General features: G+C 33.5%; 5 protein-coding genes across 10 annotated transcripts; 1 reads left to right on the forward strand and 4 right to left on the reverse strand.

The window, feature by feature from the left end:
• Positions 1 to 5,543: 5,543 nt before the first annotated feature.
• Positions 5,544 to 11,653, forward strand: LOC18434848 (RNA exonuclease 4). Its single transcript, XM_011625329.3, has 7 exons — positions 5,544 to 6,050; positions 6,843 to 6,994; positions 7,317 to 7,450; positions 9,177 to 9,400; positions 10,219 to 10,425; positions 10,552 to 10,632; positions 11,281 to 11,653. Exons 1-7 carry the CDS (start codon positions 6,016 to 6,018, stop codon positions 11,531 to 11,533), a joined length of 1,086 nt encoding a protein of 361 aa, XP_011623631.1. The 5' UTR covers positions 5,544 to 6,015; the 3' UTR covers positions 11,534 to 11,653.
• Positions 11,654 to 13,830: 2,177 nt separating this feature from the next.
• Positions 13,831 to 15,691, reverse strand: LOC110007319 (hypothetical protein). Its single transcript, XM_020667589.2, has 2 exons — positions 15,003 to 15,691; positions 13,831 to 14,410 (listed from the first exon to the last, which is right to left on the reverse strand). Exons 1-2 carry the CDS (start codon positions 15,589 to 15,591, stop codon positions 14,139 to 14,141), a joined length of 861 nt encoding a protein of 286 aa, XP_020523248.1. The 5' UTR covers positions 15,592 to 15,691; the 3' UTR covers positions 13,831 to 14,138.
• Positions 15,692 to 19,168: 3,477 nt separating this feature from the next.
• AOR (Oxidoreductase, zinc-binding dehydrogenase family protein) lies at positions 19,169 to 23,725 on the reverse strand. Of its 3 annotated transcripts, none has more exons than XR_966681.3 (5): positions 23,206 to 23,725; positions 20,781 to 21,104; positions 20,457 to 20,616; positions 19,933 to 20,253; positions 19,169 to 19,460 (listed from the first exon to the last, which is right to left on the reverse strand). XR_966681.3 is itself a non-coding variant. In XM_011625328.3 (5 exons), exons 1-5 carry the CDS (start codon positions 23,626 to 23,628, stop codon positions 19,409 to 19,411), a joined length of 1,065 nt encoding a protein of 354 aa, XP_011623630.1. In that variant the 5' UTR covers positions 23,629 to 23,725; the 3' UTR covers positions 19,169 to 19,408. The 3 variants fall into 3 exon arrangements, 2 of the variants coding, with proteins under 2 accessions (XP_011623630.1, XP_006844972.1); XM_011625328.3 differs by having other exon boundaries at positions 20,148 to 20,253; XM_006844909.4 differs by lacking the exon at positions 19,169 to 19,460 and having other exon boundaries at positions 19,803 to 20,253.
• A 309-nt stretch (positions 23,726 to 24,034) lies between these two features.
• On the reverse strand, positions 24,035 to 29,461 carry LOC18434845 (CASP-like protein 4A3). The gene is made up of 3 exons (XM_006844908.4): positions 28,090 to 29,461; positions 27,195 to 27,330; positions 24,035 to 24,738 (listed from the first exon to the last, which is right to left on the reverse strand). Exons 1-3 carry the CDS (start codon positions 28,902 to 28,904, stop codon positions 24,547 to 24,549), a joined length of 1,143 nt encoding a protein of 380 aa, XP_006844971.1. The 5' UTR covers positions 28,905 to 29,461; the 3' UTR covers positions 24,035 to 24,546.
• Positions 29,462 to 50,409: 20,948 nt separating this feature from the next.
• On the reverse strand, positions 50,410 to 60,527 carry LOC18434844 (protein EXECUTER 2, chloroplastic). 4 transcript variants are annotated; one of them, XR_002281021.2, is made up of 12 exons: positions 59,877 to 60,526; positions 57,983 to 58,099; positions 57,831 to 57,896; positions 56,900 to 57,006; positions 56,724 to 56,805; positions 55,669 to 56,355; positions 53,060 to 53,186; positions 52,730 to 52,902; positions 52,464 to 52,538; positions 51,636 to 51,728; positions 51,195 to 51,519; positions 50,410 to 50,697 (listed from the first exon to the last, which is right to left on the reverse strand). XR_002281021.2 is itself a non-coding variant. In XM_006844907.4 (11 exons), the coding sequence occupies exons 1-11, from the start codon at positions 60,156 to 60,158 to the stop codon at positions 51,421 to 51,423; spliced, it is 1,908 nt and encodes a 635-aa protein (XP_006844970.2). In that variant the 5' UTR covers positions 60,159 to 60,527; the 3' UTR covers positions 51,146 to 51,420. The 4 variants fall into 4 exon arrangements, 2 of the variants coding, with proteins under 2 accessions (XP_006844970.2, XP_088729466.1); XR_016060330.1 differs by having other exon boundaries at positions 55,669 to 56,359; positions 59,877 to 60,111; XM_006844907.4 differs by lacking the exon at positions 50,410 to 50,697 and having other exon boundaries at positions 51,146 to 51,519; positions 59,877 to 60,527.
• Positions 60,528 to 65,348: the final 4,821 nt, after the last annotated feature.

The following is a 65,348-nucleotide window of genomic DNA, read 5'->3' on the forward strand; positions in this document are numbered from 1 at the left end:
GGGCTATTGGCTGCATTAAAGGGAATCCCTTTATCGTAGAACCATTTACCAACATATCTCCCTAACATGTTTTTTGTACCTTTAACCATGCCTTTTAGGGTCATCTGTTGTGACTTAGGCTTTGAGAGAAATGGATCTTTACGACCATGACCTGCAATACTGGCACTCCTAGGTAACCTAGAAACAATTTCTTCAACAACTGATTCTCCTTGATACATATTGCCACCAACCCCTCCATATATATTTGAGCTGGACCCGCCATACATGCTAGAGCTGGGCCCGCCATGCATATCTGAACTAGGCCCACCATGCATATCGGAGCTAGGCCTACCATGCATATCTGAGCTAGACCCACCGGGCATTCTAATCCCACGTTCCCTCTGATATTGTTCATGTAAACTCAATCTTGTGGCCATGTCCAGCTCATTATTATATTGCTCTTCTAGGTCATTATTATATTGCTCTTCTATATCATTCATGCTTGATGGTGTATATAAACTAGCTATCTCCTCATTCATCCTATGTTTGGCAATTTTTTTACCTTTGTTAGCATTAAGAATTGCCACCATCTGTTTTTTTACATTACTAGGGACACTAGTGCATGCAAAAACTTCTCCCTTAACCCCTGCCAAGTGTTGCTTGAACCTATGTACCCCACTACTTATCACTCTTTGACAGTAATTACAAATAATTTTGTCTTTCTTGTTGGGATCAAGTCTGACCCCATGTTGTCATGCAGGGTCTTCTGCAGATCTTGACATGATTCAACTGTTTTAAGATGTAAAAAGTATATAATTAACCTGACAGTTCAAAAAGAAAAATAATCACCATGTGTAGTGATAATATGTTCCGGTAGTTCATGTAGTCATATTCGTTGTTATTTGTTATTGCAAAATACCTTTTTTGACAATAATACTTTCGTACATATCAGTTACAAACATTCAGAATAATATAATACAAAATGCAAGCTCCAAACATGGCTACAACTCAATTATCAAGAACATACATTTTTTGCATTAAAAAATTAATAATAAAAACAATTATTCAAAGAGCCAGCTAACATCAGTCATTCCAACAAAAAAATCCATGAATAACAGATAAAAAAAATACAGTTTTGCATTAAAAATATAATAACATGCATTTTTTTGCATAAATAATCCATCAACATACAATTTTTTCAACAAGAACTTTAACAATAAAAATTTAAAATATGGTTTAATACCTCATGATAATTAAAACCTTGTCACGATTTTCACATCTTTTCGGAAAATCATCATTTTTCAAAAAATTCGATCATGGAAAAAAAAAAAAAAAAAATTACAGCAAACTCAAACAATAAAAATTAAAAATTGGGTTTAATACATCATGATAATCAAAATTTCACATCTTTTCGAAAAATCATCATTTTTCAAAAAATTCGATCATGGATAAAAAGAAATAAAAAAAAAAGTACAACAAATTTTCAAAAAATTCGATCATGGATTACAAAAAAAAATTTGATCATGGATTAAAAAAAAAAAATAACAAATTTTCAAAAAGTTCGATCATGGATTAAAAAAAAAAAATCACAAATTTTCAAAAAATTCGATCATGGATTACAGAAAAAAATTCGATCATGGATTAAAAAAAAAAATCACAAATTTTCAAAAAATTCAATCATGGATTACAAAAAATTCGATCATGGATTACAAAAAATTCGATCATGGATTACAAAAAATTCGATCATGGATTACATAAAATTCGATCATGGATTACATAAAATTCGATCATGGATTACAAAAAAAAAAAAAACATAAAAAAACAAAAAATTCGATCGTGGATTACAAGAACAGAAAAAAACAATTCGATCATGGATTACAAAAAATTCAATCATGGGTTACAAAAAAAAAAAAAAACAAAAAATTCGATCATGGACTACAAGAAAAGAAAACAAACATTTCGATCATGGATTACAAAAAAGTCGATCATGGATTACAGAAAATTCTATCATGGATTACAAAAAATTCGATCATGGATTACATAAAATTCGATCATGGATTACAAAAAAAAAAAGCAAAAAAAAACAAAAAATTCGATCGTGGATTACAAAAAAGTAAAAAAACAATTAGATCATGGATTACAAAAAATTCAATCATGGATTACAAAAAACTCTATCATGGGTTACATAAAAAACAAAAAACAAAAAATTCGATCATGGGTTACAAAAAAAAAAACAAACATTTCGATCATGGATTACAAAAAAAAAAAACAAACATTTCGATCATGGATTACAAAACATTCGATCATGGATTACAAAAAATTCTATCATGGTTACAAAAATAAAAAATAAAAAATAAAATTCGATCATGGATTACAAGAAAAAAAACAAACATTTTGATCATGGATTACAAAAAATTCGATCATGGATTACAAAAAATTTCTATCATGGGTTACAAAAAACAAAAAGAAAAAAAAAAAAAAAAAAATCTGTTTTTCACAGAGCCGTTTTACGTAAGCGATGTTAACTAAAAAATCCATCTCTAAGTGAATAAATTACATCCAATTGAGTATATTTTCTGATAAACAATAATATAAGGAATCAAAACCCTAAATTTTTAACACAATATTTCTAATATATCATGAAAACAAAATCAAAAGGCGGAAAAAAAAAAAAAAAACAGCGGAATTTTGGTTCCGTAGACATCTCAGTGTTCATCTCAAATTTCATGCTGTAATTGACCAGATTACGTAAAATTGAAAATTTTAAATCATACTAAACACAATAAAGATTAAAAACCCTAATTATTGAACTCATTATGTTCAAAATATGCCGTGAAATAAATCAAATGGCGGAAAAAAAAAAAAAACCCAAACTTCTTACATGATTTTATGAACCGAAGCCTTCAATTTTCAAAAAACTTTGTTTTTCTCAACGATTATCACAAATTAGTAACAAAAGGTTTTGATTCACAACTTTAAGATCAAAATGCCTACAAATTTTGAAAGATTCATGCCCTATTTGGCATGAAACTTTCAGAAAAAGCGGAAACCCTAAACACCAAATTTTTCGTGATCCAAAAACACCAAATTTTTCAACCATTTAATCCTTGAAAAAACTGAATAAAGCTGTTCACAGCCTGCAAATTAGATCACATGTCAAAAAAAACAAGAAAAATGATCAAAAAATGACAAATTTCAAAGAATCCCGTGAAGAATACTGTGCAACCCGTGTTCTTCACGGACTCGCCGATTCCGCACAGTGACTCGACGAGTCACTGTGCAGAATCGTCCGGTTCTCTCTAGAACCGGACGATTTCCGATTTCTTAGCCGATCCGATCCCCATTTCGCGATTTCCGAGTCGAACCGAGCGAGTCCGGTTCGACTCGGCGTTTTTTAAAATACTGGTAGTAAATATGTCGATTCACCGATCCGGACCGGTTTTCGATCGGTTCATTATTTTTACACAATTTTTTTTTTTTTTCCAATTCACCTTTTCTTTTGCATAGTAAAATGGCAATCCAAACCAATGATTCATCATTCCGTACCGGTTTTTGTGATGCCTGACGTTGACTTATCAATTTTTAAATCACTGCATGTGACAAAATTACAAACCTCAATAAACCAGTCTAAAGCAATATCGAACATTAAGAAGGGAGAGAACAAGTCTGAGCTCGAGAAATAAGGCTGATTAAATGGAAATTTATGAAAACTTTAAATTTTATTATCAAATTTAAAAGGGAAACGTTTATATAAGGGTGAGGCCATAAGTATTCTAATTAAGAAGTACCTCAAAAATGAACTAGAAGAGATTGCTTCGATCCCCAAAAATCTTCCATTTGATCATCTCTATCTCAAGATGTATGGACATGAGAAAAAGAAATGGAATTTAAGTCTTGAAAATAGTGCATCTTGTAAATATATTTTTTGGAATTCCAATATTCAAGATTATCATGTGTTCATAGATCAACTTGATCTACACTATTTTTTATGTTTTAAATTTTATAATTATAGATGAAACTGAATTTTCAGGCCATCAGAAAGATTTCTAATATTGAAATAACATATTTTGATACTATTTCAAGGTGCGCCTTACTTTGATGGTTTAGGGCCTCATCCTTATACAAACCACACCAAATTTAAGATAGACGTGTTTTATTATGTTTTACACTCAAGTCTCACTTTTTCAAAGTTTGTATTGTATTTTGATTATTTTTTCTTTTTTATGCATAAGATTAATCTCAAATTTAGGGAGTTGATACTTCACGCTATTTCAAATTTGGAAAAATACAAAAAAAATATTTTAAAATAAATAAAACATTCAAAATACTCATAAATAGTGAAATTCGTAGCAGCATTTGGTCTATTAACTTAAATTACTTGCATTTTTTATTTTTTTACAAGTGTTTTATGGTGAGAAGTAATGAAATATATAGAAAAATAATAAAATTAAAAGATAATATTCATTATAAAAAATGGGACTTGAATGTAAAATATACATATAAAACATTATTCTTAAATTTCAAAAATAAAATTCAAAATACTGAAGAATCAAAGGAAAAGTAAAGCAACAAAAAGTAAAAAATCAGATAAACAATGGGAACCCATACGTATTTTGTGCGGATTATAGAGGGATTAATACTTATTCTGAAGGAGTGAGAAACCAGCAATTTGGGGAGTTGGGAGGGACCAATATCATATATTTTGAAGTTAGATCAAGATAGTGTCTCATCAAAGTTACCAGAGTGGGGAACCCACCTGTCAGAAGACATATTCCAGTCTTCCCTAAGACCAGATCTCTCTCTCCACGCATAATTTCATAATTTTACGCATTCTACCCGCGATTTAAAAAATGTTGGGTCGCACGAAATCCCCCTGTCGAACTTGAGAATCGGTCACTCTGCGCCGATTCTATCAATATATAGGAAATCACTTGGGCCTAGAAAAGAACCAGTGATTCGTTACAATAAAATGGTGTTTTGCTATAATAAAAATGCCGATTCACTGATCCAGATTGGTTCTTGACTAGCTCACTATTTTTACATGTGCTTTTTTGCAAGTTTACTATTGTTTTTACACAATAAAAACTACGATCCAAACTGCCGATTCATCGCTCCGAATCAATTTTTGCAATACCCTATCCAATCACCTATCTATTTTTTAAATCACTGCACTCTACGCATCCAAATAGCATTTGGCCATATGTATTCACTGCCCAGAGTATTATGGCAAAGCTCTATAGAAGCCATTCAAAAAATGGAAAATTGAGAGCACATAAATACATGTGTTCGGGAGATCAACTCTACCATTGTATTGGAAAACAGGCTGGGTCGTGGTGGTAGTACCCCTATACCCTAATTACTATGTCGTGGTTTTAGTTTCATTAACACACTATCTTTTTAATACTTTAAAAAAAAACTCCTAAACTATTTGAAAAAATGGTTAGAGTCCTCTCTTCCCCGTTAAATTACCCATAAAACAAAAAATAAATAAAACTATACCAGTGTATGTATGTGGACAGAGAGAAAGAGAGATCCTATAAAACAAAAAATAAATAAAACCATACCAGTGTGTGTATGTAGACAGAGAGAAAGAGAGATCCTGCAGTCAATCACTCCAGGCATTATTCTTAGATTCTAGTTTGCAAGTGGATCCACAATCCACATTGGATTGATACGAATTTTATGGCCCAAAGTTTCTCACACTCTCATGCACTAGCATTCCCAAATCCTTTTTTCCTGCCATTTTACTTTCAACATTCAAACACACACACACTCTCTCTCTCTCTCTCCACATTCTTTTTTCCTGAAAATGAAAATGCAAGAGTCAAAAGGGCATCTATCACATCTGCATGTTGACTGCAAACATGGGATCCAACCTGTGAAGGAAGAACTTTTTACCTCTCATATAAATACCCTCTGTGTTCTCCATTCTTCACTCATCTCCACAAAACCAACTTCAAAACACAACCACAGATACATATATTTCTTCATTCTTTGCCCATCTCTGAGGAAGCCAGTCTCCACATATTCATACAAATGGATGGGAGATGTGATGCATCTGAGACTCTGAGGTACCTTCAACTGTTGTCATGCTCATCATAATCATCATGTTCACATGAATATGCATGAATGTGGTTTGCATTTTTTTGTTTAACTGAAATTGTTGAATCATAAGAGAGATATCTTTCTTACTGAATTTGGAACTTTAGCTTGTTTACAAGTTTTGATTAAACTCTCCCTTAAGTGCCACATTATTTTCCAAAGTATTTGAAAGAACTCAGGATTTTGCTCTCTCTCTCTCTCTCTCTCTCTCTCTCTCTCTCACACACACACACACACACAGGTGGTAAAGTTGGAGTTAACCATGGCTTTACATGGATGTCAAAGTCCCTAAGCCCAGTTTTACTTTTCCTGACCCTTAACTATTCCTTTTTTTTTCCTTCTTCTTTACTTCCCTGCAGCTTCCTCTTATTTGGTGCCCAAAAAGTTCTCTCTCTCTCTCTCTCTCTCTCTCTCTCTCTCTCTCTCTCTCTCTCTCTCTCTCTCTCTCTCTCTCTCTCTCTCTCTCTCTCTCTCTCTCTCTCTCTCTGTATGTATGAATGTAGACAGTCAAATGAAAAAAAGATCCAAGATGATACCATAAAGTTCCAACTGGAAAGAAAATAGAGAAAATAATAAAGTAAAAACTATACTTTTGAACTAAAACCCATAGGAATCATTTATTTGCCCCATAAAAAACTTCCCAAATTTTCATGTTCAATAATTGTCCTTTATATTTCTAGAATCCCAAGCTCCATATTAAAGAGAAGAGGAAAAAAAAGATACTTGGATTAAATTAATTTACTAAAAAAAAGAATCAACAGGAATAAATGTGCTGCTTGCTATAAGCAATACAATAAAGTGGAGCACCTGGTTGAGCACATCAGAGTTTCATATCATTCTGTTCATGAGCCCACCTGTGGGATTTGCAAGAAGCACTGCAGATCATTTGAGTCCCTGAGAGAACATCTCATAGGTAAATTTTTCCATATGCAATTTATTTCTTTACTTGACTCCAAGTCTTAGGGTATGTTTGGATCGAGTGAAATATATTTTAAAAAATATTTTCACATGAAAAATTATCTCACATAGTTAAGTGTGGGAATATTTTCACATTAATTGGCTGCCTCAAAAGAGACATTGGGATCGATTGGTGTGAAAATATTCCCACACCTAATCATGTGAGAGAATTTTTTTTGCATGAAAATATTTTCTGATAAATATTTTCACGCGAACCAAACATGCTTTTAATCCATTTTGTTATTGACATATAAAGTTCTGGTTTTGATTTATTTAAGGTCCATTGCCAAAAGTTGAATGTGCAAGGATCTTCAGCACTAGGGGATGCAGCTTGTGCTTGAACATCTTTGATTGCTCAAATTCTCTTAGGAGGCACAGAGACACATGCCAACTCTCCTCTCCACTTCTCTATGTACGCTCATCATTTGACTTTATTCAATAAATTTATGTCATTGTAGTATAAAACTGTTTATTTTTGGTATGAGAAGGTCACAATATTATTGGATATCAAATGTGAAATCTAGCGGCAAGGAGTGTGTCACAAAGTTAAAAAAAAATTCTTTATTGGGCTTTACACACCTTTGGTATCAGATTCTACATTTAGTGGCAAAAGGTGATTATGTGCTCTTATATCAACAATAGACAGTCTTTTTACTAAACCCAAAAAAACTTATCAGTCTTTTCGTATGCTTTCGGATAACTGAATATCAATATTGTAAAATATTAGCAGCAATGTCGGAATTACACTTTGTCTCATTCTTTTGTTTCCAATTTTCTACTTGATTTTTCTAGAGAAATTTACCTGTATATCCCATATAAATACCGTAATTACGAAAATCTTCCTTAATTTTTGTATATTAACCATGTATACTTTTGTCGTTACTTTTTTTTTTTTATTCCAATTTTACCCACGGTTAGGAGAATGAAAATCCAAAGTCACCAAACCAGTTTATAATCTCAGATTGTAAATATCTGTACTAATCTTCTTTTCTCTTTTTTTTTGTTCTTTTGTTTTTTTTAATTTAAGTCATTTTTTAGGGGGTTAAAAGTCACTTTGGATAATTCAAAGTCACTCTTTGGATTTTGAATATCTGAAGTTGCATGGAAATGACTTAAGATTTTCAATCTCCCGGATGAAAATAAAATTGGAATTAAGAGAATGACACACAAAAGAGATATACGTGTAATATACAAAATTTGTGAAGTTTCTAGTAATTACAGTTTTTATACGGGTAAATTTTCTCATTTTCTAAAATCTGACTTCGGAATTTCAATACCTAGAATGACAATAAAATTGGAATAAAGAAAATTTTCATAATTACAGTTTTATATGGAATATTTTTTTTTTCATAATTACAGTTTTATATGGAATGACAATAAAATTGGAATAAATAAAACTTTCATAATTACAGTTTTCAAAATAAAGAAAATGACAAATAAAATTAATATTTGTGAGGTTTTTCATAATTACAGTTTTATATGGGTAAATTTTCTCATTTCTCTAAAACCGACTATCATCATGAACAGTTTGAAATTTTTGTTTGTGTCCCCTAATTGGCTAGAACACTAATTGTGTTCTAATTATGTATGTTGTGCCCCTTCAATAATATGAAAGAATAAAATCTCCTTTCTGCTTTCACATTTTCTAACTGGGCCCTTTTTAGAAATTGCTTATTAACTATTATGGGCCCTTACTGTCTGCTTTGTTTGTGAATCACCCTTGGTTTCAATAATGAATATTAGGCCCTTTATCATTTTGGAAGAACCAATTGCTTACTACCGATCAAAGAAAAAGAAAAAGGGTGTGCTGTGTATATGGTTGCAACTTTAAATAAACAAATTAAGGGGCACGTCTAAATTTTATAATAAATATAATTTTGGTGTAAAAGAATCTTAGAATGTTTTGAAAATCTATTTTCATCTCTAATTATAAAATCCTAAATTTCAAAAATAGTACAAATCGGGTAAGATCTATAAACACTTGAAAATCTTGAATATGGATGGTCCAGATTAACGTTTTGCAAGATGCAACATATTTAGGACTCCAAATCTTTTTTTTTTTTCTTCATTTTCATTCATCTCGATGTCGAGATGATCAATTAGGAGGTTTTTCAAAGATTCGTTCTTTGTTTTTGCAGGGCTCAATTTCTCGACTATCATTGTCAAACATGTATGTTGAGGGTAACTTAGCATCAAAAAATGGACGAAATGGAAGCCAAGCTGTGGGCCTAGCCTGCCAAGTTGTTGGTGGTGGCATTGATGGATCACTTAACATTTGTGCAAGGGTTTGCCTTGTTGATGAGGATGAAAATGTTATTTTTCATTCCTATGTTAAGCCACATATACCTGTAACCAACTATAGGTATTGTTTATCATCATCATCATTATCAAAGCTTTTTTTAAACTAATTGAAGAGGCTATACTAAGACTAATTGCTACAAAAGAAGAAGAAGAAGAAAAAAAAAAAAACTTCAATAGAAAGTGAGTTCCTCTACTTAAATAATAAATATCTTAAACAATGTTCAAATCTCAGATGGTGTTCTGGCTCGAGACTTGACCTTTTCTTGAGCTTTGTAACTCGGACAACTCCAAGTGGATTTGCCCGAGCCACTAACAAGCCCAATAAGGGCCAAAAATTGTAAAATTAAAATTAAAAATAAGCAATAGGCAAAAGCGTTATAAAATTTATTTGAAGTCTATATAAGATGGAAAATGCATATAGAAAATGGAATATAAAAAAATTGATTTATATCTTGAAACAATTCAGGAATATCCAAAAATAGGAAAAATAGAGCATATAATAAAAAATATTCGTTAAATCATAAATAAAAAACATAAAAAAGTACAACATCTATTAATGATTTCGTAAAAATATATATAAAAATGGAATTTTTTAAAATATATTTGTACACCGAAACTCGCTTGAGCAGTCTACTGAGGCCGATTAACTCAGACGAGTCTTCATAAACTGACCTTAAATCATTTTGTGAAAAGCTTATGACATTCTATACTTTTGTTATTATGGCATAGTGATGTGCATACACAACTAATCAGCTACATTTTTTCTTATTTTCAAATATTATGAAAATAGAAATATGGATTAGACAAAAATATTATACCAACTATTAGAAAGGTTGGTGGGTTGTGCTGTTATATTCGTAACATTTCAACTTTTGTTAGGTATGAAATGACTGGCATAAGAGCTGAGCATCTAAGGGATGCATTACCATTGAAGCAAGTCCAAAAGAAGATCCAAGACATCTTATACAATGGGGAAGTTTTATGGAGGATACGATCCAAAGGAGGAAAAGCAATGGTTCTTGTGGGTCATGGTTTGGATCAGGATCTAGAATGTTTGTTGATGGATTATCCTTCACATTTGATTAGGTATATTCAAGGAAAAAAATTTCATTAATTCATATAAATGATCTTAGTATGGTGCCTCAAACTCCTATTAGTTTTTTCTCATTAGTGATATTACATCATCATGCATAAATGTGATGATACATGTAGGGACACAGCCAAGTACCCTCCCTTGATGAAAACAAGCAAGCTTAGCAACTCACTCAAGTACCTCACTCAAGCCTATCTAGGGCAAGTATTCTTCATTACTTCAATTTGTTTTTACTCTTGTACTTTCTTAACAATATCTTGGTTTTCTAGGCTATATAGATTGAGTACTCTCTCTCTCTCTCTCTCTCTCCATTTTAACAGTGTTCGCAAACTCATCCAGTCTAACTCGGAATCGGCCAGTCAAATTGGACCTGGGCACTGGCTGATCTAGTTTTGGTGGTATGACTAGGTATTTTAAAAATAAAAAATATATACAATCCAAAAAAATAAAGGATTTATTTGTAATGGGTTCTTGAATTTTTTGTATCATTTTGGCAAAAATTAGAAAGCTTTTTGGCCATGAATAAAAATTTCCCATCTTTTTTTTTTTAAAAAAAAAAACCCCCGGGCACAAATAAATTTTTTAAAATCTATTTTTTCTCGCTAGGTTTCAATTTCATTTAGATGTGCTTTGTTTAATCACACTTTAAATATATTTCTCATATATTTTTGGAGTCTCTTGTGGTCCTTTCTTATTTTTTCAATAATTTTTGAACCGGCTGGGACTTGCCCAGTTAGGCCGTTGCACCGGCCAGTTTATCGGTTACTCGGACCAAGCCCTTGGACGGTTTCCAAGGCGAGTTCGATTTCTCTCTCTCTCATAGAAGAATTCAGACTTTCTTTGCACAGGTACGATATTCAAAGTGGCATACATGACCCTTACGAGGACAGTGTGGGTGCAATGAGGCTCTACAAGAGGATGCATTCTCAACTTCACCCCACAGAGGATCCTCTACCTCCAAATGCCACTATAAACTCTACCAATTTGCCCTCATGGAGGCTCAAGGAATTTGAGAGGATGACACCGGATGCATTGTTGGATATTTCTAGGTCGGATTACTATTGCTGGTGCTTGGACTCAAAACAAGCACTAGATTATTGAGATGTGTGCATGAGATCCTTCCAAATTTAATGTTTAATCCCATTGTATTAGTCAAGGAGAAGAGAAATAAAAAGAATGCATTGAGTATGATAATATCATGCAAATGCCTTGAGAGTGGGATATGATATTTGTTTGCTTTCCCCAATTAATGAGTTTCCAAACAAACTTTGGCAACTCCCTTTTCGTGCAAGTCATCAAATTGTGGTTATTCACAATCAAGGGATAATTGGTAAGAGGTGATAGACTAATGGGATTTTGTTACATATAGGTCACAATTATTCTTGTCTATTAGATTTTAAATCAGTTTGTTATAAGAGTGGCATTGACTGGACTCAAAATAAAAAAAATAAAAAATTCACAAACTTTGTATCACACTAAGCCATCCAATGAGACATCTAATTGCTAGGAGTAATTGTGACATCCTTGTAACAAAGATGAATAATCTCATAGTATACAATCCCTGGGCTAATAAAAATCCGATACGTTTACAATTTAAAAAGAAAAAGTAAAAGCAGCTTTGTATCACACTTGAATGGTGATTGTTTCTATCATAAAAAAGGACAGTATGCTACAGCAATGGCCTATGGAAGCATTAGGTTCTAGTGTATCTTTTGCAAGAATTCATGATAGCTACAAAATATCCTTTCTTATACTTTAAAAAAAAGTTATTGTAACCTCTTTGTAACAAAAAGTTCTATTAATTTCTATATAATGGGGTAAAAAGATTTAGGAAATATATGTAATGAAACCATTTATTTTCTATACAAAGAAAGTCACGATCATTATTGATCGTTGGATGTGGAATCGAGTGGTTGAGGATACATCATTGATTGGATACAAAGTCCAAAGTGATTTTTTTTAAAATGTTGTGATATACTTCAATTTATTGGATTTCATATTTAATGGCTAAAATGATTGTGACTTCTTTATACCAGAATTAAATGGTCTCATAATATACAATCCCAAAGATAAACATCGCTTCCAAGTGACTTCTTGTAAAGATAAGCATGACGTCCAAGAGAGAGAGAGAGAGAGGGAGTCTTTTCATAAGTGGTTTGTACAGTTTTCAATTCTAAAGGGAGAGCCTTGTAGTGTACTGGTGCCGCAGCAGGAAAGAGGGAGGTTGATCATCGCTTTTGTTTGGTCAGAAGAGTTTGTTTGGAAAGAAAAATTGGCAAAGGATTTTGTCAATTTTTGTTGTTGTTTGATCCATATATTATGTTGCAAGATATATTATTTTTAAAACTTTGAAATATATATATATATATATATATATATATATATATATATATATATATATATATATATATATATATATATATATATATATAAAACCATGCATCTTGATATAGGGATAATCAATTACATGGTTTTGCAATGTCAACCTAGCTTTTTCCAATGGAGTTTTGTGGTGGATCTTAAATTCTACAATTTAAACTGTCAACCTTATATAAATTTTTTTCTTTATTTATTTATTTATCTCTTATATATATTTTCTGGTTGTATTCACCTACTTTGCATTTAGTTGGGATATACATTATCTTAAGCAAAACCCTAGGAAGGGCTCCCAAAATCCCAGCATCTACAACATCGGTGATAGATAGAGGGGGACTCAACATTTAGGGCCATACCATTTTTAGAGCCTTCTCTTTCTAAATCTTGTCCGTTAAAAGTTTGTTTGAATGTATTCATTATCATTGATACAACATTGTTTCAGTAAATTGAGTCATGATAATGATTTATCTATTGTTGAGCATTGCTTCAGTAAATCTAATCAAGATAATGAATTATCTACTGTTTAGCAGTATCCATCATAAAGTTATTTGCGATAAACTTATAGGGAAGTTGTTTTTACTTTATTCAAGTAATCTACTAAATATGATATGTTTTTAGCCCGAAATAATTAAATATACCAAAAAATCTCCGAAAAATTTAAATTATTATATAATATATTTTTTAAAATAATTAAATAATATTATATATTTGATATTGTATACATAACTAGCATCTAACTATATCTAGAGTAGATTAATTTCATATAAGGTATTATATTAACAATAGTATGAGATCCTCTCACATCCACGTGAATAGGACCTTAAAGGATCACCATTAAATTTTGACACAGATCTCTAGAAAAGTTATCAATAAACTCATTTACCCAAGTTTTACAGTCTCACACCCATGTTTAAAATGTTTCACAATATTCGAGAAATTTCATGTTGTGCTTTTTGCCCAATCAATAGTGCATCCTTGTCCACTCGATTTCACATCTAATGGTCAATAACAATTGCGAACTCTTTGTATCAAAAGTAAATTATCTCATTGTATACATTTCCTTAAAATAAACTACAAATCAACCAGCAAGACAAAAAGAGTAACCAAATAACAAAATCAAAATTAAATTCTATACCTAAAATAAAACTCAAGTATATAGTAAGACTATTTACTTATAATACGAGATCACAATTACTTCCAGCCATAAATATGAGACTGGGTGCCAACTATGTGTTATTAACATCATTTAAAAAAAAAAAAAAGAAGAAGAAAGAAAGAAAAAAGTGCAATATATAATCCCAAAGAAATGTTCTCTACTCTCTCAGTGTTATTAAGCTCCTTTCGAGGTCAGGGTGGTGCTTCTATAAGTGGCAACAAACTCCAGGCATTGGCGTATAATGGCCAATATCTTATTGTGAGTGTCAAAATCATTCTTCACAGATACTGGTCGACGATTGTTAGTGTTGGCACTCGCTGTATAATTCTCCACCACATACACACAGTCACTTCTTGCCCTTCTAGCTACTTCATTTTGTAGGAATTCTGCCTCCTTCCTGTTCTTTAGAGCCCTCTTGTGGGTTAATACCACCACAAATTGTAAACCTACAAGGATGATTTGTACTTTATGTTTTGGGTCAATGGATAACCATAATTTTAAAAGGAAAAAACGTACAATCAAGGAAACCAACATAGAGAAGCCCTTAGATCAAGAGGAGCAAAGCTTTTTGTGACCAAAGAAAACTGTTATATCTTATTAGGTTATATGTTAGCTATATGAATAAGTTATATGTCAGCTTGTCACATCATTATTCAAATAGTAAAATTTCAGCAATGCAATAAGGGAAAATGTTGTCAATATCAGGATTTTGCCGGTGACAAAAAAAAAAGAAAGGAATCTCTTTTGCCACTATTGACAATAATATGGACATTTTTATCATAACATTTTGGAGGAATAATTTTTGGATTTTGCCCCTCCGCAATGGTTAAACACCAATTTCAGTCTCAAATTTTGATAACTACCTTAGCATCCTTAGATGATTATTGTAAAAAAAATAAATAAAACTTTAAAAATTGGACGGTTGCTTTCATTTTTATTTCACTTTTGGTAAGTGACCAAATGCCCTTCATAAAATTCAAAGGAACAAAATATTTTGGAAAACCGAAAAAGAATAAAAAAAACATCTAGAATTCTTACCTTCTTCTCGCAAAACGGAAACGATTTCCGGAAGCTTTTTCATAAGAAGTTTTCCGAGCATCACATCCTTCGACCCCAAAACAAGTACAACACACTCTGGCACAGGGCACATCCCTCCTCCCGGATTTTGATTCTCAGGCACAACCTTGAGAAGGGTTTTCACATCGGATTTCAGCAGCTTATCGGCAGCCGGCAAAGGTGGGGTGTCAACTAGGCTAATAATATTTTCAGGGTTACCCCCAAAAGGGTTCCTAACACTAACACGTTTGTGTCTTGAGGTGGTGCTTAGAAGACAATGGGGTGCAGTCTCAGCTCTAAGAATAAGGGGACCTTCTTCTCCATAGAGGACCCTACACATTGTGTTTACAAGGGAGCTCTTGCCATGGTCATGGAAGCCAAGGAGAAATATGGTTGGTGGGTTTTGAGAGATATTTGGGATTGAACTAAGCGCATTTTGGATCTCGAGGTATTGCGCATGGAGGGCATTTTGGTCATTCAGTCTTTTACAGGCGATGAAGGTGAGAATGCCAGTGAGAGAAGTTCCAAGAAGCCTGAGGAGGAGACCTCTTGATTGTAGGAACACAGACATGGTCTATATCTTTTTGCCCCTTTTTTGGCTTTTGCCGGCAACTATTTTGGGATATCTTAGCAGTTGGATTCGAAATTTGATTCTTTTTTTTGTGCTTTTCTTTATCAACAGGTCAGGTATATATGCTATGGTGATTTTCTCAAAGAAGGTTCCTCCTCGAGCTTTAGAGTGTCTTTGATAATCACCATGCATCCGACCCCCGTTTACTGAGGTCACCAGCGCTTAACCTTGGAACTTCGATTTACAGTGGGTTGCCTACTTACCTGCCATGAGCCGAAGCGGAGTGGACCGAGTCTGAAAACACTGTTTCTTAACGAGCACCTCAGTGGTGAGACTGAAAATGCCTTCGTCACAATCAAGTGGGGGAAATGTCATGTGCTTTATTGTTCATCAAAGGGGAGAATTGCCATGTACACTATAACTAAGAGAATTGAAGCAGATATTGAAATAAAGACTAATGTGATCTTTCTAGGGGTGAAAATAAAAAATATATATCCCCTAGAGTCAAAGTTTAGTTCATGCAGGAGTTCATTAGTGGGTCACCAAAGTCTGACCGATGAACCAAAGGGTCATAATCTCAATACGTAGATTTCAAGTTCTCTCTTAAAGACGTACCAAGGTCATCCAGACCTGATGCGACCACAACTCTATCTCTCGTATATGCATAAGCTTCACTTTGAAAGGTGATTCACTTTCCCAAAACGATTATCATATATACATATGGCTCACGGATGAGGCTTTAGCCTCGTCTCTAAAGGCCACCATCAAACCTAAAGGTCACACGATCCCTCGGCTCACTCATCTGGGCATACTCCGACCTCATCAAGGGATGACCTAATAGAACCATTATCGGATAGTTTACTATGCCCAGGTTACATAAGTTTTTTCCTACCAACTGGCCTAACTCATCAAGCTCAGTCCGGTATCAGCAAACATCGTTTGCTTAATATGGTTTACACATGACCACATTCTCACTGAGTCCATATTCCATCATATCAAAATGTTTATTTCAAGCACTTATAAGGCCATTAATGGCCACACTTAATGGCCACACTCACCCAATAGATATGACAACATTTGAAGATGTTAAAGGCCACCATTTTTGGATAGCAGTAATGAGGGAGCACAAAGAATATTACCCTACTTTTTTTTGTAGTAAAGGCCAGACGCGGTTTGGAGGTTTTAGTTTCTCTTTGTTTGCCATTTATGTACCAGTTGCCCAAGGGAAATGAAAAGGAACAAATTGCAGGGGAAAGGTGCAAGGATCATCAAAATTCCCTAGAAGTATGGGAGAAAATGTATGTGCCTAGAACATAATAACCAACCTCAAAGAAATAAAAATTGAATCAAATTCTTGTGTGCATCAAAATGTCCCAAGATTGATTGAGAACCATCTAATTTTTGGGGGGCATTATCAAGTGCTCAATTACTAAAACTCTTTTTCTTTTTCTTTTTTTTCTCTCTCTCTCCTCTTAAAAATGATTATATGGTGATATTAAGATGAAACCCAGCTTTTGGATTAAAAAAAATCTTCCCTAGTAATTCTTTTGGCAGAGGGAGTAATTCTACAATATACTCTCATGAGAGCATCCTATACGCACTCAGCCCCCTTTCACTTTTAACGCCAATCGTGTGCTATACCCACTTGGTCAATGCAAGCCAAAATTGCCCTAAATTTGGGTAACTACGAGATGAAAAAGATAATGAGGGAATGGTGGTCTCTCAAGGCCACTTTCAACACGTTACCTCGGCCGGAAACCTAGTTAGGCGAATCTTTTTTTATTTCATAATGTTTAAAGGAAAAGTCTTCCCAACTCCTATAGGCGAAAATGAGCATTGATTTCGCTTACCTTCATCATCGTCCAAAGTTCATCGTATAATTATGATTGTCCGGTAGTGTTTTATTTTTCATTTTTTTTTTCTATAAATCGGAATGATATGAAATTTGGAGTGTATATGTATATTAGTAAGGCAAACTTAATAAAAATATAAAAAAAATAATTCGAAAAAATAATTGACCAAAATACCCCTAAATCTTTTCGAGGGTATTTTGGTCAATTTATTTCATGTAAAATATTTTTTTAATATTTTTCACAGATTCACCTATTTTTTATGAACACATGTTCCAATTTTCAAATCATTCCGATTTGTAGAAAAGAAATGAAAAATAAAACACTACCAAACAATGGTGACCGTGCGATGAACTTTGGACGGTTCACTGTTCATGATCGCCTATAGGCGTTTTGTAGTATCTTCCATGTTCAGATCATCTTTACTCTAAATCAATTTATAATGGGATTGTTTCTTACAACAATTTGAAGTTAAATTTAATAACTTGGATGTGCACAAAGTTCGAAAAAATATCTTTAAGTAAGTTTGTGCTTGGTCAATAGATTAATTGTAGCCACCCAAGTTCATATCCAATGGTCAAGATTAATGTGACCACCTTGTATGAAAGGTAAATGGTCTCATTCTATACTTTCAATAACTAAGAGCCGGACTCACCTGAGTAACTTGGGCTTGCCATCCTCATGAGCCTAAGTATGTTGAGGTAAACATTCAAAAAAAGTTTGAAAAATCCAAAAAAGTAAGAAATTTATTTGTAATATGAATTTTTTTTTTAATGTTTTCGATTGTTTTTGCAAAGATTAGGAAGTGTTTTGGTCATGGAAATTTATTTTTACATTTTCCCTTTTTTTTGAATTATTTCTAAAATACCTCCAATTACAAATTAATTTTTAAAATCCTCTTTAGACTACTTTTTATAACCTCGTGTAGTTATGTTTTGTTTAATTTTTATTCAAACATGTTTTTATCTTTTTTTTATTTTTTAACATTTCTTGTACAGCAAGCCCTGGCCAACTCAAGTGGAGTTACTCAGACTCACTCAGCTCAGGGCCGGGTTCGGACCGAGTCGTGCTTTCACTGAATCCGACCACATTAGCAGCAGCCACAAATAAATGAACATAATCACGTGAGACTCGTCGTCTTTGGTGCCAAATATCCAAGTTGAGCCAAAACTACATTCAAAAGCTCCAAAGAGAACTCCCGATTTCCAAGGAAGCGCTCAACACGCTAGAAAGCTACGTGCAGCATATAAGCTTTAGGGGATTTTCCAATTTTTTGGGTAAGGAATAAAACTCCCTTTATAATTGTTCTAAAATATAAAAGGGAAGGTTTATATATATACACTTATTCTCCATAAGCTGTCTAATTTAGATCGAGTGAGTCATTCATCATTTGATCTAAGATCCGATGCTTCAGAATATTTTATTTTCAATTTTTTTTTTCAAATTATATGAAAGAAATTTTTAAGGATATTTTGATCATTTTATTTTATTGAAAATATTGTTTTATATTTTTTTATAGGTACGAGTTTAAGAGGAGTGGATTCTCAAAATTTAATGTCAAAATATTTTGTAGAAAAAAATTGAAAATTAAATTGTACAGAAGTGTGACATTGTGATGGAAATCATCTCAACCATCCATTCAGAATAGACAGTTGGATAAAAGGAACTATATAAATTTTATACAGTAGGGAGTATAGAAAGCTTGCCCTAAAATAAATGTGCTATCGTTGTACGTCATCATTCATGAGCCTCCATTTCAGAAATCAATCTTCACATACTTACATATATGGGGATTGGGCAAAGGCATCAAAAGAAAAATAAAACCCCGTATTTTTGTCGCTATTGGTGAAAAACAAATACAAGGACACTGTTTTTCTCCAATTCATGGATGAAAAAGGGTTATCCCAACGTACAAATGGGACCTTATTTCCTTGGTAGAAACCAACTTAGGAGTTGGTGAATGAAACTTAAATATTGGCAATCCCATTGTCCCCGTGACCATGCATCCTCAAGGACTTCCTGAACACCATGTCTCAAAATTAATAAACAACCTAGCCATTTTATTGATAATTATACGTAATGTATTCAACTTCTCAAAAAAACATTTTTTTTCTGAATTTATTGGTCTTGTAGTTCTAAAGCGATTCCTAGAATCGCCAATCAAACTAGAGTTTAAAAATCATTGACTCGGAATAGCTCGATCCGGATCTAAAATCAAATGATATTCTTTAAATGTATAGGGAACCCGCCTGTTCTATCAGTTCTATTAGTGAACCAGGTTCCCAACTTTTTTAAATGAATTTTTTTCATTTAAAATTTCTGAAAGTTTAACTCTAATTTCAATGTGTGGCCTTGATGAAGTTTTGTTCTAAAATAAAGCAAATTACATAATTTTTTATAAGATCAATAAAGCTTGAAGAAGTTCATTTACATTAAGCATTTTAATATGGGCAAACTTTCCGTTTTAATATAGCCTTAAAAGGTCACATACCTAACAGAGAAAGATCACATGTTAGCAATTATATTTGTGAATTGAGAGAGAGAGATTAAGGGATCGGATAAATGACAACTTTTCCGGTGGCTCTGCCTGTCTCAAGATGAGAGAAGGCATCGGGAACTTTCGAAAAGGGGAAGGGTCCAGCAGGGTCGACGACTGGTTTGATTTTTCCAGCCTCCAAAAATGGGTTTAATTTGTCCAAAACTGACCCTTTAGATGTCACCACAAATCTGAAACCCGGCGAGGTCACGGCCCCTGTTAATGCCACCACGCTTCCGCCTTCTTTCACAGCCTTAACAGCTCTCTCACATTGTCCTGTTTTACACAGGAATTTACAGTAATGTTCCAGAGAACAATTAGACACATTGACTTGTTTTACAGAGGAATTTGAAGTCATGTTCCTTAAAACAATTACATAAGACAGAGAAAGAGAATGGAGATTGGTTACTTTACTACTAAGAACCAATATGTACTGGAAATTTAAGAAAATGGAAAATTGGATTGTTTTAGAGGCTCACCAACAGCATCATATACAACATCGAACTTTTCAGTCAGATCTTCGAAGTTCTGCTTAGTGTAATCGATGGCAACCTCAACACCCAAGCTCTTCAATAGCTCCAATTTCTTGGTGCTTGCAGTGGATGCAACTTTCGAAGCACCAAAGACCTGTTTGGCTAGCTGTTTGCCAATGAAAATGAAAGAGAAAAAACAATTTTAATTAGTTGAAATTAAGACCATGACTCTTGGTTATAATTATCATATGAAAAGGCTTGAGGACCACAAAAATATGCCAAAGCAAAGCGAACATTAACCATAAAATATCAAGAGAGAGAGAAATTTACCTGAATAACCATGGTTCCAACTCCTCCAGCCCCACCTAAGACGAGGATCGACTTGCCGGCAGAGAATCCTGTTCGTTCAAGGCCTCCATATGCGGTCTCGATAACAAGAGGGAGGCCAGCAGCTTGCAAGAAGTCTATGGATTTGGGTTTCAAAGCCAATAGTTTCTCCTCAACAGCTGTGAATTGGGCTAAAGAACCATATTGCTTGAGATCTTCAAGAGCTTTCTCATTGATGTTTCCATAAACTTCATCTCCCTCCTTTAAACCCTTCACTTGGCTCCCAACTTTCACCACCACCCCACTCACATCATAGCCTGGGACAGTCTATACACATATTTGAATTAAATTAAACTATCAAATATGTATTTTAAAAAAGGAAAAAGTTTATATAATGTTGCAACCTTAAAGTGTAGAATTACACAGGCACCTCGAAAAAGTTTATATAATGTTGCAACCTTAAAGTGTAGAATTACACAGGCACCTCGAAAATCCATTGGAAAATGTTGTTTTAATGTTGAAAACCCTCTAATTGATCATCTCGACATCAAGATGTATGAATATTGAAAGAAAAAAAAGATTTTGAGTCCCAAAAATAGTGCATCTTGCAACACATTATCTAGACCTTCCACTTTCAAGATTTTCATATATTTATAGATCTACTTGATTTTAACCATCTTTAGAGTTTAAAATTTTATAATTAGATATAAAAATAGACTGTTAGATAATCCTAAGAACTTTTTACACAAAAATTGCACGTTATGATAAAATTTGGAGGTGCACCTTAATTGGATTGTTTAAGGTTGCAACATTAAAAAATCGGGCAATGTGTACTTAGCATTGTGCTTAAAGCATAAATATTGTGAAAACTAGTAACTAATGTCCGGGGTTTGAATTATAGCTTTATCCAACGAGGAGAAGATATTAAGGGACATTTATTGCACCCATCTGAGATGAACGATATGATATTTACCCATTTGCAAGTGTTCCATCACAAGGCCGCGTGTTTTTTATGGTATTTTGAAATTATTCATCTCTCAAGAATAATTTGATAAATTTCTCAAATATTAATAACATGTAAGATCTCGAAGGGGATGTTTGTTTGAAAATTCTCTCCCAAATGGAGCTTTCCCATAAGAAAGGTCCACCAGCGGGAAAGCATTTTCATACCTGTTTTTGTAGGAACAAGCTTTCCCAAAATAAAATGCAGGCAGACTATTCATGGAAAGCCGTGCTTCTCATGTAATCCAGCACTTTTCCATGAAACAAACCCGGAAAAGATGCAGCAAATCTCTCTCCAACTAAACAAGCTTCCCCTAAGAGTCATGTTGGGATAAATTTGATAAATTTCTCAAATATTAATAACATGTAAGATCTCGAAGGGGATGTTTGTTTGAAAATTCTCTCCCAAATAGAGCTTTCCCATTAGAAAGGTCCACCAGCGGGAAAGCATTTTCATACCTGTTTTTGAAGGAACAAGCTTTCCCAAAAAAAATGCAGGCAGACTATTCATGGAAAGCCGTGCTCCTCATGTAATCCAGCACTTTTCCATGGAACAAACCCGGAAAAGCTGCGGCAAATCTCTCTCCAACTAAACAAGCTTCCCCTAAGAGTCGTGTTGGCCTGCCATATCTAATAATTGTAGATCTTGATATGCTACTTTGATATGTTTGGTTGCTCGCCTGTGCAATAGAAAATGTGATATTACATATGCTTCTCACTAGATTCGTTTGGGATTACATACTCCATCACTGATAAATATTTGGTGCAAGGACGTCAAAATCACTTCCGCCCTCGCATTTTTAATCTCATGTCAATGAAACATTTGTTTAAATTTGAAAAGTTCGATAAAATTTGTTTAAATTTCAACCCACGTCAATGAAACATTGGCCCGATGTCACATCTAATAACTAAGGATACATGTAACCTCCTTTGCCAAAAGTAAGTATTCTTATTGTATAATTTTCTTATTTGTTTACCCGATTATGCAAACCTTCTAAGTATACCAAACCGGGGGTTGGATACAGTAGGGAAACAAGCACAAAAGCATTAAGTACTTTGTAGAAGTTTTTCATTTATTTGTGAGAGGAGAGGAACACAAAGTCTCAGATATTGCGTCTTTGCCAAACTGTTGGGCTTGAGATTTAGTTCAATGCAATAAAAAACTAGCCAAATCCTTTGAATTTGGGCAGGTCCAAAAATTAGAGAAAGAAGAAAAAACAGAGCCCCATATGCAGTTCAAGAAAATATAAATGCACAAATGATTGCAAATCTGGTCTAAACCAAGAATCTTACAGAGGTTCTGCTCGAACTTCCATTTTTAATTACTGGGAACCGAGAGAGAATCATGTTATGTTCTTAATTACTCGGAGAAGAGAGAATCATGTTACTGTGAGAGAGAGAGAGAGAGAGAGATTGAGATTCATACAGGGAGAGGAGAATCAGTGGCCTTGAATTTGCCTTGCCTCCTCTTGGCATCAACAGGGTTGAGAGCTGCAGCCACAACCTTCAAAAGTACCTGATCTTCCTTTATCTCAGGCACCTCCACTTGTTCCCCGAACTTCAGCACCTCACCACCCCCATAATCTTCATAAAACCATGCCTTTTGTTTCGGTGGAACTGTTATGCCTTTGGCTTCTGTTCCACTTACTTCAGTTGAAGACTGTTGGGCTTTTAATGAAAGTTGGGCATTGTGCTTTCTTGTGGCTCTAAGAGGTCTGATGAGTGAGAGAGTGTAGGCGTTAAGAGGAGGAAGTGAGGGTTTTTTGGGGTAGAGAGAGGTTGTTGGGTTGGAGAGAAAGGAGGATGAGAGAAAGGGGGAGATTTGGAGTGTCGGTGTGAGGGCCTTCATTGGGGCTCCCTTCTGTTCAGGATTTGCTCATCTTCCTTCTCTGCAATGCTCACCTTGTTTTAGTCTCTCTCTCTAAACTCGCAACTCACTCCCAATTACACCTCTCTATCCTCCTAGAACCTTCTTAAGAGAGACACGTCCTCTACATGGCCACTAGATAAAGATTGTCCTCCAGGAAATGCTAGGCTGTTGTTTTTTCTCTTGAGATAAATTTTCTCAGAAAATACGAGTATTACGAGGTAAATGTGGTCAGACTTTTTTCTTTTCGAATTCACAGTATGTACTTATAAATCCCAAAAACAATGTACTTTTTGTTCCTTCATATACATTCCTGTTTCAATTGAAGCATTGAATCAAACCACAAAATTCTACTTGTCGTAGAAGCAGTCTCTCTCCTGCCAAGGAGTTTTACAAAAATACATTTACATGTATTGGCTGATGATAGTTTTCCCACATAGAAACCCATGTTTACTTACAAACTAAGCATAAAGCTCACAATTAAACCAACAGATAAGACATTTTTCTACAGGTGCAAATTTTTTGTCATCTTCCGAACCTCTTTCAATGACCACAAGAAAAGGAAATGTTCAGGAATTATCAAGAAAAGAGGCACATTCTTTTATATCTACACAAATTAACACCCCACAAAGGGAAAACTATTTATCAAATACTGTGCAACAATGTGCATGAAGCACCTGTAACTTTGAGAAAGAGAGAGAGAGAGAGAGAGAGAGAGAGAGAAAGAGAGAGAGAGAGAGAGAGACAGAGAGAGAGAAGGGGGAGGGGGGGGGCAAAGGAAGAGATTACCGCTGCTGGGGGTTGGGTGGCTAGAGGGGTGATTATAACAAAGAATAGGGAAAAGTGGGATAAAAATATTTCTAACAGTATCAGTTGATGAGGGAGAGAGATTGAAATATTTCAATGATATCGATTGAAGAGGTAGAAAGCCGAGACAAGAGAGCTAAGACCAAGAGCTGCAAATGCCAAGAAGGCCATGGCAACCGACGCACCAGCCAAGGTTGTAAAAGGGTCCTTTCCCCAATAGCTTTGCATGTCATCAGTGAAGGAAGCGGCTGCCGAAGATGAGGAGATAAGCAAATATGCGAGAATCTGCTACAATTCAAGATAAAAGAAATTCTCACATAAACTCAAACACAGAGATCTTTCAAAACATATATTGAGCAAATGGCAAAGAAATAGACCTGATCACCATACTAAAATATCATAGGTATCAAATAATTTTGGTTGAACCATTTTCTTTTCTCATATATATTACTTTTTGGAACTTGCATGGGCATATACAGGTCCAAAAGGGAGACAAGAACATGGAATAAATAGCATTGTGAAATATAAAAAAATCATAGAGAAATGACATTGATTTTTCATAATTTAGCCCTTCAGGTCACAAATCCTCAAATGTATGAACTTCTTTTGATATAAACAATTTCATGCACTGACATGTACATATGTGATTGTGTACCTAGCAGGAGAAATAATTACTTAGTGACTTGAACAACATAGCGAGCCACTATGGATCACTTAAATTATAGACCTTTAAGGAATGGGAAAGTGATAAACCATATCGGGAAAGTTTACCATATCCAAAGAAATATGGAAAGCCATAGACCATGAAACCATGGCCATCTGATTAAACTATGAATACCGACAGAAAGAGCAAAGATCCACCACTGTCGTCATGTCCCATTCTGATGGGTTCCAACTCTCTGATCATCATTGTCCACCATTTCATCAGATGCTCATTACCCTATTTATGTAGTTAAAAAATACTTTGCCAGTTATATCCATCCTCCATTCTTCATGCATTGACCATTATAATAAAAGATTTGTATTGGCATCAATTCAGGCAAAGTACTGAAGATGTACTTAGAAACGTTTATAGAATATAAGAGCTCTCTTTTGTGATGGCTATAGAATATAGTGCGTAAGAGCTTTAAACGAAGTACAACACAATTGTAGGAAAATGAACATGATCTCCAAGGCAAAAGAACTATGACAAGGAAGACAACGGGTCATACAAGCATTATCATTGTATTTCCATTCTGTTACTGGTAACAATCAAGATAGCATGCCAAAGCATACAAAAGAGAAATTGAAATAGTAAAATAAAATATAAAAAGAAAAAGTGTTTCTGTACCTCATGAAATGAACAACTTAATAACTTATCTCGGTCAAAAGGCTTTTCTCGTTATTTTTTTCTTTTCTTTTCTTTTTTTTTAACTCAGCATCAATGAAAAGATTACCTTAAAAAATTAGATTTAATAGAAAGAGGGATCTTAACTTCTAAAGAAGAAGAGAAAAAACTCAATCATTCATTGAAAGATCAACATGCTCATGGACTTTTCTTTGTGAACAGACATTTCACTGAATCTTCATAGAGAAATACCTTTTAAAGAAGGGTGCCGTTTGTATAGAGCTAAGGCTCTAAACAATCAAAGTAAAGCGCACCTTCAAATAGTATCGAGAAATGTAGTTTCAATACTGGAAATCTTTGTGATGGTCTTAAAATATATTTTCATCTTTAATTATAAAATTTCAAGATTAAAAAATAGTGTAGATCGAGCAGATCTACGAAAATTTGAAAATCTTGAAAATTGACCATCCAAAAATGCATTACAAGATGCACTATTTGCAAAACTTGAAATCCATTTTTTTCTCATGTCCACGCACCTTGATGTCGAGATGATCAATTTGAGGATATTTAGGTATCAAAATAACGTCTTGTAGTGAAATTTTTGAAGTGGGCTCTAATTTGATTGTTTAGAGCATCAGCTAAAAACTTTTTCCTTTAAAAAAACACACCAAAATGTAAAAGAGCAGCCCTGATTCTTTGTAGAACTAACCCACAAATATGCACATCTGAGGATAACTATATATCCCAATGAAAAAAACTAAATCCTTATACGAAAGTACATGATAAAACTTTATCCTAGTCCACATAATAGTCTATCCATTTGTGCAAAAAAAATTCTATTGATGATTTCCATTAGACATCTAACGTTCACATACTTACGGATCCCTAACAGATATGTTGAAAAGCTTGATAAAAAATGGATGATACAAATTACTGACAAAACAACACATATGTTGATACATCTTCATGAAAAGCACGCTTTCCAAAAAAAAAATATTTCAGTGAATAACATCCTGTAAGTCAATAGTACATATCCCCTTGAAAATAGTACAAAGAAGAAAATTAAAAAGTGCCTACACCACACTCAAATAAATAGGCAGGATTTCTCAATAGAACTCCCATCTTAGCGACCCAGTAAAAGTTCATATAAAGCAACTTTTCACTGAAAAGACTAATGATACTTCATATCAAACATCTGGTTACTTTTTCTTCATGAAATCATTCTACAAGTAGAACAAAAGTTTCAAAATTTTCTTATTATTGCAAAAAGATCAAGATATAATTTTAAGACTCAAGGAGATGAGGATTGAGGATTACAGGGAATACATGTGTTTTAAGAATGGAAGGTCTTTTGCCTTAACCTTTACCTATTGCCAAATTTATTTTAAAAATTGATAGAACTAATTATACATGCCTGATCCATGGAGAAATCAAAGTAGTAGCTTATCGGGGGCTTGATGAAGTCCCTTCTGGTTGCAAATTGGTGAACCTGTCTAAACACTTGAAAGCTCGAGTATATAAATGTTATAACCGACATCGATAAACAATACCTGGAAAAGAGAATAAAAACTATCTCAATTACTTACTAAAGGCTCCAGAACATAAAAATTACACTATTGGAAGGGAAACACTTTGCTGAATCAAAAAATGCAGAGTAAATGGAAGACTATCTTTCCAAGAAGATTGTTTGACAAGGTTAACAAGAAACTATTTGAAAAGAAACATAGAAAGTCTTTTAAACCATTTTCTCAATTACCCATAAAGAAAAGATAGGGACTGAAAGCTGAAAAACCAGACAAGGATAAATAAACAAAAACCTCCCCATTTTGCAAAATTTAAAAACTTAATATCAAAAATCCAAGAATTGTTTCTTCACATATGCTATCAAAATATTTAGTGATAAAAGAAAAATTATACTCAGATGAAATTGACAAATGAACTAAAATTAAGATTTAACACCAAAAAATCATTTTACAAAGAGAAATTTGGCATAAGACAAGGAATACACAGAAACATTATCAGTAGTTAAAAACGATTTGAATCCGCCAAACAAAGAATGAATAAATGATAAATTACTAAAATTGGATTCAAAATTCGATATAATTCAGCTTACAGAATTAACTCAACACCCCACTGAGAACAAACTACTTTTAAACCTAAATAAAATTCAAGCGCATCGAAAGTAAAGTTTCTCCCATAGAACCAAAAGTAGAACAAATAAAGCAATCACAATCAAGGAAGGATAAAATTAACACAAAACCAGTAAAACTCAATCAAAATCATAATGAATAAAAAAAAATTTTGATTACCTCAATGCTTTGTATCGAAAGAACGAATCCCCACTCCACCCACTCTGCTTATCTGAAGCCATAACAGAGAGAGAAATCAAGGAAATTGTGGCAGCAAAAACCCTCAATCCAAAGGCTGCCTTGTTCAAAATTTTCCCTCTCTTTGATCGCCTAATGATCCCGGAAACCACTGGCGAAGCACCACGATGACCATCGATTGATGGCCCCATGATATCACCAGAAACAGACTGAGCTTTCATCATGACCGGCAAATCATCTCTGCTAGATCTGTTCATAATTGCATTAATAACAGGAGAGGAGGGATTTGGAGATTGGTTCTGTCTATCTTCAGGTTTTTCTTCATGTTGGGCCTCCATAATGGAATACAAGGTCGGTTTTTGAGTATAAGGAGTTGGGCTCGAAACCCTTCTCGGCCTCTCCTCTCTCTCTTCGGGTTCCATTGCCAAGGTGGGATTTTGAATATCAGTTGTTGGGCTCGAACCCTTTCTCTCTCTCTTCTCTCTCTCCCCCTCTGGAGACCTTCTTTCTCTCTCCTCTATGAAAGTGAGATTCTGAGTATAAGGAGTTGCGCTCAAAATCAGTCTCCTCCCCTCTTTCTCTTCTGGTTCCATTGACAAGGTGGGTTTTTGAATATCAGTTGTTGGACTCGATCCCTTTCTCCCTCTCTCCTCTCTCCCCCCCTCTGGAGCCCTTCTTTCTCTCTCCTCTATGAAAGTAAGTTTCTGAGTATCAGCAGAGGGGCTTGAAGCTTTTCCATCTCTGTCCCATATCTCTTCATCCGGAACCTTTTTTTCTCTCTCTTCCTCTGGTTCCATTAAGAAAAACAATAGGTGGGCATAAAGCTTTTCCGCTTCTTTGATACCAAAAGGAAAATGGGTAGCGTTTTTTTATTGTAGGAAGTAGAGCTTCTGCAAAAAGAGAGGCAATGGGTCTTGAAAGAGAAGGCTTTTGATTGATTGATTGAGAGAGAGAGAGAAGACAGAAAATTTCAAGGCTTTGGCTCTGGTTGGGCCCCTTGTGAGTACAGATTCTAAGTGGGGTTGCGTTAGTTTAGAGAATGGAAAGGAAGAACCATGGCTAGCTCATATGGCTGCTTTTTGAATACCTTGGAAAGGAAAACTACTCTTTTGATTCTCAGTAGCCATTACTGAGCAGTTACACAACCCTGGGCCGAGAGCTCTAAGAAATGAGCAGTTGGGCTTTTCAATGTGTATAAGTAGCAAATTATAATAGTCCCATCAATGGAGCACCATGATGCAATGCAAAATTGAAAATATTGGAGAAAGGGGGCTGAAGAAGGAGATAGAGAGAGAAATTGGTGCATGATTGAACACTTAGAGATATTTGTGTTGTTTTGATTATGGAAGAGTATACAAGCAGGGAATGTTAGTATTTCAATGACATTTTAAAAGAAAAAGTTCAAATAATGTTAACCTTTTTTTTTTTTTTTAGTAGAGAAATAAGCCCTTACTCATTTTTTAAGTAAATTAGGAGTTATCTTTTTGAAGGTATTGGTGGCGTGATGTTAATGGTGAGAATAAAAACCATAACCTAGTGATTAGGGTATAAAAAACACAACTTGATCGCTAAGGTGTGGAGGTGCTACCACCACGGCCCAACTCATTTCTCATGTAATGTTAACCTTGTACTATTAAAGGTGCACTACAAAAATTGTATGGAAGAATATTGTTTGGACAATAGAAAGTCTTGCTTTTTTATGTTTGGCTAATGTAATGATTGCAACCACCCGATTTCGCATCTCATGATCAAGATTAATGTAACCACTTTATACTAAAAATAAATAGTGCATCAATGTATTTTCAAGATTTTAGAATATTTATATATCTATTTGATATATATTATTTTTAAACTTTTAAAGTTCATAGCAAGGAAAAAAAATATAGAAACATATTCCTGAGTCCATGGGTGCAAGAGTTCTATTGACTCACTAACGTCCATCTCTAATTTGAGATCATAAAAAACTCACATGGCTAAAATGAATGCAAATGGTGTATAATTTTTTTGTAAAAAAATCATACTTTAAATATTAAAAATTTTATTTTCTTTTCATATTCATGGTCATTTTAACTTAGATCATGAATCCCTAATTTTTTTTTAAAAAAAATCTATTTTTAAGATAGGTTTAAGTGGGGACCCGGATATGCACATGTGACGACCCTAAAATTTGTGAAATTAAAACATAATATTATTAGTGTTGATAGATATAAACAATAAATAAATAAATAAAATAAAATAAAATACTTACAACTAGCTGGCTTAGATTACAAGTTTTGGTAATGTTGTGTTTTAACAAAATATTTTCAACCAATTGGTATTATTTTTGTTTAAATTGGTGCTAGTCTACTTTTATAGTATAGACCTTATGGTCTATACTTCCTTTGCATTATGTTTTATTTTAAACGAGATGTTTACCACCTTACCAAGAAACCCAACAAACCACGTTCATGTAGTTAAGACACCTTTTATAAAAGGTGTTACCATTTTAAAAGCTCTCTCTCTCTTATGTTATACTCTCTCTCTCCCTCTAAAAAGGTATTTTAAGTTTAGAAAGTCTCTCTCTTATACCTCTCATCACATTCTTGCTTGCACTGTGGCACTGTGGCACCTCATGCTCTCTCTCTCTCTCTCTCTCTCTCTCTCTCTCTCGACCTCTCACAATCCTTGCCCTGCCTTTTATCTTTCATAGCATCAAGCTTCATGGCCTTCCCGGTTTGGAGTGAAAACCCTGTAAATAGTTGGGTCACAGAGAATAATGAAGCTAGCATTTGAATACACTACTCATACTCATGGCTGTCATTGGGTTTCAGCCATAAGAACAACTTTGTTTTTCATTTCCAGATTTCAAAAAGATTTGTTATTGGATAGTCAGAGTAGCTTTAAGAGTGAATGTATCGTTTCTTACGGTTCCATTAATGGCAAATCTATCATCTTGTCTTCTTCCTAGTTATGCACTGTGCCTAGTCCTTGTGATGCCAAGGGGCCACAAACTGTTACCTATGGTTTCAGAAACGGAGCAAAGACTCTAAAAATGAAAATGGCCTCCGTAATTCCTCTTTTCAAAGTGACACATAAGTAAGTGACATCATGCTCCTGAAAAATAGTTTGGTTTTAAAATAGTAATATTTCAGTCCATCATCTTTATTTTATAAATTTTATGTGTAAGTGACTTCATTGTCTTGAAAAATAATCCATTTTTTTTACAGTAAAATTGTTATATTTTATCTATTGTTAGGTATTTTAAACGCTGTAACTTCTTAGAAATAAATTTAATTTTCCTGTCGATTGTTCAGAATTTTAAATACTGTAAATTATTAGAGATAAATGTGATATTTCCGGTTTTAGTACAATTATGAGATTTCCTTCTACTGTTTTTGAATATTTAGACATTGTAAAATTCATATGTAAATGTCTGCCTCATTATTTGAAAAACTGATTTTTTTTCACTTGATTGTAGTATTGCCTATGAAATGATTATTTTTTAGGACCTATCTGGTTATATCGGTAGGGACTATTTGGACTCATCTGGGACGCCGGTGAGGTATGATCGGACCTGCATGGATTGTTAGGACCTATCCGGTTACGCCGATAAGGACTATTTGGACTCATCCGAGATGACGGTGAGGTATGTTTAGACATGCAGGGATTGTTTAGACCTATCCGGTTGGAGCTATTTGGACTCATCCGGTAGGCCGGTGAGGTATGTTTGGACCTGCAGGGATTGTTTGGACCCATCAGGACTCTGGTGGGGTATATAATGACCTACTTAGGACGCCAGTAAGGTATTTTGTGAAATCATTTGAATTATACATTTTTGTTAAAATGTTTATATGCATTTCAATCATGTAGATTATGTTTAACTGTGTATTTGTGAAAATGCAATTGTTATCTATAAATGTTTTTTCTCCCAATTCTTCCTCAAGTGGTTTGTAACATTCATTCTTCAGAAAATGTTTATATCTTCCAACCATGATTATTTTTTTTAGGACCATGATGATTACTTACTAAGTAGCCAAACTCATCAAACTATGGTAAATATTTTTCAAGATAATTGCAGTCTCATAGTTCGAATACAGCAGGGCCATCTTTGAAGAATTTGTAGGCATGATTGATATTCCCCTTGTAACTTTTGATCAAATGCACTATTGTAATTTTTGTTATATCCCTTCATGTTAATATCAGTTGTGGGTAGACTTTGTACAGATTAAAAGAAATGGAAAAATCGGTTTTAGTGCGAATATAGTGGTAGAAATTTTAAATTTGCTATATATATAGATAGTATAAGAATTGTCTGTCGCACTTCAGGAATGTTAGTAAACTTGGGGTGCGACAGCACAGCACGAGTCGGCTAACTCACATAAACCCCATCCAAAAAATATTTTCCAAGTCAACACTGAAGTACATCTGTAAACAAAATTCAATGATGAAGTTTCTAAAATGCCTAAGCTTTATTAAAACAAAATAAAACCTCACCTTAGATCCTTGTCCACAAAGCACTTTTAGCAACGAAAGTATGCATGGCTCTAATATCAATTTTCAACACCAACAAAAAAAAATTTAAATTAAAAAATATACAGATTTTGGGAATCTATGTACACTTATTTTTAGTATAAAATGGATGGTCTAGATAATTTGTTACCATGTACACTATTTTTAAAACTTGAAATCCTAATTTTTCACAACCATAATATTCAGATTGAGATGATCAATGTAAAGGTTTTCAAATTGCAATTTTTGATGAGTTATAAAGAGAGGCTTTACTCACTAGAAAAAGTTTATATAAGGTTGCAACCTTAAAATGTAGAATTACAAATGCACCTCAAAAATCCATCGGAAATTATTTTTCCATTGTTGAAAAACCCTCGAATTGATCATCTCGACATCGAGATTAATGAATATGAAAAAAAAAAAAAAAAAAGATTTTAAGTTCTAGAAATAGTGCATCTTGCAACGCATTAGTGCATCTTGCAACGCATTATCTCAATCGTCTATTTTCAAGATTTTCATATGTTTATAAATCTACTTGATTTTAACCATTTTTGGAGTTTAAAATTTTATAATTAAATATGAAAATAGCTTTTCAGATGATCTTAAGAATTTTTTACACGAAAGCTATATGTTATGATAAAATTTGGAGGTGCATCTTAATTGGATTGCTTAATATTGGAGCCTTATAGAAACCACACCCTTACATATTATCAAGGGAAAATTACAAAAAACCTCAAGACTATATTTTTTATGCAACTTATCCCAAACCTAACTTTTTCTCTCTCTTTTTTTTCGAAAATTGCACTTTCTAGGCAAATACCTCCTACCAAATAAAAAAAAAAATACCTAAATTACCATCCCTTACTTTTAACCTACCCACCTCTCTCTCCTCTATCCCACCAAAATAGGGGTTTCGGCACTATGTAAATACGGTCTAGCAGTAGGGCTCCGGCACTGTGTAAATTGAGGTCCGACAGTAAGCCTCTGGCACTGTATAAAGCAGTGTTTAAAAAAACGTCGAGTCGAATCAGACTCGCCCGGTTCGACTCGGGAATCGCCATAGACGGATCGAATCGGCGAAAAAAACGGGAATCGTCCGATTCTAGAGAGAACCAGACGATTCTGTACAGCGACTTGCCGATTCACTATACGGAATCGGCGAGTCCGTACAGTGAATCGGCAAGTCCCGTACGGTTTTTTTTTTTTTTTTTGTTTGTATTTTTGTAATCCATGATAGATTTTTTTGTAATACTTGATCAATTTTTTTGTAATCCATGATCGAATTGATTTTTTTTTTTTTGTAATCCATGATCGAATTTTTTGTTTTTTTTTTTTTTTTGTAACCCATGATAGAATTTTTTGTAATCCATGATCGAATTTTTTGTAATCCATGATCGAAATGTTTGTTTTTTTTTCTTGTAATCCATGATCGAATTTTTTGCTTTTTTTTTTTTTTGTAACCCATGATAGAATTTTTTGTAATCCATGATCGAATGTTTTGTAATACATGATCGAAATGTTTATTTTTTTTTTGTAATCCATGATCGAAATGTTTGTTTTTTTTTTGTAATCCATGATCGAATTTTTTGTTTTTTGCTTTTTTTGTAACCCATGATAGAGTTTTTTGTAATCCATGATTGAATTTTTTGTAATCCATGATCGAATTGTTTTTTTCTTTTTTTGTAATCCACGATTGAATTTTTTGTTTTTTTTTTTTTTTTTTTTTTTTTGTAATCCATGATCGAATTTTATGTAATCCATGATCGAATTTTATGTAATTCATGATCGAATTTTTTTTTAATCCATGATTGAATTTTTTGAAAATTTGTGATTTTTTTTTTTTAATCCATGATCGAATTTTTTTTTGTAATCCATGATAGAATTTTTTGAAAATTTGTGATTTTTTTTTTTTAATCCATGATCGAATTTTTTTTTGTAATCCATGATAGAATTTTTTGAAAATTTGTGATTTTTTTTTTTTAATCCATGATCGAATTTTTTTTTGTAATCCATGATAGAATTTTTTGAAAATTTGTGATTTTTTTTTTTTAATCCATGATCGCTTTTTTTGAAAATTTGTTTTTTTTTTTTTTAATCCATATTATTCAAAGAGAAAATGAGAGAGATGATGATTCTGAGGCCACCCTATCCCAGCCATATTATTCACATATCAAGTCCCAACAGCAACAGTGTAGGGATGAGCACGACAGTGCAGGTGAGCATGAAGGATGGACAATCTTCAGGGATTTTAGTTTGGGAACACAACAAAACACTAACACTCAGGGATTTGGGAATAGTCAGACGCCTGCTAATATCGATGATTCGTTTTTAGATCGAATCAATGAATTGTTAAACGAATTCAATCAATGGCACCAGCGTGACCAAGAAGAACAATAACGTCGTCTATCATTTTATTTTTAGATCATATGTTACTAATTTTATGCTTTATTGCAGTCCATGTATGTTGATATACTTATTCCATGATAATTATATGTTTATCCTTTTGTGTGATGTAAATTAAATGCTGAATGGCGGTTCATGTAGGGAAAGAACATATCAATATTCGCATATTCATTCAAAAACATGAAAATTCTTAATGGAGTACCCTCATTTCTTATTGAATTCCTAAAAAACAATATTTATAATGAATTTTAATAATTTTTTCGGATTTTTTTTAAGCTTTATTCTGACCGATTCACCCGATTCCCGATCCGGATCGCCGATTCGCCGATCCGGATCGGTTTTTTGGAAGCCCCGTCAGGGTCACCGATCCATTTTTTAAACAATTGATATAAAGTGTTGTCCAACAATAGGGTAGAGCTCTGGCACTATGTAAATTGCAGTCCGGCAGTAAGCCTCTTGCACTGTATAGAGTGTTGTCTGGCAATAAGGCTCCGGCACTGTATAAAGTGTTGTCTAGCAATAGGGCTTCGGCACTATGTAAAGTGCGGTCCGGCAGTTGCTAAGGGCGGTCCGGCAGTAGATGTTACTAGATTTTAGGGCTCCGGCACTATATAAAGGGTGGTCCGGTACTTATACGCTCTGGCAATATGATGGTATGCTCCGCCAATGTGCTATCCAAAAGTCAATGTCAAATCTAGCCAAAATGATTGTGTATGGGAGGGACATTTCCGTTTAAAAAAATAATTTTTTTTTTTTAAGGGGTATTTGCATAAAAAATTTGTTTTAGAAAAAAAATTAGCTTGGAGGTAAATTGCATAGAAAATGTGGACTTCGGGTTTTTGTAATTTTCCCTATTATCAAACCACTTTCCAATTCAAAATGTGTTTCATGTCTACGGTATAAAAAGCGCTCCTTCTACAAACCTCACCATTTTAAATAACTACAATATTCTACTTCTTCGCTTATTGGGGGCTGTCGGGGTGCTTTCATGTGCACACGGCTAGCATCTCGTGTCATTGACTTATTGCTTAGGTTTGGATCTCCGCATAATCCTTTTATTTTAGGGTGCGGTTTGTATAGACCCGAGGTCAAAAGTAAAGCATACCTTCAAACAGTGTCAAATAATGTGGTTTTAATAATAAAAATTATAGTTTTAAAATGTAGTTTTATTTTTAATTATAAAATTTAAAGCTTAAAAAATAGTGTAGATCGAGCATATCAACGAAAACTAAAAAATCTTGAAAATTAAATATCTAAACATACGTTATGAGATGCACTATTTTCAAAATCTATTTTTTTTCTCATCTTCATGCATCTTGCTATCGAGATGATCAATTTGAAGATATTTGAGCATCAAAACAACCTCTTGTAGTAAAAAATTTTAGGTTGGCTCTAATTTGATTGTTGAGAACATCGACTTTATACAAACTTTTTCCCTTCTTTTACCATCTATAAATCGTTTTTGCACCTGCAGCTATGTTCCTAAGTGTAGCCTTTCATCACAATTTATCGAGAAACTCGGTTTCTCGCTAGAGGTGGTAACGGGGTCGGGTATGGGTCTAGTCCAGCTAGACCTGGACCCAGACCTGAATAGATTCAGGTCCAGGTTTTGGACCCGGACCCAAACCGTTCGGGTCCAAAAATTAGACTCATACATGTACCCGTCAGGTCTCGGGTCTACCCCATCGGGTCTCGAATCCATTGTCACCCTCACTATGAGCTTCTTTTTTCAAATTTTTCCCCTTTTTTGACCATCATATACCCGTATTATTGGCAACAAGGTCAAAATCCCCCATTATTAGATTTCAAGCTGTGTGATTCGTTTAATATCTAAAGATGACTACTAATTTTAATTATATACGATTTTTAATGCACCCAAATTAATAGGGCTTAAAGTAAAATATTTTATGTCTAACAATTTACGGGCACGGGTCAGGTCAGTTTACCAACCCGTCGGGTTCAAATGCTAGACCCATACCCTACCCGTATCAAGTATACCAGGTGGGTCCCGGGTGACCCCTATTTCTCACCACCTTGAGCTATTTGGCTTAGCATGTTCCTACATAAAGCATGGTATACAACAACTCCCTCAGGTAACATAATAAGTTAGAATGATATTTTTTATGTGAAATTTTTTAATCAATCAAATATCATAGGATGATTATTTTGAAAAAAAGAATTAGATTTTAAGATCTTGTTCAATGTTGAGACTTTAATTTTGAGGCACATAGGGAGTCCTTTTGTTTCGAGGTTGCTTAGATGCTACTTCGCAAAAAGTTGGACTCCCAAAAGTGATCATAATATAAGTTTTATCCGAGGGAGGGTGGTTACTCGGAGTGCGTTGTTCTTTTTATTATTATTATTATTGTTATTATTATTGTTATTGTTATTGTTATTGTTATTGTTATTGTTATTGTTATTGTTATTATTATTGTTATTATTATTATTATTATTAGAACTCCCACATCCATGTGTATAGGATCTCAAAAGATTACCATTAAATTTGATACAGATTTTTAAAAAAGTCAAGTCTCACACCTATGTAATAACTTTTCTAGAGATCTGTGCCAAATTTAATGGTGATCATTTGGAGTCTTACATAGGTATGAGAGGGTCTTATAGGATCATTACTATTATTATTAGAGTAATGGTCCTATGAGACCCTCTCACATCCATGTGTGTAGGATCCTAAAGGATCACCATTAAATTTGGTGCAGATCTTTATAAAAGTTATCACATGGGTGTAAGACTTGACTTTTTTAGAGATCTGTGTCAAATTTAATGGTGATCTTTTGGGGTTCTACACACATGTGCTATTATTATTATTATTATTATTATTATTATTATTATTATTATTATTATTATTATTATTATTATTATTATTATTATTATTATTATTATTATTATTATTATTATTATTATTATTATTATTATTATTATTATTATTATTATTATTATTATTATTATTATTATTATTATTATTATTATTATTATTATTATTATTATTATTATTATTATTATTATTATTATTATTACTATTATTGTTATATGCACATGACTGGCGCAGGTCCTCTCGACATTTCTAAACCGGCCAATGTAAAACATAGTTACATAACCCCAATTAACATTGAAATTTAGTCATAGGACATAAATGGAAGTAGTGAAAAAGATATGATAACTTATGATATAAACAAGTGTATATGGCTCTTGATATAATGCAATGGTAGAACGAGGTTCATACAACAAACTCCAAATAGTTAAGGTAAGGTCATGATGATCTTTGCTACACAGCAAGCACTATTCGTAAAATCGAACCAGAACAGTTAACTGGACATGGGGCTGGGAGCGGTTAGAATCGGAACCAAACTAACCAATTAAATAGATTTTATTTTTATTTTAAACTGGTCAAAAACCCTCAAAAAAGTAAAATAAAAATTAAAAAAATAGAAAAATTTAGATTAAGTGCATAATATCTTTTACATACATTTATCTTACAAAAAAAAGTAAAACAACTTTCTATATAAATTAATATTTGAATACTATGGTCCTACATAATCCCAAGCAGGTCACATCAATCTTTTTGTTTTTTAGAATGAAGTCTGATAATAAGTTTACAACACCTTACCACAAATGTATTACCCGAATGTAAATATGCACTCTAGATATTTAGGTCTTGCAGAAACATTACATTAGTCTATGCTTACTTCTAAAAAATATAAGCACACATTTATGTTTATGTACTTCAAGTTCAAGTTTTACAACATTTCAAGATACTGCAGATCACAATTAGAAACAATGAAAAAGAAATTGGTTCCCCAACTTTTACATGTCCATCTAGAATTTCATCAGTAAAAGACAAGATGTCACAACGTAGAGAGGCCGATACATATAGGTTTTGTCATATTAATCAAAACAACATATTTTTATCAAAATAAATAATTTTATGAGAAAATATTATTTTATTAAGAAAAATAGAACAACACTTTCTATATTCATCAAAAATAATAATTTTATTGGGCAAAATATTACTATTTTTTGCAAAATAGATTTCTCAAAAACTTCTAAAATCAAACAATATTTCGAGCAAGAAATAACTCTAATGTTCAAATAATCAAACAAATCAATACACAAGCACTGTAAAAGCTTCGACCACCCTTTCAAATGCACAAAAAATCATAATAATAATAATAAGAATAGGTATTTTTTATTTTAATTGAAAGAATCGTGAAAATTTAGATTTGTGCAATAGAGCAAGAAAAAAATTTATATAAAAATAGTTGCTCAATAATAAATAAGCATACCTATTTTATGTGATAAATGAAGCCTTGACGATCAAAATACACAAATCAATTTGATAAAAAAGGACCAAAAAATTGATAAAAAATATGGTTTTTTGCATCGATCACAGGTTCTTCGAGCGGCAGCTTTTCGGGCCAAAATCAACCCCCAATATTTTGTTTTTTTAATAAATTGAAAAAGGTATAAGATAGATGATTCGATTAAGATTAAAAGCCCTCAAATTTCTGGAAAAACCATTTACTATTGAAGCTAATATTTGATGAAATGGCAGAAATTTCAAAAGGCATGAAAATCCTCCATTTCAATCTACAAAATCTCTTGATTTTTCAATCTTGGATTCAAATTTTATTGTTTTATAGAGAATAAATAGTGTTTTACAGCTATAAAACATAAAAAAAAAAAAAAAAAAACCAAAAATGGCAAGAAAAAGAATAAAACAAGCTTGAAAAAATTAACCTGTGAATTCCTGCATCAAATAACAGCTTCAATTGAAAATAAAGGGCATTATTTGAACTGCACCGTTATTTGTTCATAAAACCCGTTATATTCTCTAACCGGTTCGATTAGCACAAAAACCAGTTGCTTTGACCAAAACACGGCCGGTTCGACCACTAACCGACCGATTTTGAGCCTGAAATTTTATGGGGTTTTATCCTAGGCAAGGAGATCATCAAAACCGCCCTTAACTGAAATCAGAACTCTAACGGTTTTGAGCTAACCGGCCGGTTTTTCTAGCAATGACAGCATGGCATATGCATTCTTATGCTTTGTGAGAAAAAATACTTTTAATTTAGAAAAAATTACATATATATCCATTATACTTTGCGTTATTACAGATGCACAAATAGTTTCCGTTATTACATGTATGTCTGTTTTTTACCATTTATAACGTAATTTTTTTAAACAAACGACTTTACCCTTTTTCGGATGTTGAACATCCGAAAATAGGGCAAAAGTGTAATGTTCACATTCCCATTTTCAAGTGTTGAACATCCGAATTGAAGGGTTTTTCGGATGTTCAACATCCGAAAATAGTCCGAAAGTTAAACGTTCACATTTCCATTTTCACATTTCGCAGGCACATTTTTCAAAAATGTGATATTTTTGGATGTTGAACATCCGAAAATGAGATATTTTCGGATGTCTAACATCTGAAACCATTTTCGGATGTCTAACATCTGAAACCATTTTCGGATGTTAAACAGCCGAAAATGTCATATTTTATGATGTTCAACACCGAAAATGGGAATATGAACTTTTGGCCTATTTTCGGATGTTCAACATCCGAAAAAGTACAAAAGGGTATGTATGTTGTATGTAAATTGTGGATGTTCAACATCTGGAAAAGGGCATCTATGTAATTTTCGGATGTTCAACATCCGAAAAAAGGTAAAGTTATGTTTTTAAAAAAAATACGTTATAAAAGACAAAAAACGGATATACATGTAATAACGGAAACTATTTGATATATCCATAATAACGCAAAATATAACATATAATTTTCCCTTTAATTTAATACTAAATGCGAGAGTACCGTCTTTATTTGATGCGTACGTTCAATCTAATACCACAAAAAAATTATTTCTTAAAGTGTTCCCCAAACAACGTGTTTGTTTTTATTCCATAACAAAAACGACAAAAGCCGAGCCAATATTGACACAAAGACATTGGTGGTTAATGCATTTTAGAGGTTTCTCTTGAGGATGCAACTTAGAGAAATTGCCATACTATTTTACGAGGTTTAGTTGTAGTCGTATGGGATGTATACATGACAACCCAATCGCATTTTGGAATTTTCAAAGTTGGAGGCAACAATATACCGCGAAGATAATCTCGGTTTGTTGTTGAAGCAAATATCACATTCATTTTTTTTGTAAGTTCAGGTTTTGGCCTATGTAGAATGTTTTGTTCGTGACGAGACAGTCGACCACCTTTTTCTTCTTTGCCTCACCATTTATCCAACTTTTCAGGTGGGCGAAAGAACGCAATAGGAGAACCTTCGATGGCACCTCTACCTCTGCCTCCTAGAATTTATTCTTGACCATGCCTTGGCATCAGATGCAGAATGGATCCTCAACTCCAAATTCATGTTTTTTATCACTAGGCATGATCTAATTCATAACTTACTCTTAGCCTTCAATCGCAGTGTAAGGCAACTATTAAGAAATCTGATTTGGTCAGCCAATTTTTTTAAACTTAACTTCAATGGTAGTTCTGGGTAACCTCAGGGGCCTACTGGGATTGAAGGTATTTCGAGAAACTCGAATGGAGAGCACATATCAACATTCTCAGGGCCATTACAACCTTGCTCTGCCGATAAAATTGAAACCCGGGCTCTGCTTCAAGGTCTCCTTCTGTTGCAATCTTTCCCCCATATCATTATCGAGGGAGATTCTTCTAATGTCAATCAGTGGGCAAAAGGTACATCAGATCACTTGGCGACTTATGCATATATTTGATATGATCAAAGTATTGGTTTCAAATCACCAGTTTACCTCTGTTCATTGCTATCAGGAATGTAATTCTTTTGCCGATAGTTTTCTTATCTCCTCTGGTGGTTACAGAGAGCTTTTTGTAATGTTGTCCAGTTTTTAATGGAATTGTCTCAATTAACTTTAAAAAAAAAAAAGTTTATTTCTTTATTTTTTTGGAAGTTTGAGCTTTTGATTTGTGTTTTAGACCATGTGACAGCTCTCACGGAGAAGTGTGAGCTTTGCATCAAGACCTCTGTTATAATCTTTTATGTACTTAGCTTCTAAGTTTTTTGTTTTCGCAGTGATTAATAATAACAAATTGTCGTTTTCATCGCAGTAAGTAAAAGATTGCAACTTTCACTGAAATTAAGATATACCTATGTTGTTAAGAGAAATTTCAAAAAATGAAAGAATTTATATGTGATATATTTTTTAAAAAAATTTATAAAAATCCCAAAATTTTCCCAAATTGTATTTGGTCGATCAATCCAATCAAAACCAACTGGTTTGTTCCACCAAACTCCAATAATCACTGAATTTGACTTATTTTCAGTAAAACATTGATTTTGCTTCGGACCAAACTCTTTAAAGTTCTGCCCGAAAGTCCAACCAAACCGGTCGGAATTGTGATAACTAAGATACCATGATTTCCCTTCGTCAAAAAAAAAAAAATTCCCTTGATTTAAAGTTGATTATTTCCATTTTCTGAATCCGTGGGCCTCTTTTTCTCTAGGATTTGTCTTATGCTTAAAGAGCACTAATAGCTTTTTAACTAATCGAAAAGTATACCATGAGCCATTAATATAGAATATTCATCTCAACCGTTGATCATTCTCAACAACCACTTTCAGCGGTTAAAAAACGAAAAGAAAAAAGAGTGGGTTATTTGTGGAATAAACTCTGCTTTTGCCTTAAACATCAAGGCATGGTAATCTCTTTTTTCCATCGTCATGACACGTGGTATATTCTCTTAGCTTTTTGTGAAAAGCTCAAAAGATTCTTTGAGTTTTTTTGTGAACAACTGTAATCCACGAATGTAGTAGTAGACAATAATTGATTAACAAAGGATGGAGTTTCTATAAAGCCAAGATTTTGTGAAAATAAAGTAAAGTCTCACTTTGAATTTACGTTAAAAAAGCAGGTATCGAAAATTTCCATTATAGAACTAAAATTAAAGCTTCATAAATAGTACAGATCTTGCAAATATGTGAACCTTTATTTTTGGGGTGGAATGGACGGTTATATATGTGTCAAAATATACATTATTTTTTAAGCTTGAAATTCTAATTCAAAAATGAGATGATCCTTTTGAAGGTCTTCCAATACCAAAATTACAATTTTTTATAAATTTTAAAGAGAGGCTTTACTTTTTTTTTTTTTTTATAGGACTGCAGCCCTATCAAAACATTTTCCGTTAACAAATAACAAGGAGCCAACTACGATCATTGAGAAGGGGTTATACATACAATAAAAAAAAACCCTATATGGTATGAGACATGAGACATCCATCGAGAACTAGAGTAATATCCTCCATTTACGAGGTAGAATGGACGTGGATACGTGGGTGTCATTGTGTCATATGCCCTGTAGTGTACAATATATGTTTTTTTAAGGGAAAAGTTTACATAGAGCCGAGGCTCTAAACAATCAAATTAGAGCCTACATCAAAAAGATCACTAGAAGAGATTGTTTTGATGCCCAAATATCCTCAAATTGATCCTCTCGACATCAAGATGCATAGACATGAGAAGAAAATGGATTTCAAGTTTTGAAAATAGTGTATTTTGTAATGTATTATTAGACCGTCAATTTTCAAGTTTTCATAGATCTGTTGATCTACACTATTTTTGAAGCTTTAAACTTTATAAATAAAGATGAAACTATATTTTAAGGCTATCACAAAGATTTTCAATGTTGAAATCACATTTCTCAATACTATTTGTAGGTAGGCTCTAATTTGATTGTTTAGAGCCTGGGCTCTATACAAACTGCACCATTTTTTTAAGGGAAAAGTTTATATAGAGCCGAGGCTCTAAACATTCAAATTAGAGCCTACATAAAAAAATTCCACTAGAAGAGGTTGTTTTGATGTTCTAATAGCTTCAAATTGATCATCTTGACATCAAGATGCATGGACATGAGAAAAAAATGGATTTCAAGTTTTGGAAATAGTATATTTTGTAACACATTTTTGGATCGTCAATTTTCAAGATTTTCAAGGTTTCACAAATCTATCAATTTACACTATTTTAGAAACTTCAAACTTCATAAATAAAGATTAAAATATATTTTAACGCTATCACAAAGATTTCCAACATTGAAATCACATTTCTTGACCCTATTTTAAGGTTGGTTCTAATTTGATTGTTTAGAGCCTAGGCTCTATACAAACGGTACCCCTTTTTAAAAGGCAATGGATTTTATGCTTCGAGATATCATTTGGGATTGCATATAATGGGACCATTTACCTTTGGTAAGTCACAATTACTTACAACCATCTGATGTGATATTGGATGGTTTGGTGTGTCACAAAGTTCGAGAAAATTTTTTTTTAAAATTTGAGCTTGGTTAATGGAATAAATGCAGCAATAGAATAAATGCAGCCACCCAATTTTACATCCAATGGTCAAAATTAATTGTAACCACCTTGTATCAAAGATAAATGGTCTCATTCTATACTTTTCCATAAAAAAGAAAAAATACAAATAAAAAAAAGAGAAAAAAAAAGTGCTCTTCACGTGCCCGAAATTGGTATTATAGAGAAATTAGTCCAAATTATAGTGTTTAAAAACTCAAAGCCCCATCATTAGCATCATCATCATCATCGTCCTCTTTTCCCAATTATTTGGGTATACAAATTTTGATTTAGCTCAATATGTAGATTCAGGATTCATAAAAATTTTTGGCAAAGTCTTATGTTGACAGTCTACCTAACACAACCCACTTTGTTTATCTGAGCATGAGATGGGTTAATAGAAAGTTTAAAGTCATCACCCTTCTTAAACCTAAAAACTCAAAACCGCAAAAAAAGGCACGGACTTCCCTTGACTCACTCCTGGGTGCTACTTCCCTCAGTTTAATTAAAGAAATTAGTATGCAAAAACCAAACCATTAAGTGTGGTAAGTTTGAAACGGCCAGCCTTTGGATCATATTCTATAGTCATGAGATGTTGGATCAAGACCACCCACCCTTGATTTTATATGATCTGACGGCTTATCTTGCAAGAACATGGGCCTAGGATTGGTAGGGTCAAAGCTATAAGGCAACCACCGATGTAATATTTGATATAGATTTTTTCTATACATTCAAAAAAATTAGATGATGTAAATTAATCCAACCTCATTATATAAACTTTGTTTTCTGTTGAATAAAAGAAAAACGTTATGCCCTGCTTTTCGATTTGGGCAATTCTAAAGCCATCGCATTTGGCTCCCTAAAGGTAAGGTTATGTGCTGTAAACGGGTTGTGTCTGCCTTATGTGCTGTAAACGGGTTGGGTCTGCCTCGACCCTACCGAACTGAGCCTAATTTAGAACTGGGTCACACCCTGACCCAGGTAGGGTCAACGTCACTTGGAACCGAAAGGGTTAAGATATGATAAAATAAAATAAAATAAAGACATACTATATATATAATGTGCACTTAATATATAATTATATACAATACTTGTATTCATGTTTGGTCGACCTAGACACAAACACAACAAAATTAGAATTTGTCCATGTTGGACCCCTACCTGGATCCGACCCCATGCCCGGACCCTGGTCGTGTAGACCCTCAGGTTCTGTAGTTCAACCAATCCAATTGACACCCTGTACCATACATTGTGTCGGCCCTTCCAAGAAAGAAAAAGAGGGTTAGACCCTTTTGGGAAAGGTTTTTTTACAGTGATTTAAAAATCGGGGCACGGGAATCGGTTACACCGTGCCGACTTCAGTGTGAAACCGAGAACCACCCAGTTCTAGATCAGAACCGGCCGGTTTTGCGGTCTGCTTGTGACGCCATATACGGGTGAAAATCGCTCGTATGAAATCACATAGCCCTTTCAAGAAAGAAAAAGAGGCTTAGACCCTTTTAGTAAAGGTTTCTATCAGTGATTTAAAAATCGGGGCATGGGAATCAGTTACCCCGTGCCGATTCCAGTGTGAAACCGGGAACCACCCAGTTTAAGAACAGAACCGGCCGTTTCTGTGGTCCGCTTATGACATCATACACGGGTGAAAATCGTCACATAGCCCTTCCAAGAAAGAAAAAGAGGGTTAAACCCTTTTGGGAAGGTTTCTATCAGTGATTTAAAAATCGGGGCATGGGAATTAGTTACCACGTGTCGATTCCAATGTGAAACCGGGAAACACCCAGTTTTAGAACAGAACCGGCCGATTCTACGGTCTGCTTGTGACGTCATACAAGGGTAAAAATTGTCACATGGCCCTTCCAAGAAAGAAAAAGAGGGTTAGACCTTTTTGGGAAAGGTTTCTATCGGTGATTTAAAAATCGAGGCATGGGAATCAGTTACCTCGTGCCGATTCCAGTGTGGAACCGGGAACCACCCAGTTTTAGAACATAACCGGCCGGTCCTGCGGTCCACTTGTGACGTCATACATGGGTGAAAATCGTCCGTATGACATCACATAGCGAGGTAGCACGAGCCAAAACAGCACCGATTCTTTGTAGTCCACACGTGGGACTATAGTTTCCCATCGGCCGGGCATGGATGGCAACCTCGAGCACACGCGTACAATGGTTTAGAAACTTACAAAGCAATTTATAAACGTAAAACTAAAACTCGTTATTGGATGTGGGATAATTCCCACGGTGCGTTAAATTATGACGGAATTTGGATAAGTATTATTAATATAGAAAACAATTATACTTGTGCTGATGTGGCGGAGTGGTTATCACTTCCACAGTGGAGCCTTCATTTCTCAAGTTCGATTCCGCCTTGGACACATTTTATTTTATTTTTGTTGACAACAAAAATAAGCAAAAAATAAATTTTTTTAAAAAAAAATTATTGTTTTTTAAATCTCTTACTTTATATTAACAATATTTTTTACTAAATTTATTCTATAAATCTAAAAAATTAATTTTTTAAAATAAATTTATTCCATTTAAAATCTCTCTCTTTCTATTAACAATCTCTTTTACTAAATTTATTCTAGAAATCTAAAAAATTTAAATTTTGAAAAATTAAAGTGTTCTTTCAAAAATTTGTATGCATTCTAATAATTTCTAACCAAATTTTTTATTTTATTTATTAATTTTGCATTATAAATCATGTAATTTATTATCTTTCTTACAGCTCTCAATAATATATTTTAAATTAGATCGTATTACAAAATATTTTGGATTTGTTATTATTTACATAATAAAATAATTATAAAATTTAAACCAACAATTTTAATTTCAGCATATAACATTATAGTTAGTTAGGTTGTAATAAATTTGGATTATAGTTAATTAGTTTGTAATAATTTGGGCTTTTTAGGGGATTAGGGCTTTCTGCCAATTTGAGATTTTGATGGCCATTTTTTATCGATTAAATCCACTCTTTATAGTAGTCTATGTATGATTATATTTTTTATCTATGATAATTATATGATTTTCTTATGTATGATGTAAATTTAATGGTTAACATAGGTTTATACAGAGAAAAAACATATCAATATTCACAAATTGATGAAAAAAGTGAAAGTTAACAATGAAGTACCCTCATTTCTTATTTGGATTCCTAAAAGGCAACATTTATAATTAATTTTAATTACTTTTTTAGATTTTTTTAGAGCTTAATCCAAACGAATCGGCCGATTCCCGATTCGTATCGCCGATTCACCGATCGGGATGGGTTTTTGAATTGCCCGATTCGGGGCACCGATCCGTTTTTTAAATCACTGGTTTCTATGCTTCTCCTACATCAAAGAAGTTATGTCCTTCCCCTACCATCCAGCCGCCCAATTTTGATCAAGAGAGCCACTCACTGTTTGATCTTAGATCCGACGTCTCAAAGTATTTTATTTTTAGTTTTTTTTATGGAAATTATATGCATATGAAATTTAGTACGTGTCATCTTCTCATTGGGGCACACCTATAAAAAATATTAAAAATAGTTTTTCGATAAAATATAATGACCAAAATACCCCTTGAATCTTTCAAAGGTATTTTAGTCATTTTATTTTATTGAAAATATTGTTTTTATATTTTTCGCTAATGTGAGTTTAATAGAGGAATGGACATCCAAAATTTGGTGTCAAAATAGTTTATAGAAAAAAAAAATTAAAAATAAAATAATCTTGAGATGTGATATTGTGATGGGGGCCATCTTATTCAGAATAATCGGTTGGATAAGGAGGAGGATAGTAAGGGAAGCATAGAAAGCTTACCCTAGACTTTAAAGCTTACCCTAGACTTTTTTTTTTCTTTTCTTTGGACAAAACTTAAAAGGATTTGAACCATTAACCTTCCTCATTCATGCCGAATATGTACAACTAAACTCAAATTTGAATGATATTTAACCGTAGTTCTTTTTCTTGTAGGACTATGCTACAAATACTTGAATTTAGTATGAGGAAAAGATCATAGAGTCTAGCCAGATCATATAATTCGGTTGTCTAGCACCCAAAAATATATTCAGGGAGATTTTTCTTTATGAAATTTTTCGAATCATCTTCGATTCACTTTATGAACAAGTCGCGAAAAAAAATCTTGAGCTTCGAGAAAGCTAAACCTCTCATTTCTCGGATGGGCAATATGGGGTCCGTTTTAAGGGGGAATTAATTTGGAGCACTTTTTTGAGCTCCAAAGACACTTACGAAACTCAAAAATATATATATATATATATATTTAGAAAATTTTCTTGGTAAACAAAAAAAAAAGGAAAAAAAAGAAACCAAGAAAATTAATTTTTGAATATATGAAACTTTTAAATCAATAAAACCGCCTCTAAGGACCCCAATTATATATATTGTGGGCCATAATGCTTACCTAAAGACTTACGATCACACTAGAAGTATGACCTTTAATATAGCAGAATGATAGACAAAATTTGTACAACCAACTCCAATTAGTTTGGAAAAGACTTTCACATTGATGAGAATGATAACCGATTACAGATCCTCTAACTATATGCATAGCATGACTCTTGTTTTTTTTATAAAAATGGTAGTTAGTCGCCATTATGCTTGTCAAGAAGGGAGGGCTTTCTATGTGACTCCACCCACATATATGGTACATGTGACCTCTGGTCTCAACCATTAGATCTGAATAGATGGCTTGAGTCACAATGTCACAAGCTAGCACTTAACTATCAAATCTTGATCAGACGGCTCATAGTATTTTGTCTTTTATTTTTATTCTACAGATAATTTTGAAGCAAATTTTGGGGCATGGATAGATCCAACAAAGGTGCATATGATAAAAATATTAAAAAAATATTTCTAGTGATAAAAAATAACCAGAATACCCCTAAAAATTGTATGGGCCTTTTAATCATTTATTTTTATATAAAATATTTTTGTTTTATTTTTTTTTATGTTTGCCCTATTTTTCTGATGGGACGGCCAAAATTTCATAAAAAATGTTTTTGTAGAAAAAAAAATGAAAAATGAAACAGTATTTGACATGATATTTTGATATGAACATTCGTAGCCGTTCGATTCAGGTCGAACCGCTAAGAAGTGGGGTCGTATATAACTTATACGTTGTAGGGGTCACATAGATACATTTCCCATTAAATAAGTCAATTATGTAGTGTTGCTTTGATCACAAAGGATTAATGCAAAAAGATATGCTGCTCCCTTGGGAGCATACTATCATTTGCTTCCTCAAATAAATCTCAAGGTAGAAATATTTTTAGGACCTTAAATTTTGAAGACATAAGACCTGGCTACCAATCTTAAAATAAAAACTAAAAATAAATAATAAATCACACATTTTATGTGCTTGAAAAAATTAACGTCCCAAGATTCCACAACGAGAATCCATTTTGGGAATGGTAAAATCTAAGCAAAAACTCAAAATTCAATTTTTTTTTTTTTTAGGAAAGTATCATAAAAGTATGTAAAAAGATCATTTACTATTAATACAAGAAAGTCACTCACACTCTTATCCATGAAGTTTTAAATTAGGGTGCAGTTGGCACACTGCTGCATCTGTAGCTGTAGAGGTAAGATGCACCTTCAAATTTTATCATAGTATATAACTTTGATGTAAAATATTTTTAGGATTATCTCAAAATCTATTTTTATATTTAATTATAAAATTTTAAATTTCAAAAATGGTTAAAATCCAATACATCTATAAAGATATGAAAATCTTGAAATGGACAGTGTAGATAATATGTTGTAAGATGCACTACTTCTGAAACTCAAAATCTTTTTATTTTTCAATCTTACATCTCAACATCAAGATGATCAATCAAATGGTTTTTCAACGTTAAAACAATCTTTTCAATTGGATTTTTTAGGTGTATCCATAGCTCTACATTATAAAGTTCCAACCGTATATAAATTTTTTCCATTAAATGAAGTGATTGTGAATGTGCCATTGACTAGCTCAACGTTCAAAAAAAACTTCTCAAACTTTGTGACATACCCCAAATCATCCAATTTAACGTGTAGTGGCTATCCAATTTAACATCTAGTGGCTAACCTCCATGCAACAAATATAAGATAAATGGTCTAATAAGATACCATCCTTTCTGTTTTTTTGGAAAATAATCATCTATTGAATCTTAAGGGGTTACTAAAAATACAAATAGAAAAAAATTGCTCACCGTAATTGATGCAGAATATGCTCCCAGACAAGCATCTTACAAGGGCAGTTGCCACTTAATGTTACGATTTGAATGTTTTTCTAAGACCGCACATTTACTCTGTCAGGTAAAAGACCAACTCGGGGACATTTTTTTATCCAAAATTTTGGAAACCACCTGAAAATCACCATATTATTAGATTCAAAAGAAAAAAAAATTGAATTTTGAGTTTTCTAACACTTAAATCCCACCCTTCAAAAAACTGTGGACCATTTCTATTGAATCTTGAGGTATTATTTTTTTCAAGCCCACAGGAAATTGCAATTTGGAAATTTTTAGATGTGGAGTATAGCATATGGTTTAAAGAGGTTAAACCCCAAGATTTGGGTTTCTAAAAAATACACGTAAATTGGGTTTTGCCCAAGGTAGTAAATGAACAGTATTTAGCTTCTTCGATAGAAGAAGCAAATTCATAAAACAGTTTGCCGCAGGAGCGTAGCATGATATATATCCATCTCGTGTTCCAAACAGAGCCTTAAAAGGTTTTGGTACCATATTTAGTGTTAAAAAAATTAGATATGCAACTGAGAAATGCTAGTGTTGATTATCAGTAACAAATAGAATCAAGAATAAAAAGGAAAAGTTTATATTCATGTTACTGTATAACAGTTTACCTTGCCGTACAAAGTGTCAGTTTCTCTCTCTCGTGAATCTTCAAAACTGCTCATTTACAAGAAAGCACGAAAGCACCTCTTTTTAACACCATCCGACTCATGGCATTGGATGATAGCATGGTAATAAATCTCACCATCAACAGAGACCTTGATCCTTGCCAAAAATATTGCAATTAATTGGACCGTTCTTCCGTTGTCAAGGCATTGTGGACAATTAAGTCAAACGTCATTCAGGGAGTATCAAACGATCAAAGAGTACAAGTAAGCTTTGCTTTGGAACTGCATAGAGAAATCCAAGCTCTGCGCCACTCAAAGGTCCCATACCCTGAATGAAACAATTAAATTCATACCAACAATTGACAATAAGTTTCAAAGTAAAACCATACAGACATTGTTATAAGCCTAGAGAAAATGAAACCTATTTGCAAATTCGTTGATTACCTTGCCATTAAAAAGTAGCAGCTCACCATCAACCCATCGAGGATTCTGAAATCCCGGTTCTGCTATCCTTCCCCGACCTTTGTATCTCATAACCTTCAAAAAGACCTGATTTTTTAACTCTGCTTCTTTCTTCAGAAAGGACTTCTTTCTTCAGAAAGGACACTATATTTAAATAAATCAATGTGACACACACTAACACAGTCCTTCAGGTCACACACAAGTGAACAGGGAGTGATGCGAATGGCGGGTCCCACTCTCCATCACCATCCATAATTTTCATTGGAAGGTGGTGATCCCAATCGAATATCATTTTTTTATAGTCCATTGGATTGCATTTCTTTCTTAGAAGGTTCAGTTCAAAGTTGCCCAACAGACAAGAATATATATACAAGCAAAAAAATATAATCTTCCAAACAGGGCTAATTTAAGCCCCTGAACAAAAAAAACTGAGAGAAGAAAAGCTAAATATTGTACACAAATTATAACTTTAGATCAAAAACAAATTTGTCATTTCATAAGCCAAATAAGACCTATAAATTTCAAGGACAACCGAAAACCCCTCCGAATTACATGATAATCATTTTATGACATTTTAGTGAAGATCAACGACCCGCATGCTTTTTCTCTAAGTTGTTCTCTCATATAATTAAAGGGATAAAAGATGCTAATGATATTTGGTCACTATGAAAAATACAATTAGCAGTAGTTTTATCAGGTTTCTGAAAGATCAAGAATATGAAACAATGAAGACATTTTGGACAGTAATGATAGGTATTTGAAACATTCAGCAGAAAATTCACAAATGGAAGGAAGAATATGAACTTGTACCACGCCTAACTCCTCTGGATAGCTTCCATTGTTAACTAGACGATTCTCTTGGCCAACTTTAGCAAGAAAAGTGACCTAATGAAGAAACAGAAACAAGCATAAGAAATACGGAGACCTATCTATCTTGTCAAAGGAGAATTACCAAAGAACTACTTCTACTATATATATGTATGTGTGTGTATATACATGTACATACATACATATATGTGTGTGTGTATTATCAAAACAATTCTAGGCTTTAAAAAAATTAAAGTTCACTAACTAACCTGTCCAGCAGGGACATTAAGGTCACCAGTCAACTTTACAGCTTCGACATACTGGCAAAATTCAAAATTTGAGAAACTCTCGTCGTTCTCATCCAGGCGAGGCCAAGGACCAACCTTACACCTTAACTGGACCACCTCAGACTCAAATGGGCCAAATGCTCCAACGTATAAGCCTACATTAAAGCAAGCACCATTAATCCTCTAGGGATGAATCAGGCGAATGGCACTGACAAAATTATCTTCCTAATAAACAAGAAAGGAAAGTACCAATGGACTATCGGAAAACCATAGCCCTTTGGGATGGTAATAAAGTTACGAAAATGAGCATACCATCAAGTGGATCTGTGCTCTCATTGCCATTTTTTATGCGATGGAACATGGTTGTCGGAGACAATATGTTTCGTCTTTGAGCTTGAACAATTGCATACTTCACAATCTCACGGAGATTTCTAGATACCTAAAAAAGACTTGGTGCTTAACAAGTATGTTGGAAGAACGGAAATTAAGCTACAACTTGCATTGTATTAAGTAATGTAAGTGGTAATCATAACATTCTAATACTTCCTCTTGATAACTTATAACATAACATAGAATGCGACTGTTCATGCAACTGGCTCTTATATCATAACATGCAAATGTGGCTGAAGTGATAAGACCTTAATTCCCTCTTGCAATGAATGGAAAATACCTATGCTTCTTGTTTACAAATCCAGACAAAGATTAAACTCCACAATATGCCAAGTAACTCAGAGAATTAAATGCATAATATATCTAATCTTAAGCCCATAAGTGACACAAGAGATTTAATACATTAGTCTCACATGCATAACAGTAATCAAACGAGAGTTTATACTCCATATTGAAAATTCAAATAAGTCATTAACAATCCCAAGATTCACACAGAGCCCCACGCCTGCCCCACCCATTTCAAGTTCCTGCAATTGCCCTCCTCCATCCAATAAATAATCTCCATAAACCAGTTCTTGTTTCAATTATTGTTGCTAGGCACCCCTGTGAGAACTGATACCAATATACAATAGTGGTACCAATACATGGCTTGAAAAGTTTAGGGTAGGGTCCTTACGTAATCCCTCCCTATGTCTGGCAATGATGCTTCATTGACTCATGCCTGGCATGGGCAGGATATTGGTTCAGCAATAAATTCGTTACAACAATCCATTAGCTAAAATTCCATAAACTAATGTTTTAGTAGCATTAATTATTATTTGCAATATACATCCAACAGAAATAAGATGCCTTAAATTAATGTGTGTGTAAAAGTTTGTGACTTCCACATATCTTCCATAGAATTACATCGAATATCTTTTGCCATCACATAGGAATCATCGCATAATACACAATATCAACAACTAACATCCTGTAACCAAATATTACTACATGATATGGGCCATCACCTAAAATTACTAGCTATATGTTGCATGGACATGAACATTTGTGTAAGTTGTCCGACATGGGAACGGGGTGTTGGATTCTTCATGCCATGAATTTGAGGATTTGGCAACCTACTATATTATGAAGAGAACCAAATCCAACAATGTCTTACGAATAATCCATTTCATGATGAGCAGCAAGAAATAATTAATTGTAATTTTATTGGCTGAATTCACAGATTATTTCAAAGTTCCATTGAAGCTTTCAAAGTTCATATGCATCTACTCAAAACAAAAAAATAGGATCATCTCTAAAATGATGTAAACTAATGGTCTATAAATAATAAGAATCCAGAAGAATCTGTATTATTATGTGTGCTGATACATGTTTGACATGTGTACAACACCCAAAAAGAAGAATCCATGTAACATAATTATGAGTAGTAACCATATCATATCCAGAAGGACATCTATGGATAGCTCCACTTTGTTTGGGACTATAAAATTATCTCAAGGGCCCCACCTCATATATTATATCTTGCATGATGTTATAGAAAGCAATTGCTCCCCTTGTTATATAGCAACACAGTACCAACAAATACTAAATCCAGCTATAACTACAGGATATGGACCATCCACTAAGCTTATTAGCGACACATAGTTCAACCATCTCATATAAGAACTAGGTGTGTAGGTAAGAGTGTGTGTGTGAGTAGGCACCCACCTAAGTGGACATGAGAGGGCTATGCCCTAGGCACTCGCCTGACCTTAGGAGATGCACCTTGGGCCCTCAACTGCCTAGAAGCCTAGGTGGCCGATTTTTAAAACACCGAACCCTCTTTTATTCCAAACATTCAACCACCTTATACTCTAGATGACATCTATGGATGGCTCAACTTTGACACAATAAAACCAAAACTTTCAGGTTCTTTGCAGGCGTGAACATAGAGGGGATGAGCAATAGATCATACACATCAAGGCTAGATACCTTTCAGGGTTTTAGTTCTAATACAATGCTTCATATGAATTAATACCTGAGCCTCAAGGATTCTGTATATCAGCTTTGTCAAAACACATAGAGAGATGCCTAAACTTGAGGGTTTGAGGCTAGTTCTTCACAAGGAGGAAGACATCAACAATATGTCATGAGTATCTCAATAGTTTGACTCAATCCCGGAAGACATGCAAGCTCTAGTTGTCAATTCACATCTCAAGGAACAATTTTTAATAAGCATTGTATTATAAAGAGCTATTCCCCATTTCCTTAACGTTCTTCAATGTTTTAAATTGATTTAAATAACATGTAATTCTTAGGATGGCTGCCTAGGATTCTTAAAAATATCACATCTTTTACACCATCCAGAGAATATTAATCCATGTTCAAAGGGAAAGGAAAACTCAGTAAATGTGGAATGAGAGAAAGCTTTGGATAATAGTACTCAACATTGTAGCTTTTTCTTCTCAACCAATAATACCAATCTAGAAAGTTTCCATAAGTCGGGTCCAGGGGCCTACCCCTAGTTTCAAATCAAGTCACTGCATACTCACCTTAGGAAAAGCTTTATCCATCCTCAGAAATGCTTTAGCAACATCAGGGGGCATAAGTTCTGAAGCCGCTTGAGCAGCTATTTGAGCCAATTCAAGTTTTGAAGCCTTGCCCCAACCTGCACCTGATTCTCCATTCCCAGGAATACAAAGCACAAAAGAGTCTCTTTCTATGTCTTTAATTTGAGCGGGCACACGTGTAGGCGCCTTCGATGAGCTTTCCTCATCAGTTTGCAAAACCCCACCAATTACAAGTTTTACATTCATATCTTTCCCATCACTCCCTAAATCACCATCCCCTCCAGCTAGCACTTCCTCATCCTGAAAATCACTTGAGCTTCCATCGTCATCGTCAGAGCTTTCAACAGAATCGCCATTCCCATCATCTCCCTGTAATTGCTCAACCAAGTTGATACCTTTTTTGACATCCACTGGTGAGATATTAGTCAGAACTTTAACTTTTAAACTCGGTATCCTATCTTTAAGGAAATTTATAAAACTTCTCAATCCTTCCTCAGTGACATCTTTGATATCATTCTGCTTCCCATCAACTTTTTCAGAGCTAAATTCATTCATTTTATCTTCTTCAGACAACTTTTGAGAGTCGGGCGTAGAAGCAACATCTGAAGATTTCAATGATGAGGATGTAGATTGAGAGGAGCTTCCCTTGGGTGGCTGCAAATAGACTGCCTGTCTATATATAGAAAGTATCAGTGGGACATTCAGATTAGTGTTGCATAAATAAACAAGTAGAAAGACAGTTGAATAATGGGAACATATACTATAATCCAATGCAACATGGAAAACCACAGTCGCTTACAGTCATCACCATCGATGAAAAGATAGATGGCATTGTAGAACAAGAGAAACAGATGGAGAAACAGATGGACACAGAGAGATGCCAACCAAAACAAAACATGACCGCAATGGTCGGTGGTCCTGTTCCATCACTAGTCCATCACTTCATCAGATGGTAATCCCAATAGATATAGTTTTAAATAGTGGATTATAGTATACTTTCCCTTGAATAGTTACTACCACAAGTATGTTCATATTACCTGCATTTTGTATCCTTCAATAGCATCTTTTACAACAAAGATTTCAAATAGAGGAGTACCAGAAGATACAGTAGTCAGTTGCCTGAAACAAATGATACAAATCTAAGAAATGTCACCTCTCAATAAATTTTATCTGCAGATTAAACTTAAATAAGCACATATTAGATGAATAATACCTTGGACTAAAGCTCCTGGCAACAAATCTACCTACAGCTGGTGTAATTTGAACAATTTTGCCTAGAGGATCATCAAAACCTTCTGACCAGCCAACCCACCAGCCAACCTGATATAAAAGAAAGGAAAGAGTGGCACACTAAGCATTAATACTAAAAATTTAACTTCAATTCTCGAAACTAAGCAATAGACAGAATTGTCAACCTTGTAGTCAGGAATTTTAAGAACTACATATGAAGTTTCATGCTATATGAAAAAGAAGAGTTATATACCCTCAAAATGAATGTGAGAGAGAGAGAGAGAGAAAGAGAAAGAGTACTCAGTTCCCGACCATTAACTCATATATCTATACTTATAAAGAGAATTAGACATTTTTTTTATAAGTTACAAGATAAGGAGCCTACTCATTAACAACTATAACATTATGTCGTGAGATTGATTGGTTCCCATAAAAGCAATCAATGAGATGCAATAATAAAGAAGGGTTATGTTAGGGTGCTCACACTATAGAGTAATTTATCATTGTCACTCAACAAATTTGGACACTTATATACCTTTGTTTTGTACATAGAGCTTTTTTTTAGTAAGGGTATTTTTGGTCATTAGGAGGGGTGTGACATCATCTACATGGGATGTGACATCACCTACATGGGATGTGACATCACCCACATGGAGTATTAAATACCACTCGCGTGCTCCATATGGGTGATGTCACACCTATGTGGATGATGTCACACCCCTCCTAATGACCAAATATACCCTTGTTAAAAAAATGCTCCATGTACAAAACAAGGGTATACAGGTGTCTAAAATTTGTTGAGTACAAAGATAAATTACTCCATAGTGTGAGCACCCTAACATAACCCAATAAAGAAATTGAAACATGGCTTTATTAGACATTTACAATTTCAATATATGAGGAATTGCAATTACCAGCCCGCTCCCTGTAGTTCTGCAAATCAATGAGGCATCATGGTAGCGCTCTTCCATTATAGACTTCTGAAAGGTAACAAGATATTGAGTTAGAGAACATGGTGATAAGATGGTTTTTCATGTGGAAGACAATAATAGCCAATTATTCAGACCTCCAGTTGTGACATTACTTCAGCAACAACATCCTTGGATGCTACTTCCTCTAAGGCTTTCTTCACTTGTGAAGCTTCATAAAAATCTTCATTTTCAACTGCCTCTTCAAGTTGAAACTGCAACTCAATACTCAAAAGTTAGTTAATAAATAATTCACCAGAATGTTGGAATAATTCCATTGCAAACTCTACAAATCATAAATTTACTCACATGCATTAGACAAGCCATACACTAAACATGAATATCCTATATCACAGAGGTACTAAAACATTATATCTATAGAAGTAAGTAAAATAAACAACAAAATGACATGCCAAGCCAGCAAGGCTAAATTTAATATTACTTCGAGCATATTCTTCATAAAAATCATGAAAAATCAGATACAATGTACAATTCAATCTACCAAAAAGAACTTGAAATACAATTCTGAATTCTTCTAATCAAAGTACAATTCACAATCTGATAACGCCAATTAAGTACTCTAATCTTCTATGTATCAGAAAGTGACAGTACTAGTTGCAGGGCATGTGTTCAAGGTCCTGACCACCGAGGAACTTAATAACAAAAATATAGGTATAATACAATAGAATATAGCACTCTAATAAGGGCAAACCTTTTTCTTTTCTATAGAATAAGATAGTTTTCTTTCTTTGCAGCACTAGCCAACCTTTTTCCATTTCTATAGATATGCATAATTGGTGGACCTAGAGTTTTTGAAAAGGTATTTATCTATTTATGGAAGAAAATCAAATGCGCTCATAGAAGCCAAGTAAAAAAGTTCTTTATATCTAGAAACCAAATTACTCAGCTCAAAAAGGAAACTGAGATCACAAACCATACATAATCTCATGATCAAGACGATGAAAACCAAATCCAAAGATGTTTCGACATGATCTTGGGTGTTTTCCACACAGGGTAGCTTAGTCCATTAAATGAATTTTTGAAAAAAACATACCAGCTCAGGTATTCTCAAAATTGCCTGGTATCTTTACATCACTCGAGTCTAGGGTGGTGAGTTTCCGAAGAGAATGCGTATTTACCCTACACAGGACATACATCTCCTAGATTGCACATAGATTATGTTAATAGATGGTTTTAACTTTCTAAAATGTTTCAACAATTAACCCAAAAAAAAAAGTTTGTGCACATTTTCATTGCACGAAATCTTTCAACTGCAACTCTATAGTGGATGGAAAAAAAATATAAGCATCTGCATGTCTTCAGTGCAGTGATGCTTTGGACCACTTAAATTTTTCTCAGAGTTATTAGCGATCATTGAAATTAAACCCTCAAGTTCAAAGAAACTTCAAAATTAAGCTCCAGTTGCATAAAGAAAATGGTAATGGAAAGCCATCCGACTAGGTCGTTACAAACATAATTGAAACTGAACCATCTAAATTAGAGGTTCAAGACCAAGAATAGAGCTTCCTGGGTAGCTGCAATCCAGTTAAGTTCACAAATTATAACTTGAAACCCAATATCTGAACCGAAACCCCAAAAATCAAGAAACAACAAGAGCGAGATATCCCAGAGACCAAAATAATTTTTCTAGTAATTTGCAGATTCCAATACGAATAATTTAACCTCCACATTTAAGATCTATGCAGTATTACAAATGGATAAGTGGATAAATGCATGTGAATGAAACCCCCATATCAAAAGACTGAAAACAGAGCTTAACAGCAAGAAACCAGAAAGCATCACGGATAAAGGGAAAATCAATACTCAATAGCAAGAAAGAGAAAAATAATTCTCTTCATACCATCATATGTATGCAGCTCAGTTTCGTTCTAGTTCTTTAAAGGGAAATCTTTTCATGCGGGCTGGACCTATTGTCAGAGAGAGAGAGAGAGAGAGAGAGAGAGAGAGAGAGAGAAAGAATTGGGAATATACCTTGAGGAGTGAAGAGTAGTTCTCATCCTGGTCTATCTGAGAGAAATGGCGTTGCCATGAGCTCCAATCCGACTCTTGGGCGGCGTTTTGTGATGATGTGCCATTATTGCACCTGCAAATGAGACTATTGCCACCATTGTTATTGTTTTTAATCTGCTGCTTCAATGAAGAAACTGGGGCTTTAAAACTGGGTGGTTTTCCTCCATTGTTGGTGTGGTAGCTGCACTGCTTACTGTAAAACCATGGAATTATGAGTCCCCCTGTCGTCGCAACCGCCATCATCTTATCTCTTCTCTCTCTAATGAATTCTAGCACTGGAACATGAAAATCTGAAGAGTTTGAAAATGATTAATCAAATTGTTCTCGGACAAAATCTTCCCTCTCCCCCCGCTCTGTTGTCATTAAAAACTCTCACCGTCCGGTGTTGTGTGGGTCAAATGACTCGTACTCGGTTGATGCGAATCACCGAGATAAATGAAATGACTCGTTAAAACTCGCCTGTACATTTTAAAATTCGTAAAAAATATTAGAATCACTTGATTTAGATCTGGAACGTTCCGGGCCAAAACCTGCCCAACCAATTCTTGCTAAATAAGTTCCCTTATGAAATTAATGGACCTACGCCACTTAAAAATTGTTCCAACTGTTACAACTCGTTAGAAGAACCTACCCCACTTCTTTTAATGACAGGTTCTCTAATCCTAATTGCTAATCCGAAGAATCAATAATCCGCATGGAAAATCTAGATCAGATCCGCTTTTCAAAACATGTGCAAATTGTAATAGGAAGACTAGAGCTTGCTGATCGACTCAGCCACTGCCATACCCTATAGCCAACTTAAATTGAGAGCTCGAAAAAGACCCGCTCACATTTTCTTTTGCAAAAGATAAAATATTAAATGTAATTAAATATGATTAGGGTTGTATATAATGAGAACAATTACCTTTGATACAATTATTTATAACCATTTCATGTGAAAGGTATATCACAAATTTCGAAAAAAAAAATTTGAAGTTTTTGCATGGTCAATGGAATAAAGGCAACCATCCACCTTATACCAGTGTTTTGAAGCCATGGCTCGGCTGCGTACTCGGCCCTTGCTCGAGCGAAGTACTCAGTTCGAATCCGAAAGGTTAAGTACGGTAGCAATAAAAAATGCTAAAAAAGTAAAAATACAAAAAAATTAAGAAAAATATATTTAAATTACAATTAAACAAAACACATCTAAATAAAGTTAAATAGTAGTGAAAAATAAAGTCCGAAAAAAATCAATTTGAGATCAAGGGTATTATAGAAATAATCCAAACAAAAGTAAATGTAAAAATAAATATTTATGACCAAAATGCTTTTCAAATATTTGCCAAAATGATAAAAAAATATTAAAAAAATATCACAAATAAATTTCTTTTTTTTTATAATATATTTTAAAATCCCCTAATCGGATGCCTACCTCGGAGAAACTTGGCCTTGCCAGCACTCGGCCCGAGTAGCCGAACACTATCATGTACTATCGAAGTAAGAGGCAGCTCAAAATCGGTTTCGGTGCTCTAAAGCCTTGTGATGGAATGAACTCTAATTATGAAATTCAGAGTTCTAAAAAATGATATAAATCAAATATATCTAAAAATAATTAACAATTTTGAAAATGGACAATGTAGATAATACGCTACAATATTTGTATGACTTAAATTTATATATATATATATATATATATATATATATATATATATATATATATATAAAGGATGCGGTTTGTATAGAGCTTAGGCTTTAAACAATCAAATTAGAGCCTACCTTCAAATAGTGTCGATTAATAGGGTTTTAATTTTGGAAAACTTTGTGATAGCCTTAAAATATATATTCATATTTATTTATAACGTTTAAAGCTTCAAAAATAGTACAGATCAACAAATCCATGAAAACTTGAAAATGGACGGTCCAAAAATGTGTTACAAAATACGTTACTTTCAAAACTTGAAATCCATTTTTTTCTCATGCCCATGCATATTGATGTTGAGATGATTGATTTGAAGATATTTGGGAATCAAAACAACCTCTTCTAGTGAAATATTTGATGTAGGCTCAAATTTGAATGCTTGGGGAATCAAAACAACCCCTTCTAGTGAAATGTTTGATGTAGGCTCAAATTTGATTATTTAGAGCCTCGGCTCTATATAAACTTTTCCCATATAGAAAGTCTTAAAAACGGCTATAGGCGAAGTACTGCATTGTTTCGTACTATGTTCGTAACGGTTTTGCTTAAAAACCCCCCGGACCTACTAGAGCTGTGGCGGTCCCCCTATATTTTTTACTTCAAATTTGCATGAAAAAAATCATGTCACGGACATGCTATGTCCATGACGGTCTTTAATCCACACCGTTCAAAAAAATCGGACGGCGCCGAGCCTATGGGTGAAAATATTGTTCATTTTCGCCTATAAGCATTTTGTAGTCTCTTCCTATATATATATATATATATATATATATATATATGGAAGATAATACAAAACAAAAATGAAAATTGAAATACTATCAGATAATTGTGACCATGCGATGAAGTTTGGATGGTGATGAGGGTAGGAAAAATCACTATTCATTGTCGCCTGTAGGCGTTGGGAATAGTTTTTCATATATATATATATATATATGGGGTACGGTTTGTGTAGAGCCTAGGCTCCAAACAATCAAATTAGAGCATACTTTCAAATAGTGTCGAGAAATGTGATTTCAATATTGAAAATCTTTTTGATAGGCCTAAAATATGTTTTCATCTTTAGTTAGAAAGTTTAAAGCTTTAAAAATAATGTAGATCGAGAGATCTATAATAACTTGAAAATTTTGAAAAGTGACGGTCCAAAAATATGTTACAAAATGCATTATTTCCAAAACTTGAAATCCATTTTTTTCTCGTGTCGATGCACCTTGATGTCGAGATGATCAGTTTGAGGATATTTGGGCATCAAAACAACCTCTTCTAGTGAAATTTTTTAGTAGGCTCTAATTTGATTGATTAAAGCATCGTCTCTATATAAACCTTTCCCATATATATATGAGCAATGATCTAATGCAACGGTTGTATCACAGTATAATGCAACGACACTCCTAGAAAACCATGTTTGTGGTATTTGTATGACCCCAGATTTTGCAAGCACACTCTCTTCATTTCAATAATTAATCCCTAAAAAAACAAAGTTCAATTTGAACCTTAGATATGGTCAAAATGAGTCCCTTCCGAAAACGAATCTAGACCGTTCATTTTGTGAATTTCAAGATCTTAGCATTTATAAACTCAAAATCATTTTATTCTTTTTTAACATTGTTTATCTAATGATAATAAAGTCATCCAAAAACAATGGAAATGAAAAAATCCTTCTAAGGCCTAGATCTAAGCATCTCACTAAATGAACGACCTATGTTAATTGAGCTAAAAAATTACTTTTTAGGTTGTGTTTTCAAATTTTTCTTTTATGTAATTGTTCATTAGAATGAAAAAAGTGTATATTTCAAATTTTGGATGAAACAAATGGCCATAAGATGGTTTTTTAAAGTTGTTGCATCATATTATTGCATAAAACTATCATTTATATATATATATATATATATATATATATATATATATAGCAATGATCTAATGCAGCGATTGTATCATATTATAATGCAACGACACTTCTAGAAAATCATGTTTGTGGTATTTGTATGACCCCAAATTTTGCACATATATTCTCTTCATCTCAATAATCAATCCTAAAAAAAAAAAAAAACTTCAATTTGGACCCTAGATATGGGCAAAATGAATCCCCTCCAAAAACCAATCTAGACCATTCATTTTGTGAATTTCAAGATCTTAGCCTTTATAAATTCAAAATCATTTTTTCCTTTGTTAACATTGTTCATCTAGTGATAATAAAGCCATCCAAAAAAATTGGAAATGAAAAAATCCTTCTAAGATCTAAATCCAAGCATCTCACCAAAATAAACGGCCCTTGTTAATTAGGCTAAAAAAATACTTTCTAGGTTCTTTTTTTCAAATTTTCTTTTTCTGTAATTGTTCACTAGAATAAAAAAAGTATATATTTCAAAATTTGGATCAAACAAAGGGACATACGATGGTTTATTAAGGTTGTTGCATCATATTACTATAAAACGGCTGCATGAAATCATTGCTTATATATATATATGGGAAAAGATGGGATTAACCCACTAGCTCATATGAACAAATGAGTTCAACGGTCCCGATTGAATCTTGGCCGATTTGATGATCACAGATGTCCGGTAGTGTTTAAATTTTAGTTTTTTTTCTACATATCCAAATTATTTGAAATTTTAGGTGCGTGTTCTTTTCATCAAGGTGCACCTAATAAAAGTATATAAAAAAATTATCCGTGAAAATTAAAATAGCTAAAATACCCCTTGAATCTTTTCAGGGGTATTTTGATCAATTTATTTCATGTAAAATATTTGTTTGATATTTTTGAAGATTCGCCTATTTTTTATGAATACACGCCAAAAATTTCAAGTGATTTGGATTTGTATAAAAAAAACTAAAATTCAAATGCTATCGGACATCTGTGATCGTCAGATCGGATCAGAATCAATTTGGGACGTTGGGCTTATATGTTCATGTGAGCTAGTGGGCTAATCTCATCTTTTCCCACATATATATATATATATATATATATATATATATATATATATATATATATATATATATATATATATATATATATATATATATATATATATATATATATATATATATATATGGGATAATCTAAACTTCACAACCTTTCTAATTACAAAGCTTAAGCTTCAAGATATAGAGAGTTGTGAGGAGTAGATTTATTAATTTTATAGTCGATTTTTTTAAAAAAGTTATTTTTGTGGGGCAATTTTGTAAATATTACTACAAAACAAATGGTACTTTTGCCATCGCCATAAAATGACAAGTTGAAATTTTAACTAAAGGACAATGACACCCTACAAATAAAGTTCCAATACACTAACTTCCAAAATGCCATTGTATTTTTGTGACAATTTCAAATTTGCCCTTGTTTAATAGAAAGCTTACCTATTTAAATAATTTTTAAATAAAAAAGTAATGATTGTTTTGATAAATACACACATCACAACCACCCCTTCTAACTTGAGCCTTAGTATTTTGAGAGGACGTTAACTCTAGACAAACCCTATAAGGCATATGAATATATGAACCCAACAGTTCAAATTGAATCTAAGCCGATCTGACAGTCCCGACCTTATTTTATGTTTGAATTTTAATTTTTTTTCTACAAATCCAAATCACTTGAATTTTAGACGTGTGTTCTTCTCATCAAGGCGCACCTAAAAATATATATATATAAAAAATTATTCATGAAAAAAAAAATAACCAAAATACCCCCAAAACTTTTCGAGGGTATTTTGATCAATTTATTTCATGTAAAATATTTTTTTGATATTTTTCTAAAATTCAAC

The sequence above is a fragment of the Amborella trichopoda genome, chromosome 1, assembly GCF_054954075.1.
Source record: "Amborella trichopoda isolate Santa Cruz 75 chromosome 1, AtrichopodaSantaCruz75HAP2 v2.0, whole genome shotgun sequence".
Taxonomy (NCBI): Eukaryota; Viridiplantae; Streptophyta; class Magnoliopsida; order Amborellales; family Amborellaceae; genus Amborella; species Amborella trichopoda.

Excerpts from the sequence above, each read along its gene's own strand:
- LOC18434844 (XM_006844907.4), bottom strand. The coding sequence starts at position 60,158 with ATGATGGCGGTTGCGACGACAGGGGGACTCATAATTCCATGGTTTTAC. Across the intron at positions 51,729-52,463 it reads ATCCAGAGGAGTTAGGCGTG|GTTATGAGATACAAAGGTCG; the intron begins GTACAAGTTCAT and ends GTCTTTTTGAAG. Across the intron at positions 51,520-51,635 it reads TGCTACTTTTTAATGGCAAG|GGTATGGGACCTTTGAGTGG; the intron begins GTAATCAACGAA and ends TGTTTCATTCAG.
- LOC18434845 (XM_006844908.4), bottom strand. The coding sequence starts at position 28,904 with ATGGAACCAGAGGAAGAGAGAGAAAAAAAGGTTCCGGATGAAGAGATA. Across the intron at positions 27,331-28,089 it reads TTTCGATACAAAGCATTGAG|GTATTGTTTATCGATGTCGG; the intron begins GTAATCAAAATT and ends TCTCTTTTCCAG. Across the intron at positions 24,739-27,194 it reads TTGATTTCTCCATGGATCAG|ATTCTCGCATATTTGCTTAT; the intron begins GCATGTATAATT and ends GAATTGTAGCAG.
- LOC18434848 (XM_011625329.3), top strand. The coding sequence starts at position 6,016 with ATGGATGGGAGATGTGATGCATCTGAGACTCTGAG. Across the intron at positions 7,451-9,176 it reads TCTCCTCTCCACTTCTCTAT|GGCTCAATTTCTCGACTATC; the intron begins GTACGCTCATCA and ends TTGTTTTTGCAG. Across the intron at positions 10,426-10,551 it reads TATCCTTCACATTTGATTAG|GGACACAGCCAAGTACCCTC; the intron begins GTATATTCAAGG and ends TGATACATGTAG.
- AOR (XM_006844909.4), bottom strand. The coding sequence starts at position 23,628 with ATGAAGGCCCTCACACCGACACTCCAAATCTCCCCCTTTCTCTCATCC. Across the intron at positions 21,105-23,205 it reads CCACTGATTCTCCTCTCCCT|ACTGTCCCAGGCTATGATGT; the intron begins GTATGAATCTCA and ends ATATGTGTATAG. Across the intron at positions 20,254-20,456 it reads TGTTGTATATGATGCTGTTG|GACAATGTGAGAGAGCTGTT; the intron begins GTGAGCCTCTAA and ends TGTGTAAAACAG.
- LOC110007319 (XM_020667589.2), bottom strand. The coding sequence starts at position 15,591 with ATGTCTGTGTTCCTACAATCAAGAGGTCTCCTCCTCAGGCTTCTTGGA. Across the intron at positions 14,411-15,002 it reads TTCCGTTTTGCGAGAAGAAG|GTTTACAATTTGTGGTGGTA; the intron begins GTAAGAATTCTA and ends TCATCCTTGTAG.